The sequence below is a fragment of the Nylanderia fulva genome, unplaced genomic scaffold (assembly GCF_048542155.1).
Source record: "Nylanderia fulva isolate GAGA-0341 unplaced genomic scaffold, ASM4854215v1 Scaffold515, whole genome shotgun sequence".
Lineage (NCBI taxonomy): Eukaryota > Metazoa > Arthropoda > Insecta > Hymenoptera > Formicidae > Nylanderia > Nylanderia fulva.
Genome location: NW_028190605.1, coordinates 4,836 through 75,271, shown reverse-complemented (window position 1 = coordinate 75,271; position 70,436 = coordinate 4,836). Strand labels below are relative to the sequence as shown.

The following is a 70,436-nucleotide window of genomic DNA, read 5'->3' as shown; positions in this document are numbered from 1 at the left end:
GGTGCAACTAATGTGGACGTAGAAGTAGTCTGCGGAGCAGATGATGTGGCTGTAGAGGAAGTCTGTGGTACAATTGAGGAATTTGTAATTACATCTGACAGTTGCTTCTGCAAATTATAAATTTCTGCTCGCAGCATCGCAGTTTCATCAATTTCTCCAGAAAAATCCTATAATAAAAAATTACATAATTAATTGGTCTTTCTCTCTCTCTCTCTCTCTCTCTCTCATAACTCATCAGCTAACACAAAGTAACAGTAACATAACATCAATGTTCTAATAATTTCCCGCTTAACAATGTAACTTTTACATATAAAGTATGGTACATTGGGGTTACATTGCCGAGTGAAAATTTACATTGATGTTGTTACTGTTAATTTGTGTGTGCTGGGAACATACTTACATTTTGTGTTTTTCTTTTTTCTTTTTTTTCTTCTTTAGTCATTTTTTTATTACACATAAAATTAATTAGACGCGTTAATTAATTATTATTACACGTAGTACGACGCACAAATGGCTTCTTCTTTTTCTTAAATGTTTAATGGCCTCGGGTGACCAATGTTGGTCTTACATCTTGCCGCCCAAATCTGCACAAATGGCTCACTGGACATGGGCGTGAAGAAGTAGTCAACTTGAGGTGCGTTCCGTTTCAGGCATATGAGCGCATTTTCTATGGTATTTTCTATGGTAAATGTGACGTATACTAAATGTGTAGATAAATGCGGGCATATGCGTAATAAAACGGAACGCACCTCTAGTAACAATAATGCCACTGAAATTAAATCGCGGTGGCGCAATAATCGTATGATTGATTTATCGACCGTATTTCATTACTCATAAGATTGGTAATACAGTTTGTCCAAATGCATAACAGATTACAGATTTATTTATCATCAGGATTATCGATAAATAAATATATCATAGAAATTATTGCAAAGATGTCTCTTGAGAGTCTACATGTCAATAATTGGCAGGATACGTTATTATCAGGAGACGCGGTAGTGTCTCCGGCCATGTTCAAACCCTAAAAGACCTTAAAAGACACTACAAATCTCATATCCTGCACCATCAAAGTCCATTTTTTGGGGGTGTAGAACTACTAAAATATAAAAAATTTTGAATTGCACGTAATATAATCTGAAAGGCGGCATTGCCACGAGTAATTTGAGCCAAGAAGAAATAAAATCGGTCAAGCCGTTCTGGACATACAAGCGGTCAAAAAGTGACGTTTTTCATGAAAAATGAAGTAACGTCGTCTTCTTCTTCTTCTTCTCTGTCCGCGTCCGCTGACGTCATCAGGATTATATATATATATAAATCTCTTCTTACCTTTCACTCACACCTCCCTCAACTTCCACCCATCCCTTTCCCTCCCACATCCCGTCCCCCCGCCCTCACCCCCACCCCCACTCCCATCCCTCTTTCGCCCTAACTCACCCTCTTTCGTCCTATTTTTTCAGTTTTTTCGTTCTCTTTCACCCTTTGTTGTCCTCTTTCACCCTCTTTCACCCTCTTTCGTCCTCTTTCACCCTCTCGTCCTCTTTCACCATCTTTCGCCTCTTTCACCCTCTTTCGTCCTCTTTCACCCTCTTTCGTCCTCTTTCACCATCTTTCATTCTCTCTCACCCTCTTTCACCCTCTTTCATTCCCTTTCACCCCCTTTCGTCCTCTTTCACGCTCTTTCGTCCTCTTTCACTCTCTTTCGTCCTCTTTCAGAAATAACAAAGAAAATAGTATGTAAACAATATGTTTATTCAAAAAAACGGATGATCGTTGGATCCAAGCCTGGATTTTGCGGCCGACCACCAATTGAATAATTTAAATACATTTTGTAACGCACAATTTTTTACATGTTTATTACATCGTAGAGTATATGTGGGATCTAACTTATTTAATGCAGGTACATCTTCATATATGGCATCCAAGGTCTCAATGGTAAAACCGCTGCTCGCATCGTCCATTATTTCGGCCAGCCATTCTCGCTTTTCGAGTCCTTTTACATACACGAGAGAGGACTCTTCATCGTCTTCTTGCTCATTTATGCCAACGATAGCTGCCGTAATCAAGTGCTGAGCCATGCCGTATGGAACATTTCCATCCTCCCATTGTAAGCTGTGATGATGTTGAGTTAGCCACGAGGCCTGACGCCTTTCCGACTTTATAAGCACGCTCCATGGCACAGGGCATGCGAAGAAATAGTGCGACAGGATATATCCTCTTCTCAGGATTGCCGCTTCCTTTACGATAAATCGTTTGTTTAGTATAAATCCTTGCAGGTCGACAAACGTTGGTGCGGACATGATCTCTTCGATGCGAGTCAGTCGAGAGGTATTACTTCACTAACATCAAACATCTCACATTATCTTGATTATGTATCCTCCTCCTCCCCCTCTTTCACACGCGTATTTGTGTAAACATTTTTTAGGTGATTTTGCGCACAACGTTGGTCAACGGGTTGTACTGGATCACACGATCGTGTATAATGAGGCAGTACGCAGTGGTATTATTAGGCACGTTTTCCTTACACTCAAATTCCAATCTCACATCCACCGTTGCGCTCTTGATCGATTCGTTTTTTCTAGAACAATCGATAATCACAAACGGACCGTTTTGTAAAAACCGTGTGATGGTGAGATTGGGCTCGAGGTATTCGCATCCGTAATAGTTCTTGCAGAAACGTGTGTAGGTGTCGTACAGAATTGACCATCTGTTTTTATCAAAATCCAGATTCATGTCGTCGTACGGATAACTTTCCGAGTTCAGAAAGAGTTTCACGTTGGTTAATTTACAGTTGTCGAATCGACTCGTATCCTCGGACATGACATTTTTACGCCCTGTCTGCAGAGCAAAAATTACATATCGCGGCTTCTCTAGTTGAGTCGCGGTCTTAATGGCCCACGAATGCTTGGTCGTACGCTGCAATAGCGGAAATTCGTATAGATCCCACGAGCGGAAACCCATGCTGAGGTAACGTCCGCTTTCCAGAGCGCGCAGCATCGACAGCTTCTTAATCTCGCTCAACAACACGTGTGGCATTCGCCATTGTATCTTGAATATGTTGATCACAGGCTCCAGTGCAGAATCTCCATACAGGCAATTATTGTCGTTGCGCGATCGTATTATGATCAACTCATGACGCGCATTAATCACTACTCGTTTGTAGTCATCACAAAATCCCAGCAACATGTAGAGCGGTACGCAGAAATTGAAGTGCCCACTCGCAGAAATCGGATCACTCCAGCCAGCGTTACTCATAACCATGCTTCTATCGAATGATATCGTTACATAGTTTTTGAGAAAACTTGTTATTCCTACATTTCTGTTGCGATCAATCTCCACACCATCGAGCTCATAGCGAATTTCGTCAAACATGAATGCGACACAATTATTTCCCAGTGTCACATTGGATCCCTCAATTGGATGGTTTATCTTTAGTTCTCCCTCGATATATAAGAAACTCTCATACGGCAATGTATATAAATTCTGTTGTTGTATGGGTATTCTTATCTCGTCGCTGTATCCAAATGTTGTGTTGGCAAACGGGTTGTATGTGTGAGTCTCAATCTTGACGATGCAATCGTCAAAGACTGGCTCTTCCTCGATGTTGAGAATCTCAGTCATTGTTCAGATGGTGCGCACCGCAAATCCCAAAGATTGTAAAAACGCAACGTTTGACGAGGTGAGTCTCTTCTTCGTAGTTGATTTGATATTAGCGAATGATGTTGCTGCTGGTCTGATTGTGTTCTTCGTGTCTTTATTCAACACGAGCATCCCGTCGCACGAGGGTGGCCCGCCGTCGTACGTGCAATCTAATTGTTATCTCTTCACCGCGAAAATCGAGCAATCGTCCCTCCTGGTCAGTAACGCGTAACACTAAATCAGTAATGCTCCGCACGAAGATCGGCAGGTAAATGATCTGCGCCGGCGTTTCCGATATCTTATATCCTGGTGGTACCCTCTGTGAAAATTCGTGTATCGTGTGAACGAGTTTATTGTTGCTGTATGCACCCGCGGTCACGTTACACTCTATGCGGATAATGTTCACGTTGATAATATTAATCGCCATGTTCGATTTGTGCCATTTTCGCGGTTGCAGTATACGATTCGAGAATCCCAGCAGCGATCCAATGTTGTTGGGCATGCTAAAGTTTATTCTGTAGGCACACTTGATCTCGCTTCTCATCGTATTGTAATTAGCGCGGAGCACGATTGGATAATCTTCATCGTCGACACCTTTATCGCTAACAGCATTATGTTTTCGGGAAAGTGCACGTTTCAAAAATTCATGTATCGCTTGCAGCTCGTACGATCCCTCGGGAATCGTAATTTCCGCGTGGTCTGTACCGTAGTAAAATTTATTATTCGAGGAATTCACATTCGATATAGTGTGATAAGTTTCAAAATCCGTCAGACCGAGCTCGTAGTCCGCGTCGCTCAAATCTATGGGCGGAAAGTAGGTCGCCGCGAGGACGCTACTCTTCCCAGTCAATGTTAGTGTTAGCGACATGTTGACAAAACTGAGTTAAATAACGCAATGTCAGTCTTTAAATTTGCGGCGAGAAATCTCGGAGAAACTGCAAGCACAACTGTCCGCAGATACTCTGATCATACGTTTGATAAGAGGTGTAATTGTATTCCAATTTCGGCACATTTAAATATCGCACCAATTCCTCGGGTGGTCGAAGATTGCCAAAACTGTCGAAATAAATTGCGCGATTTCCTCTTTTTGCATACGCCACCCAATGAGTGCCAGGACCGTCTGTACTGTCTAGATTAACGATACCACTCTCATTTTCTCGCGCGCCATTTATCGGTAAATTATTGCGCATAAATACACCTCTAAAGTATGGAATGTGCATACGTTTTGCAAGTTGTAGCAATTGCACATTTGTAGTTACACCTTTCGGCATTTTTAACGTTTTTTTGACGTTTTTTTTTTTCTTCGCTCCTCGTCCATATTTGTAAGGGGCGAGATACAGTCCGCGACCTTCCATGGCGCGATTGTGGCGTAGTATCTCTTGCAACTGACGTTGCGCGGCTTTTCTATCGTTTACCGCTTTTGCTACGCCAGCTGCTCCGCCAACCAAGGATCCGAGCGCGCCCAGCATTGGTAAAATCGGCAAAAATCCGCCTCGTTTCGCTGCCGAAAGTATCCTCCTCTTCTTCGTCCTCTTTTTCGTTTTCAAGCCCATGCCGAGCTTCGTCTTGGCCTTCATCGCTGTCCAGACAACTGCGGCCGCGGCTCTCTCACCGAGACTCGAGTCTTTCGCGACGATGCGAGTTTTCGCTTTCTCGGCGAGTACCTTATCCGCCGCGTGTCTCTCGGTGAGTTCGCTGCTCCGAGAGTACGCTATATCGTGTTCACGGCACGCCGCGTCCAATGGGTTGACACCTTGATCACCTCTAGCCAATCGCTTTTCCAAACGAGTTCCCGGGCCGCAAAATTGATAGCCGGGGATATGAAGCTCGACCGGAAGTGCGTTTATCGCACGATTTAATAGACCTGTGCCTATTTTCGTTGACATCCGTTGCAATCTCTAGACATTACTAAGCAAAGCGCGAGTCCGCGCAGCTATAAATAGGCGGACGTTGGAGGTCAAATCGGGAGTGAGAAAATGAAATTCGTGCAACAACCTCTGACGATACGAGTGATGAATTACGACGACAGAGTACGCTGCAGCGTGAACGAAGGTGTGCGCAAACACGGTACGATGCTACCGACAACTATACGCGCGATCGTTTGCGGCCCCTCAAACTGCGGTAAAACCAACGTGTTGATAAGCCTGCTGGAAAGTCCGCACGGTGTGCGTTTCGAGAACGTGTACGTGTACTCTAAATCGCTGCAACAGCCGAAATATCGCTATTTGGAAGATTTATTGACGCCGATTGACGAAATCGGCTACTTTACATTCTCCAATAACAGTGACGTCATTCCACCGAGCGAGGCTTATCCAAATTCAATTTTTGTCTTTGATGACGTGGCATGCGACAAGCAAGATACGATAAGAGAGTACTTCTCAATGGGGCGCCACTCGAACATCGACTGCTTCTATCTCTGTCAGACATACGCGAGAATACCGAAACATCTTATACGCGACAACGCGAACCTGCTAATCCTGTTTAAACAGGACGCCACCAATTTGAAGCACGTGTACAACGATCACGTGAATACCGACATGTCGTATGAGGATTTCAGTGAGTTATGTCGTACTTGTTGGCAGCAAAAGTATGGATTTCTAGTGATAGACAAGGACAGCTCGCTTACGAACGGGCGATACAGAAAAGGATTTAATGAGTTCGCGATACCGCAGAGCCATTAGTCGTCGCCAACAATCCTCCCAGTCGAGAGAAACTCTAGAGAGAGTGCTGCCGACATGGCTGATAATATTCGCGAGCGTGAAAAAGTTGCCAAGGAGATTGCGAAGACGGCCGAATCGATCCGCAAGAAACACCGCGCTCTGAAGACCGGAAAGATCGATGATGATATCGCCGTCAAGACTCACTTTAAACCTATTATCGAACCACTACAAAAGATTGTCGACAACGCGACGATTTCGGTAAAAAACGAGCCTAACACCGACGACGACGACGGTGTGAAGATCGAGACACGGTATGAGGGGGAAACACCGAAAAAGAGTAAACATAAAACCATCAAGCGATATAAAGAGGAGGAGGAGGAGACATTGAAAAAAAGAAAATATGATATTTTGAAGCCATTGGACGCTTCATTGCCGACAACATCTACACCGAAAAACGCACAACCTGTGATACTCAAAACACTCGTAGACGAAAATGTTTTCGAAACCACGCGTAACCCGCCCGAAATATCCCTTCGACACTGGTTAAGATCGTTGGAAGGTCGACAAATGATGCGAAAGGATTGGGGGCCATTAGGACAAAAGTACATGGACGCTCTCCTCGGTGCTGATGAGATGAAAGAAATTGATAATGTATACGGAGTCTATTTCGACGAGAATGAAATGCACATCGGAAACAAGCGATTCACGATTGACAAAGATGACAATATAATCATAGGCGACACGCGGTACATTGGAACGCCCGGATTGTACGAGTTGATCTTCAAGAAAAGACCTGATTACCAGGAGGATGATTTGCAAAAATACAAACATATATTATTGGCGACAAATGCGCATAAACGCAACTTTGATGTGCAAGGCCGTGTGAAGAGTAGAAAGGGGGACAAGTACAAATATATAATCGCAACGTTGACGCGGGTGGAATTGGACGACCCAAAATCTGGCATGGGAATGCCTCGCGCTATGACGCTAACCAACAATAAGATTGATTACGTGCACTGGGACGACCCCAACGAGCTAGTGGATCGCCTACGATTGCTCGATGTTTCGCACCAAGCTGGCAACAACGCGCATAACAACGAGATCTTGTCGATTATCGAGGAACTGCGGGAAGCGGGCATTATTATAAATTAAACAAGGTTCCCGACAATCTATTCAGTTTATCGTGTGACACTTTACAAAGCATTGAAAAAATGTCTATCAATAAATTTGGATTATTCGAGAGGAGAAATGATGCAACCCCTGGCACAAACGATCAATGGTATAGATTGATTAGAAAATGCGTGCGCAAAAACGCTCTGCATCGCGTCGCTACAGATTATGACGCGAGATTGCGCAAGATTCGCCGTGTAGCGCAACCTGAGGCGGATACCGATGTCGTCAACAAATTGTACCTGGAAGAGTGCTTTAAAACATTGATGATCCAACAGAAAGAGTCAGATGAGAAGCTGGCTGCGTTAGAGAAGGATGTACGAGCGTTGGAAACTGCGATAAAAGAGCTTCTGCGTGCGCCAAACACTACCTCAGACACAAGCATCTAATGAGCGGTTGGCTCAGAAACGTCTATCAAACAGTTGTGAAACGTCTAGAAAGGATTTTCGAGTGGTTGCAAACAATTGTTGAACAGCTACGGAGGATTATCAGCGTGCTACCAAACAACAATGAGTGGCATCAGTGACCGACCTGGAAGCAGCAGTGAACGACCCGGAAGCAGCAGTGAACGACCTGGAAACGGTGGTGAACGCGACCGCTACGATCGAGGTTACGATCATGTCAAACAGGGTTGCGAACGAGGCTACGAACAAATCCTTAAAGGTTACATAAAAGGCTATCAACAACTCAGTAAGGGTTGCGAACAGGTCAGGGACGGCTGCGAACAGGTCAGGGACGGCTGCGAACAGGTCAGGGACGGCTGCGAACGGGCCAAGGCGGGCTACCAACGTATCAGAAACGACTTGGGACGAGGCTGTGATCGAGTCAGGAACGATTTTCGAATGGGCCAAGGACGTGAGTGAACGAACGTGAAAGAACCCGAAACAACGTGGTACAAACGTGAAAGAACGAAAATTTAACCCGAAAGAACCCGAAACAACAAGGCACGAACCCGAAACAACGAGGCACGAAACCGAAACAACGAGGCACGAACCCGAAAGAACCCGAAACAACGAGGCACGAACCCGAAAGAACCCGAAACAACGAGGCACGAACCCGAAACAACGAGGCACGAACCCGAAAGAACCCGAAACAACGAGGCACGAACCCGAAAAAACCCGAAAGAACCCAAAAAAACGAGAATTTAACCCAAAAAAACAAGGCACGAACCCGAAACAACGAGAATTTAACCCGAAAGAACCCGAAACAACGAGGCACGAACCCGAAAGAACCCGAAACAACGAGGCGCGAACGCAAAAGAACCCGAAACAACGAGGCACGAACCCGAAAAAACCCGAAACAACGAGGCACGAACCCGAAAGAACGAGAATGAATAGTGAAAATAACAACAAGCAACATAGTTTGGAGAGACGGCAGTTTGGATAGTTGGTAAACGAGTTGCACGCGTCAGCGAGAAAAAATTTCCCTCGAAGACATGTCATAGTGCGAGGATACGATGATTTGTGGCAAGCCGACATTGTCGAGATGCGTTCATACTCCCGTTTCAACAGAGGTTACCACTACATACTCACCATCATCGATGTGTTGAGCAAGTATGCGTGGGCTGTACCACTCAAGAGTAAAGGAGGAAGCGAGACAGCTGACGCAATCGCCAAGATAATTCGGGATAGCAAGAGATGCCCGAAAAACATGCAAACCGATAACGGAAAGGAATTTTACAATGCCGATGTGCAACGACTTATGCGAAGACATGACATTAATCACTATTCTACATATTCGATATTGAAGGCGTCGGTCGTCGAGCGATTCAATCGCACACTAAAGAACGATATGTGGAAGATATTTACGCTGAATGGTACTTACAAGTGGTTCGACATGCTGCCACGCCTCGTATCAGATTACAACGGACGCAAGCATCGAACGATTGGTATGCGACCCGCCGACGTTACCCCCGCGATCGCCGAAAGACTCTTGGCTACCGTGTACAATCGTGTAAAAATCGCGGGTCCGGCAAAGTTCAAAGTAGGTGATCAGGTACGCGTCAGCAAGTACAAACAACTTTTCGAGAAGGGATACACGCCAAATTGGACAACCGAGGTGTTTAAGATTGTTAAAGTGCAGCATACTAATCCCGTAACATATCTACTCGAGGATTATCACAAGACATCTATCGCTGGAGCGTTTTACGATCATGAGCTGCATCGTGCAAATTATCCGGATGTGTACCTCGTGGAGAAAATACTGCGCAGGAGGGGTGACGAGGTTTATGTGAAATGGTTGGGATTCGACAGTTTGCACAACTCTTGGATACATAAAAACAATGTTATTTAATGTATTTTATTCAATCATTGTATAACAATATATATATTGTATAACATATGAAATATATGAAATATATAACAAAATATATATAATTCTCATTAATACGTCCTTACAATATAATTTATTTACAACGGTATTCGATAATGTCCCCACGGCAAGGTGTCGGTCGAATCAGGTACGACATACCGCTTGTCGTCGTAGGGACTTAGAGCAATTTTCGTCTCGCTGATGGTATACACTTTATGCAATTTCGATCTTATACATGACTGTTGACGCGTCATTTCAATCTCGTCATTAAGACAGCGTGTATAATCGTCGAATGTTATACTACGCGCTACGACGTTACTTTTGACACCTTTTGCCTTTTTAGTGTCCTTTTTACCATCCACCCGCAAAGCATACATTTTTGCTCTAAGCCCGACGAATTCGGTCATTATCGCGCCGTTATTCTCATCTTTCATCAGACCCGGCACCTTTTTATTCGCGAGCGGTATACCGTACGCATTATTCGCGGCGTAATCGCTGGTATCGAATCGAGCGATGTCGCGTTTCAAATTTTCATAGACATCCTGACATTTAATTTGATATATTAAACTATCCGTGTCGGTGTACATTACTCTACAATTGTCACGATAGAGCGGTGACATGTATTCGTGGTGAAATTCATAAAGACATACTTTTGATACGTCAAGTATGCACATGCCGACGTAGATTGGTTTGTAGAATTTAACTTTGAGTTTGCGTAATTCTATGGCAACTAATTTTTCCGAAAATATGCTTGTACTATGAAAATTTGGTTTAGCGATCATTGCCTCCGCACCGTACCGTCCGTCCCATTTTGTTAATAATTTTACATCCATATGATTGCGCACATTTTCCATCGTCTTGCCGAATACCGCATTATTCATCAATTTATATAAATTTTTTTCAAAATCGTTTTTCGCTCGTGTTCTAAACTGTGTGTTAAGTTCGATGTATTTTTGAAGCCACGCTGACTGCGTGAATTGTAGTATGCGATATATTTTTGTTATGCGTAGCCCGTGGCGCGTGCACTGCTGCAGATTACGATAGTGTATTACGTAGCGCTTCTTATCGTAAAGCGTTGCTAGGAGTTTATATTCCCGCTTGCCGGGCGGCTTATCGCGCGTCGGGCAAAACGGTAGGTCAATGTGCGCGTCATGAAGATGCTGCGGATACTCTAAATCTACTTCGAGAACATAGCCTATAGGTGAATCGAACGCGATAGATGATACGTCAAAATTTGATATATCGTCGACCCACCGAAAATCAGCATATGGCAATGGTTGACACATTGCCCATCCGTACAAATTATTTACATCGAAATACATGAGGTACGATGAGGGTTTCGATGGGTCGTACGATTGCATGTACTTGTTATTAGCCTGTGCGTATCGGCCTGAACATTGACTAAGGCCGCCGCGTATACCTCGTTCGACAAACATAACCATGTCAATGTCTGTTAATAATTCAAATTTTATATTCGTATGTTTTAACATGGCGTCCCATGTATATCCGGGGAGAGTATAATAATACGCGGGATCGAGTCCGTAACTTTTTATACAACTATCGCGAAAATTCTCAAATATATCGGCCAATAACAAGACATCAATTTTTAAATATAAATCGCTATATTCGCCTAGCGTTCGAAGGGAGAATCGGTTCCAGACGGTCTCGGCGTGCGCGTAATCACTCTCGGATACTGTGTCGCCGGTTAAAGAACTGTAAAATGAGTCGCGCGGCGGTAAACGTGTGTCTTGTAATCTGTCCACGCAGTCTATGTATTCGTATGGAAAGACACCCTTTCGTGTCAATAAATTGAATTTTTCACTAGTCAAATTTTGATATTCCGAATGTAAAATTTTTAGTTTATCTTTATCCAAAAATGACGCTAATTTGTCGAGACTAGCACTGAGAAACTTATACGAATCGATAAAGCGTAATTTGATATAATTTTTTGCATTTTTGTCTTGTGTCAATCTAACAGTTTTCGAGAATGATATATATTTTTCCTTTGTTATCGGCAGTAATTCGATTTCCCCTTCGAACGCTGTGGCTATGTCCTCGATAATAAAATGTGCGTCGTAGCCGGACAGATTGTGAAAGACTATAGGGATACAAAATGATTCTTTGTAATTTAAGTTACAATTTGAATGCGCAGGACCCCTGTACCGCCCGGTGAGGTGGCAATGATCGCGGACGCGTGTATTGTCTTCGTCAAACGATTTTTCACAAATGTGACAATGCGTCGCGGTGCGAAATTTTAACCACTCGTCAGGCGTTAAATTTACCATGGGGACATTGGTCGTTAAAATATTTTTTACGCGGATTGCTAAATTTTTAAGCTGTTCGGCGAACCATGCGACGCAATCGACACTACGGCGGGAATTGTACGCGGACAACGAACTGTCATACGAACACTGTACATAGTACGCGATGCTGAACACTTGATGGTGTTGATAATTTTTGGCATCTTCGGTCTTTGCCAAAACACACTCGAGATCGGCGTACACTACAAACGGCAGCCGCTCCTTCCTCGTGTAGTTGTCGAAGCTGAGCCACTTGTCCTTGTCGCTCGGCAACCGAATAGCACAGTCGTTCAATTTCCCGCAATCTTCCGTATGCGCTTGCAATTTATCCACCGCTCCGAAATAATGTAGGCATCTGTAAAAAATAAAAAATTTAATGAAAATTTAATTAAAATATAATTTACGTGTAATAAATATATATATACTTACCGATCGCATATAAATTTTTTACATTTCTTTTTGCTCAGCTGTGAGCTCACGAAGCGAGACAGATTTTTTATCAAAACAAAATGCCCGACGCTGTTTTCGTCTTCCACGTACAGCAGATTGACGTGCCTGTCCTTCTTTTTTTCCGAAAGACGCAACGGGACGATGTTCTCGTTCTCGATGATGTACACATTCACGGAGATGTCGTTTGCAAGTTCAAACTTTTTAATTTGATTCACAGTCACTGGAAACTCAATGTTTTGGAGATTCAGCACTGTGGTGTAATGCGGATAGGAGGATTCTCGTTCCATATGTCTTTCAGCGGGGTACAGAGCGGCTACTACTGACCATGCGAAACACGCATTGTCCGCTGATAGCACATTAACAACCGCTCTTTTTACCATAATTTTTTGCGGTAATTTGACATGGCATCCAGCGCGCATAGGATTATACTTGTTGATATTTACTGTCAAATCTATTATCCGCGACAATGCCCAGCCGCTATCGCGTTCCTGGAACTCTTCTAGCGATGCTAGCGTGGGCTCGATTACGCGGCGCTCGTACCACTCGCGTACATCGGACGTGCGAAAGAGTTCAAAGTTTCTCGTATTAATACTTTTATTGGCACGCTTGTCACCGGACACAAATTCGCCGTTGAAAACAGTGTTCACTTTTACACTGATGTGTCTCTGCAGCACATTCTCCATGTTCTCGACTACAATGTCTGCTGCATTTTCCAAAAACTGACGCGGTTCGATATAGTCGACGTTATTTACCGCACCGGTAAGTATACGGCTATCGAACGCCGTATCGATCTCGCGCCAAACGAGTTTTTGCGCGTTATTGCCGCCGCCGCTGCCACTAGGTATGGATCCAACATGGATTCACCGACATACTGTCTCTGCAAGCGCACCTTCGCACCCTCGAGTCGCGCTATTCTCGCCACGAGAGATTGCCTATGTCCAATCGAGAGACGCGGACGCTTGGCACGGCTGCGTTCTTCCAGCTCTTCGATAAACCGTTCGCACTCTTGCAGCCATCCAAAATATTCGCCCAAGGTGGCGACTTGGTGGGAACGCTCCAACAGGTCGCGCTCAATGTTCTCCATTTTTTATGTCTGGCACTTTTTCACACTTTTAACCTCAGCCTATTTTCGCTGACATTCGCTGCAATCCCTGATCATCGGTGCTGGACCGTCAATATGCGTTCGCATCCACGGCCGATTGTAATGTTCGAGGCAGCGACGATATGTCTGAACCTCCAGATCCGTCTTGATATGCTCTGGAAGCTTGTCCCACAAATGCTCTACGAAATATCCACACTTTTGTAGTAAAACAATCTTCGGAATATATTGTAACTGTTCGGCACTTAAACTGAGAATGTCGGAAGCACTTGATAGCATGACAAACATCTTGAATGAAGAGAGCGTGCGCTCGCCAGTGGTACTATGGCCCGGCAGCGGCATCGGTCCTCGTTATATATCCCAATCAACCCTTTGTTCGTCAACGTACGAACGAGAAAAATTTAGATGACGTAAATTTTCGGCGCTTGTTTTGTTTATAAATTCCTGCAGCCGCTGGTTATCGGCGCTGGTATTTCTTAGAAATATACGTATAGATCATGTATCAACCCCCTTGATTGTCGGCGTATGCCAAGCGGTGGCCCTTCTTATAATTTGATTATCTTAGATTTTCAGAGAACTGATTGTCGGCGCTCGGATCCAAGCGGCCCTTCTTAGAATTTAATTATATTTCTTAGAAATATACAGATAACGTATGGGGGAAGAAACGCAACCCCCTTGATTGTCGGCGTATGCCAAGCGGTGGCCCTTCTTAGAATTTGATTATATTTCTTAGAAATATACAGATAACGTATAAGGAGAAGAAACGCAACCCCCCCCCCCTTCCCCCGATTGTCGGCAGCCCTTTTGTAATAGATATTGTTTATCTTTTGTTTATAAACATAAACGTATGAAGAGAAGAAACGCAACCTCTCCCCCCCCCCGATTGTCGGCAGCCCTTTGTAATAGATATTGTTTATCTTTTGTTTATAAACATAGACGTATGAGGAAAAGAAACGCACCCCCCCCCCCGATTGTCGGCAGCCCTTTGTAATAGATATTGTTTATCTTTTGTTTATAAACATAGATAAGCTTATCTGCTGATAAGACCCCCCGCCCGCGTGACGTCATACCCCCTCGCCCCCGAAAACCCCCCCGCCCCGCACCCCCCTCAGAGGACCCGGGTTAGAACCCCCCTAGTATTCCTACTAACACAACATAAGTATTATTATATGGGAAAATTATCATTTTGTTGGAAATATCTTCCACTAGTGACATAGATAATTCTCCGAGTTTATGTACTGAAAATATATCAAAATTTGAAGATTGAAATGGTTCAGAAATAAAACTTGTTATATTAATAAATTTTTTTCCAATTAAGTAGTACTTATTATCTTTTATAGCAAAATTTTCTATTAACATAATACACTTATCTTTTAAATAACAGCAATTATCTCCAAAACGTGTACCAAACGACACATTATTTATAATCAATTTTTTAAATTGAGCAGAAAAATGTGTCATAGGTAAAGGACCTTCATGATGTTCGAGTACCATTTGCAATTTTATTTTTTTTTTGACAGTTTAGTTATCAATATATTTTGTGACTCATGAATACGCTTTACAAGTTGTGCTAATGGATAATGAGATTTTCTAACTAATCGTTTTAGATATTGCATGTAATTTTCAAAAGGAAATGCACTGTAAAGATCTAAAGGTCCAAAAACTTTGCAATCATCAACAACATGAATTAATCCATGTACATTGTGTGAAGTGTATTCTGCTCCATAAATGACTTTAAATTGTTTCACAAAAAATATTAATAATAAACATGCTTATTCTAAATACTTTGTATATAAATTAGCATTAATTAAAATTCTAACAGCAATATGTAAAGATATAAAATGTAAGTATTTGTCAGATGAAAGGATATTTTTTAAAACAACTGGACCACAATACAATAAAAAAAATCTAAATTCAGTTGCTTTCCAGCGTGCAACTTCATTTAAAGACCGGGTTTTTTTTACAAAATCAGGAGGAATACAAGATTTTATTTCAATGAGATAACTTGAAATAGATTGTATGTTGGTTTTTGATAATCTATGTGAAATAGGTCCAAAGAGCCATATATTTATTAGTTTTTTTACTACGCCAAGGCATACTAAATGCATGTATTCAAGAGGGAAACTTTTTACCATGTTAATCAAAGGTATTGTTTCTAAAATTGATGTTCCTGTATGATGTTCAGATTGAACTCTATTACAGAAATTTTCATCCGTTCTTTCAAAATAATTTATTTCAGGATAACACACTCTGGCTTTTATATATTTTCCTCTTTGCATACATTTAGTACATGCAAAAAATCCAGTGTGACCTTTGCAAGAAGTAATGAGTGATTTTGCTGGAGCATCACATATAAATGCTTTAATTGCAAATGGTATAGCATGATTATTATAAATAAAATCATCTTCCGATAACTTTATAGCTTCATCTGTAAAATCTTGTAAAAACAAATTAACATCATTAGGTTTTTCATAACCATGATAGATACCTATCACAGATATATATTGTGGATATTCAGATATTGAGCATAATATTGGATATATCTGACTACTGGAACTTTTGCTTAAAGGCAAACCATCAATATTAATAAACAAATTAATTTTTTCTGGCTGTTTTTCTAACAAATTAATTAAATTTTGAACTGCAAATTGAATTTCCATGTGTACATAAGTGCCTGAACCTACAGATTTGTAGGGTACATGTCGAGGAGTACAAAGTAAAGTTCTGGGATCTTGAGGCAAAAAAATATTTGTTTCTAATTTTAATAAATTTAATAAACTTCGTAAGGCGTTATGTGAAATATTATATGATATTGCCCATAATCGTAATTTATTAATAAAATTATTACTTTGATTATGTAAATTTTGATTTTCTATATTTTGTTGTGATATTGGAGTATCATTTTTAATAACATTATCAGAGTTATCAGAAGATAAGCTATATAAGTCATGTAAAACATTAAAGCAATCTGTATTAAAACAGTCCTCTGTTTTATAAGTACTATTACATTGGAAATCTGTATTTTTTGTAATTAAAACATCATTTATACAATCATATTTAGAATTATTACAATTCTCCTGTGATAATGTAAAACATGTTGCGCTTTCTCTTTTAACATTTCTATAAAAAGTCGCTTTACTACGACGTTTCATTATATTTGTTCTTGGAAAAATTAATGTGGGATTCTTAATGATAAATTAATTGTTAAAAGAGCTTGTAAGAAATCAAAGGTTAGAAAATCTATCACTGTAACAAATAATACAACGTGAGGAAATGATAATAATATTTATTGTTTTTAATAACAATTAATATTTACTTACCTTCTCAATAAGAGCTTCTTTTTCTGTACAAGCTTACACACTTTTTATTTATCGTACACTATATACTATGAACGGACTCAACGGACTGTATGTACTTAATAATAAAAGCAGAAAAGAGATAATGAATAATTGCTCCTTCTTCTGTAATTTCTGAACGCCATCTACATCTTAAATACATTTGAATATTCTGTGAACATTTATGGAATATAAACAATATATTCTTATAGCTGATTTTAACATGTTCTAGGTAGATTTATAGATTATTCTTTATAAACAAGGATATTCTATAGAGATGTATAGATGATTTCTTTGAGAATATTCTCAAAAAAATATTTTTGATGCTACATAGAATATTCATGCAATATTTGTGTGTTATCTGGGAATAAAACTTAAATTAATCTAAAATTATAAAAATAAACTCGAAAGTTAAAACAAATGAGAAAGCAAACGTTTCAATCCAATTTTTCGGATCTTCTTCAGCGCAGTACAAAAAGCAAAATTAAAATCACCAAAGTCTAAATATTTTTAACGTATAAACGTCTAATAAACATATTTAAACGCGGTTACATTAGTAAACGAAATAAAACGTCGTAAGATTAACATTAATATGACTCTCACTGAGCCATCATATTTACGTTACTGTGAGAAGCGATCCTCTCTAGTTTTCTGACTACGAGGTTGGCAGGTGTTAAAATATAAAATATTAATCGCATCCTATAAATCAAAATAATTTTCTCATTACACCTCACTAATTTCATCAAAATTCAATCAAAATTGTTAAAATTCACACCCCCGATTTACTTTAGATATATTGACGACATTGTATTGACATGAGGATTACACTAGCGTCACTTTTGTTACTGTTACAATTAAAATATTGTCACATCATAAATATATGTAAGTTTTTATTAGAATTTTTTTATACCATGTGTTAGATTATTGTTTTATAACGCACTTGATTTTGGATATTATAATTAGTGAGGTGTAATGAGAAAATTAATGAGAAAACGTTTATACGTTAAAAATATTTAGACTTTGGTGATTTTAATTTTGCTTTTTGTACTGCGCTGAAGAAGATCCGAAAAATTGGATTGAAACGTTTGCTTTCTCATTTGTTTTAACTTTCGAGTTTATTTTTATAATTTTAGATTAATTTAAGTTTTATTCCCAGATAACACACAAATATTGCATGAATATTCTATGTAGCATCAAAAATATTTTTTTGAGAATATTCTCAAAGAAATCATCTATACATCTCTATAGAATATCCTTGTTTATAAAGAATAATCTATAAATCTACCTAGAACATGTTAAAATCAGCTATAAGAATATATTGTTTATATTCCATAAATGTTCACAGAATATTCAAATGTATTTAAGATGTAGATGGCGTTCAGAAATTACAGAAGAAGGAGCAATTATTCATTATCTCTTTTCTGCTTTTATTATTAAGTACATACAGTCCGTTGAGTCCGTTCATAGTATATAGTGTACGATAAATAAAAAGTGTGTAAGCTTGTACAGAAAAAGAAGCTCTTATTGAGAAGGTAAGTAAATATTAATTGTTATTAAAAACAATAAATATTATTATCATTTCCTCACGTTGTATTATTTGTTACAGTGATAGATTTTCTAACCTTTGATTTCTTACAAGCTCTTTTAACAATTAATTTATCATTAAGAATCCCACATTAATTTTTCCAAGAACAAATATAATGAAACGTCGTAGTAAAGCGACTTTTTATAGAAATGTTAAAAGAGAAAGCGCAACATGTTTTACATTATCACAGGAGAATTGTAATAATTCTAAATATGATTGTATAAATGATGTTTTAATTACAAAAAATACAGATTTCCAATGTAATAGTACTTATAAAACAGAGGACTGTTTTAATACAGATTGCTTTAATGTTTTACATGACTTATATAGCTTATCTTCTGATAACTCTGATAATGTTATTAAAAATGATACTCCAATATCACAACAAAATATAGAAAATCAAAATTTACATAATCAAAGTAATAATTTTATTAATAAATTACGATTATGGGCAATATCATATAATATTTCACATAACGCCTTACGAAGTTTATTAAATTTATTAAAATTAGAAACAAATATTTTTTTGCCTCAAGATCCCAGAACTTTACTTTGTACTCCTCGACATGTACCCTACAAATCTGTAGGTTCAGGCACTTATGTACACATGGAAATTCAATTTGCAGTTCAAAATTTAATTAATTTGTTAGAAAAACAGCCAGAAAAAATTAATTTGTTTATTAATATTGATGGTTTGCCTTTAAGCAAAAGTTCCAGTAGTCAGATATATCCAATATTATGCTCAATATCTGAATATCCACAATATATATCTGTGATAGGTATCTATCATGGTTATGAAAAACCTAATGATGTTAATTTGTTTTTACAAGATTTTACAGATGAAGCTATAAAGTTAAAAAAGAAAAGAAAGAAGTGGTAGCTTAGAAAGTATAGAGAATTTATTGAAAAGAAAAAGGGAGCTGGAGGAAAAGAGCACAGAAAGGAGGGCGTGAAGGCTTTTAAAAAAATAATAAAATAGTGAGATCACCAGAGAAAGGAAGGGATGAGCAAAGGGAGACTAATTCAAGATATGTGACAGGAATTGAAAGAGATGATGGGGAAATTGAATAAGGAAATAAAAAAGCAGAAGGAAAGGATAAGAGGAGAGATGGAGAAGCTAAGAAGAGACTACAGAGAACAAATGGAAAAATGGAGAGAAGAGAAGGAGTTAAAGGAGAATATAGAAGGAATGAAGAGGAGAGTGGAAGGGCTGGAGAAAAAGATGGCGAAAGGGAGATAGTGATGATAGAATTGGAGAAAGAGGAACAAAAATGGAAGGTAATGGAGAAGAAAAAGAAGCTAAGAGGTAGAAAAAAGAGGATCAATGCGGATCTAACGTGGAAATCATAAAACACATTATGAGTTGACAGTTTATTTGCAATTCGAAACGCCATACTAAGATATAAATAGATAAGAAAAACTGTAATTTCGTATTCATTTCTCGTTTTTCATATAAAATTGGAGTTTCTTGGGATAGTTGATATGTATTCCAATCTTGAAGAAAGATTTTTAATTTTGTCAAATTAATGCAACAAAAGACTAGAAATATGAAAATCGTAATTTTGTTACTAATATAGACAGTCGAGGGATCTTTTAATTTCGCACGATTAGTTAGTAACTCTTATTTTCATTGCTTTGAAGAGAACGTTTTTTTATCATGTCGGCGGATGCAGTTTTTAAATCGTAAGCTAAAATTAAATAAATAAAGAAGTCGATAAATGCTGTGGTAAAATTTAACCCATAATTTCCAAATTCCGCTGTTTTGTAATTCCAAGGGAAAATGTGATGATAATTGTGCCAGCCTTCGCCAAGAGCCATGATAGAAACTGCAAGATTGTCGGTAGAGCTGATTGATCTATATAATATAATAATAACACTGTTACACAAAAAAACAAAAGTGGTATGTCCGAGAGACCCCCCTACTCCTTGGTTTGTTGGTGCTCTGAATCAAAATCCGAGGTCCGTTTAACTCCATCAGATCCCAATTTTTTATAACCTCAAAATATATGGAATTTCGGGGTAAATTCGACTTTATATGGAAAAATCATTCAACTCTCAGCTGAAATTTAATGGAAACGTTATGCCGATGATATATATTGGTGTATTGAACTATCATACCTATTTATACTGTAACGGCGTGGCCGTTACTAACGCCTCGCGGGCCGATCACCCGCCCGCCACTTGAGGCTATGGCGCCTAAGGCGCCCCTAAACACAAAAACATAAGCGATACACGGGTCACCCTGCCCTAGGGGCGCCCCACTACAACCCCCAGAGGCGCCCCACTACGACGCCGGCGTTACCCCCACCACAGCCTCGATGTAGAGTGGGGAAACCGCCGGCAGGGTATATAAGCCGGCTCGACGGATGAGCCGGCACCAGTCCTGTTCCGGACTTCCTAGCCAGGCAACGGGCTTCTCGTTGTTACGCCGGGTTTCTCGGTTTCTGGCCTCCTACCTTTAGTATCGGGCAACGGGTTTCTCGTTGTTACGCCGGGTTTCCCGGTTTCCGGTCTCTTCCTGCTATACACCGGGTGACGGGTTTCTCGTCATTACGCCGGGTTTCCCGGTTTCCGGTCTCTTCCTGCTACACGCCGGGCAACGGGTTTCTCGTTGTTACGCCGGGTTTCCCGGTTTCCGGTCTCTTCCTGCTACACGCCGGGCAACGGGTTTCTCGTTGTTACGCCGGGTTTCCCGGTTTCCGGTCTCTTCCTGCTACACGCCGGGCAACGGGTTTCTCGTTATTACGCCGGGTTTCCCGGTTTCCGGTCTCTTCCTGCTACACGCCGGGCAACGGGTTTCTCGTTGTTACGCCGGGTTTCCCGGTTTCCGGTCTCTTTCTGCTACACGCCGGGCAACGGGTTTCTCGTTGTTACGCCGGGTTTCCCGGTTTCCGGTCTCTTCCTGCTATACACCGGGTGACGGGTTTCTCGTCATTACGCCGGGTTTCCCGGTTTCTGGTTTCTTCCTGCTATAGGCTATACGCCTCCGTACACCGTATCTCTACGTTATACCGGGTAATTTGTAAATCTTTTCCGGACACCGCTACAGGCTATACGCCTCCGCATTTTTGTTTATACCGAGTAGTCAATAAGTTTCTCCATTTAAGGCTTTATGCCAACAAACATTTTTGTTTATACCGAGTAGTCAATAAGTTTCTCTATTTAGGCCTTATGGCAACAAATATTTTGTTTACTTGTTTCTTTTTGAATAAACAAAGCATTGTTAATAAGGAATAAGCGAGTCTGAATCTCCCCCTTCCTCCCGAATCCTGGAACCGGCGAGCCGATCCGCGGCGTCGGGAAAGGTGAACCGTTACAATACTATGAGATACTTTGCATACCTTCTTGAAATACGAGATCACAGCAAGAAGGAAGCTATATTTACTGTAAATAGTGCACTCTTTATTTGGATGCGATGAATAAAAAATGGACCATCGATTGTCTTCGTGCCGTAAAAATCACAATGATCTTGTGTTTATGTTTACTTATTTTTCCAATCTATAAGAAGTTGAATACTTCTTGCATCCATTACATGATGAAGTCATGTTCGGATAGAAACTACCCAGGTAGCAAAATGACATCATTTTGACGTTTTTTTGGTGACATTAGTTTACTACTTGGGTACTGAAACTGCTGACATGATGAACAGTACGGGCGATGACAACTGCTCTAAAAGAGAATAAAAATATGGCCAGAAAAGAACACAATGAAACCTGGATGCATGAAGATAATCAAGAAATCGTTGATTGACAAATCAAAAGTTTTACTTCCGCCTCTCCATATAAAACTTGGTTTAATGAAGCAATACGTAAATGCTTTAAACAAAGAAGGTGATTGTTTTCGCTACATAGGACAAACGTTTCCTAACATCTCTGACGCTAAATTGAAGAAAGAAATATTCAACGGCCCTCAGATTCATACATTGTTAAAAGATGGGATCTTTGCTACAAAAATGAATGATGTCAAAAAAAAGCATGGCTTAATTTCAAAAACGTTGTCGGAAATTTTTTAAGAAATCACAGAAATCCAGATTATAAGAACTTGGTGGGAAAAATGATTGAAAACTTTAAGGAATTAGGATGTCTGATGAATTTGAAGATACATTTCTTGGATTCGCATCTCGATTGGTTCTCAGAAAATCTCGGTGATTATAGCGAAGAGCAAGAAGAACGATTCCATCAAGATATCAGAAAAATGGAATGTCGATATCAAGGAAGGTGGAATGTAAATATGATGGCTGACTATTACTGGACAGTGAAAAGAGATATACTACAAAGAGCGAGAAAGCGAAAAAAACGAATGCCTTTACACAGAACGTTTGAGAGCAAGAGAGAGCGCTACTCACGGTAAATATAGCTTCCTTCTTGCTGTGATCTCGTATTTCAAGAAGGTATGCAAAATATCTTTAGTATAAATAGGCATGATAGTTCAGTACACCGACATACTATATATCATCGGTATAACGTTTCCATTAAATTTCAGCCAAAAGTTAAATAATTTCTTCATATAAAGTCGAATTTACCCCGAAATTTCATATTTTTTGAGATTATAAAAAACTGGGACTTGATGGAGTTAAACGGATTTAGATTCAGAGGACCAAAAAACCAAGGCGTAGGGAATCTAGTTTTTCGGACATACCACTTTTGTTTTTTTGTGTGCCTATGTAATTTTTAAGCACCGATATGATGTGAATTATTATAAATACTGTAACGGTTCACCTTTCCCGACGCCGCGGATCGGCTCGCCGGTTCCAGAATTCGGGAGGAAGGGGGAGATTCAGACTCGCTTCTTCCTTATTAACAATGCTTTGGTTTATTCAAAAAGAAACAAGTAAACAAAATGATTGTTGGCATAAAGCCTAAATAGAAAAACTTATTGACTACTCGGTATAAACGAAATGTTTGTTGGCATAAAGCCCTAAATAGAGAAACTTATTGACTACTCGGTATAAACGAAATGTTTGTTGGCATAAAGCCCTAAATAGAGAAACTTATTGACTACTCGGTATAAACAAAATAAGGAGGCGTATAGCCTGTAGCGGTGTCCGGAAAAGATTTACAAATTACCCGGTATAACTTAGAGATACGGTGTACGGAGGCGTATAGCCTATAGCCAGAAGAAACCGGAAACCGGGAAACCCGGCGTAATGACGAGAAACCCGTCACCCGGTGTATAGCAGGAAGAGACCGGAAACCGGGAAACCCGGTGTAACAACGAGAAACCCGTTGCCCGGCGTGTAGCAGGAAGAGACCGGAAACCGGGAAACCCGGCGTAACAACGAGAAACCCGTTGCCCGGCGTGTAGCAGGAAGAGACCGGAAACCGGGAAACCCGGCGTAACAACGAGAAACCCGTTGCCCGGCGTGTAGCAGGAAGAGACCGGAAACCGGGAAACCCGGCGTAACAACGAGAAACCCGTTGCCCGGCGTGTAGCAGGAAGAGACCGGAAACCGGGAAACCCGGCGTAAGAACGAGAAACCCGTTGCCCGGCGTGTAGCAGGAAGAGATCGGAAACCGGGAAACCCGGCGTAACAACGAGAAACCCGTTGCCCGGCGTGTAGCAGGAAAGAGACCGGAAACCGGGAAACCCGGCGTAACAACGAGAAACCCGTTGCCCGATACTAAAGGTAGGAGGCCAGAAACCGGGAAACCCGGCGTAACAACGAGAAGCCCGTTGCCTGGCTAGGAGGTCCGGAACAGGACTGGTGCCGGCTCATTCGTCGAGCCGGCTTATATACCCTGCCGGCGGTTCCCCCACTCTACATCGAGGCTGTGGTGGGGGTAACGCCGGCGTCGTAGTGGGGCGCCTCTGGGGGTTGTAGTGGGGTGCCCCTGGGGTAGGGTGACCCGTGTATCGTTTATGTTTTTGTGTTTAGGGGCGCCTTAGGCGCCATAGCCTCAAGTGGCGGGCGGGTGATCGGCCCGCGAGGCGTTAGTAACGGCCACGCCGTTACACTACCCCCTCTCTAGACGGCGGATCGTACGTGGTCGGCCGAAACGGTCGAACCGTATTATCCACCGTCCAGTAGGGAAGGTGGCTCGGAACTTCTGAGTGGCGTGGGCGGTATGGCGCTGGAGGAATCACGGCGGCTGGCCCTGTCCTACGCCCCGATGGTTTCCTCGTCCTCTTCCTCGGATGCCGCCTTGAGGACCTGCACATGGATGTGGCGGTGCCATCGTCCTCGGGCGTCCTTGAGGTCAACGATTACGGGGGATACGATCCTTCGGACAGTCATCGGTCCGCTGTACTTCGGGGCCAGCTTGGCGTTGAACGCGTTGGCCTTGCTGGACAGGGGGCGGTCGCGTTTCCAGACGCGTTCGCCCAGCTGCGGTCGCCAGTCTCGTCGCCGCAGGTTGTACGGTTTCTCTTGCCGCTGGAAGGCCCGGGCGAGGTGGATTCGGACCACCTTGTAGGCGTCCTCCAACTGGGTCTGGCGGGTGCTTGGTCCTGGTGCTGGTGCGGTTCCTGGTCGATCCTCTGGATGTGGGCGGGCGAGCTCTCGGCCGTGCAGGATGTAGGCCGGAGTGTATCCGGTGGCCTCATGTCGGGCGGTGTTGATGGCGAACTGTAAGGCGGGGATTCGCTCGTCCCAGTCTTTGTGCCGCCGGCCTACGTACTGGCTGATCATTGTTTTAACCATACGGTTCGCTCGCTCTACCGGATTGCATTGCGGAGTGTACACGGGGGATGTCCGATGTTGTATCCCGTAGGAAGCTAGCACGGCCTTAATGCGTTGCGCGACGAACTGAGTCCCGTTATCGGACACGAGGGCGACCGGACACCCGTGCCGGTATATCAGGCGGTCGGTGAGTGCTCGGGCTACGGCTACGGCGGTGGCTTTTCTAAGCGGGACCATCTCGATCCACTTACTGAACCGGTCTTGTATGGTTAATAGCCAGGTATGGCCGCTAGTGGATCGAGGCAGGGGACCGATCAGGTCTACGGCGGCTTGTTCCCATGGTGCGCGGACGGAGGTGGCCATCATCCGACCAGCCGGTCGTTGTTGACTGGCCTTGTGCCGCGCACAATTAGCGCACCCTCGGACGTACCGGGCAATTTCCCGAAACATGCCGGGCCAGTAATATAGCTGGGCCACCCGAGCCAATGTTTTGGAAATGCCTAGGTGCCCGGCGGCCGGGTCGTCGTGCATTCGCTGAAGCAGGGCGGGTCGTTGGTCTGTAGGCACGCACTGCTTCCATTGCTCTTCGGCTGGTGTTTCCCGGAAGTCCAGATCGTGGAGTATATGCCTGTACAATCGTTGATCCTGGATTTTATAGTCCGGGTGATCGGTCGGATGTCTACGTACTTTGGCTAGTTTACGGTGGTACCACCGGCATTTCGGCCGGGTCACCGCCAAAGCTTTCGGGAGGCGGGAGAGGGCATCTGCCACCTGGTTAAGTGTCCCGCGCCGGTACTGGATGTCGAAATCATGTTGTTGTAATTCGAACATCCAGCGGGCTAGTCGTCCGGTAGGGGCCTCGATGTGTTGTAACCACTTTAAAGTTTGGTGGTCGGTCACGACGGCGAATCGGTAGCCCTCGAGGTAATCCCGCATCCGGCGTATACCCCACACGACAGCCAAGCACTCTAGTTCGGTAGCGCTATAATTCTTCTCGGCTGCGTTGAGGGTCCGGCTGGCGTACGCGATAACCCGCTCTCCTTCGCCGAGGTGTTGGGTTAATACGGCCCCTAACCCGTGGGCGCTGGCGTCGGTTTGTAGTAGAAATGGTCGCGCAAAATCTGGACAGGCGAGGACAGGTGCGGTGGTTAAGGCCTGTTTTAGTTTCCGGAACGCGGTTTCTTCTTCTTTTGCCCAGGTCCAGCGCGCTCTCCTTTTAGTGAGTCGAGTGAGAGGGGCGGCGATAGTGGAGAAGTCAGCGATGAATCGGCGGTACCATTACGCTACCCCCAGAAATTGCCGAACCCTGCGGAGGGTCGTGGTGGCAGGCCAATCGGTAATGGCTCGCACTTTCTCTGGGTCCGTCCGGATTCCGTGCCGATCGATAACGTGTCCGAGGTACCGAAGACTTGGCCGGCAGAAGTGACACTTTTCTGGGTTGAGGCGGAGTCGGGCGTCACGGAGGCGGCGAAAGACTTCGGCCAAGTGGCCTAGGTGCTCCTCGAAAGTACGGAATGCGACAACTATGTCGTCCAAGTAGACGAGGACGTGTGGTTCTAACTCGGGTCCTAGCACGGTGTCGAGCAGCCGTTGGAAGGTGGCCGGTGCTGAATGCAGTCCGAATGGCATGACGCGGAACTGCATCAGCCCTCTCCCTGGCACCGTGAAGGCGGTTGCGGGGCGGCTCTCCGGAGTTAGTGGCACTTGCCAATACCCGCTGCGTAGGTCCAACGTGGACAAGTAGTGTGCGCCTCGTAGCTTATCCAAGGTGGCGGCAATGTGCGGCAGCGGGTATGCATCTTTCTCGGAGGCCGCGTTTAATCGGCGGAAGTCTATACAAAATCGGTAGGTCCCGTCTTTCTTCTTTGCCAGCACTATCGGAGAGCTCCAGGCGCTGGTGGAGGGCTCGATGACTCCTTCGGCTTCCATCTTTTGGACCTCTTGGTCGATCACGGCTTGCATGGCCGGATTACGGGGCCGATATTGTTGTTTAATGGGCGGCCCCGGTTTTAGCCGAATTTGGTGCGTGGCTTTGTTGGTCGGGCCGCGGACCGATTCGAACTTTGGAAGTTCGTTATTTAGAAAGGCCTGTAGCCTTAGCGCCTCGCTGGTAGTTCCTGGGCTGATACTGGCTGTCGCGATTCCATCTTTGGTTGTTGTCTCGGTGACAGGTCTGGGCGGCGGGCGCAGCTCGACTCCTAATTTCGCCCAGAGGTCTATGCCTATTAGTACGGCGTTGTCTAGTTGTGGTAGTACGGAGAAGCGGTGGCGGTACGATTTTCCTCGTAACCTGACCGTTGCTTCGATGGTCTCGACAATGGGGACTTGCGTCCCGTCGGCCAGGCGTATCTGGGCTGCCTTGAGATCTGGACTAGACGGTGTGCGGTTGATTCGGCGGGCCGTTTCAGCGTTTACGAATGAGATCTCTGAGCCGGAATCGAGGAGGCCCCACAAATGTTGTCCGGCGATCTGGATCCGGAGGTGCGGTTTCGGGTTGTATTTTAGGCCGAGTCGGGCTGGACGACGGCCGCAACGTCTCCGGCCCGCACCCCGTTTCCCGTCGGGGGGTGGCAGTCACGGGTGAGGACCCCGTTCTTGCCACATCTCGAGCAGAATTTCTTCGGAGGTCGTTGGCAGTGCAAGCGTGTATGTCCTCGTTGCTTGCACCTCCAGCAACATTCCTCCCGACTGTAGACCGCGGAAGCTACGACCGGGGTGTGGCTTTGCGGCACGTCCCTTCGTCGTTCCTGTCTCCGGCGGTCGGCCTCTTCGTATTCGGTGGCTCGGATGCTCAGATCCCCGACGCTGAGCACGTCCGCCCGACGGATGTACAATTGGTACTCCGGATCCATGTTTTCGTAGAGTTGTTCCAGTTGGTCTAGGGGTAAATATCCCCCGGCGCGCCGCATCATGGTCAGGACCTCGGTGGCGTACTTTTGGAAGGACTCTTTAGGGCGTTGTTGACGTCCCTGGATCGTCCTTTTCATCTGTCTCTCATACCCGCTTGGCAGGTATTGCTGGCGGACAGCTTGGCGAAAGTCGGCCCAGCTGGCTATGGTATTGCGGATGTTGCGATACCACAGCAGGGCGTCTCCCCGTAAGAGTTCGGGTAGCCCTAACAGCATCTGGGCGTCGGTGTAGCTGTAGCCCAGGCACAGCTCTTCCGTACGCTCGAGGAATGCCAGGGGGTCCTTGCCCTCGAAGTGGCACCCCATTTTCGGATCTGATCCATGATCCTGGCCGGTTCAACAGGTGTCGGGGTGGTAGCTTCTTCGTCTTTGGTTGGGCTTCCGGTGGCCATTTCGACGTTGATAGTGGGCACAGGTAGGTGAGTTCGAAGTAGCGCGGGGTTTTGCCCGACAAATCGGCGGAGGCGTCGGCGGACCTCGTCTAAAGTTCCTTGGCTATCGAATCCGTGTCTTTTGGCCAAGGCAATAGCTTCGGATTTTGATAATTGATTTACCCACGCGGGCATCTGGATAGGCCTAAGCGAGTCGGGATCTCCACTGGGCAGGTCCCTGTTCGGGCGCCATGTAACGGTTCACCTTTCCCGACGCCGCGAATCGGCTCGCCGGTTCCAGGATTCGGGAGGAAGGGGGAGATTCAGACTCGCTTATTCCTTATTAACAATGCTTTGGTTTATTCAAAAAGAAACAAGTAAACAAAATGATTGTTGGCATAAAGCCTAAATAGAGAAACTTATTGACTACTCGGTATAAACGAAATGTTTGTTGGCATAAAGCCCTAAATAAAGAAACTTATTGACTAATCGGTATAAACGAAATGTTTGTTGGCATAAAGCCCTAAATAGAGAAACTTATTGACTACTCGGTATAAACAAAATGCGGAGGCGTATAGCCTGTAGCGGTGTCCGGAAAAGATTTACAAATTACCCGGTATAATTTAGAGATACGGTGTACGGAGGCGTATAGCCTATAGCTGGAAGAAACCGGAAACCGGGAAACCTGGCGTAATGACGAGAAACCCGTCACCCGGTGTATAGCAGGAAGAGACCGGAAACCGGGAAACCCGGCGTAACAACGAGAAACCCGTTGCCCGGCGTGTAGCAGGAAGAGACCGGAAACCGGGAAACCCGGCGTAACAACGAGAAACCCGTTGCCCGGCGTGTAGCAGGAAGAGACCGGAAACCGGGAAACCCGGCGTAACAACGAGAAACCCGTTGCCCGGCGTGTAGCAGGAAGAGACCGGAAACCGGGAAACCCGGCGTAACAACGAGAAACCCGTTGCCCGGCGTGTAGCAGGAAGAGACCGGAAACCGGGAAACCCGGCGTAACAACGAGAAACCCGTCACCCGGCGTGTAGCAGGAAGAGACCGGAAACCGGGAAACCCGGCGTAACAACGAGAAACCCGTTGCCCGGCGTGTAGCAGGAAGAGACCGGAAACCGGGAAACCCGGCGTAACAACGAGAAACCCGTTGCCCGATACTAAAGGTAGGAGGCCAGAAACCGGGAAACCCGGCGTAACAACGAGAAGCCCGTTGCCTGGCTAGGAGGTCCGGAACAGGACTGGTGCCGGCTCATCCGTCGAGCCGGCTTATATACCCTGCCGGCGGTTCCCCCACTCTACATCGAGGCTGTGGTGGGGTAACGCCGGCGTCGTAGTGGGGCGCCTCTGGGGGTTGTAGTGGGGCGCCCCTGGGGTAGGGTGACCCGTGTATCGCTTATGTTTTTGTGTTTAGGGGCGCCTTAGGCGCCATAGCCTCAAGTGGCGGGCGGGTGATCGGCCCGCGAGGCGTTAGTAACGACCACGCCGTTACAATACGATTCACTAATTTTAAATAAATAAATATATATACATATATATTTGTACATAATAAGTCACATATACTGCACAAATGCATACTTATTATATGGTTTTTCACCCCATAAGTGAGCCACAGAATTCACCGCCCATGTAAAATTTAAATTTAAACCATATCTGCACACGGACATGTGCCATGCATACCAGAAACTCTCATTCCATGCCAACCAAGGTACCAATATTGGTATGATAAAGCAACAGAGTACTACCAAATATGAATACCATCTAAAAAAAAGTATGAATAAAAAGAATAATATCAATATATAAAGTCAAACGAACAATGCTTCATTTGGTTCCGTAAAAATAAGTTATGCCTGTCGTACTTTCTTTAAAAGACCACGAGGGGGTCTTGTTCTATATCACTCATGTCAATTGTAGCACCCTTGATAATGACGTCCGAATGTTTATGAACCATAAGCCATCCGATATGCGAGAAAAAAAATCCTTTACGCGCATTATACGGATCCGCATCAGTGTCAGTGAATTTATGATGCGTTCTATGATCTCTAACCCACACGAAAATGTTATCCTAAAAATTATAGCTTAATAAAATTTGAATACCACAAAAACAGAAATAAAATGTAGAACTTTAAATAATAGCTAACAAAAGTTTACAATACACTTGAACGAGAAGAAAAACATTAACAATAAACTTACTTGGAGAGCAGCAGCATTGAGAATTACAAGAATGAGTCTCAGTGGCCATTTCGCTTTATAAGACCGATGACACCATAATCTATGAGCGCCAGCAGTAATGCCAAAACCCGAAAGAACAGCAATAATATAAACTATAAATTACAAATAATTATTCGATAACATATATGTATTTTATTTTTATTATTATATTGAATATGTGCAATGTAGTTTAAAATCTTATGGAATAATAACAAATAAATAAAAAACATACACCAGATAATCGTCCACAGTTTGGCGTAAAAGGCAAACAGATATAATCCGTAAAGGATGGAAAGATAAATATAAGTGAAAATAATCACATTTTTCCAAACAATTTTCATTTCATAATTGACCTTATGTGATTCTTTTGTCAATATTTCGTCATTTACAGTCTCTTTAAATTTCATTACAAAATTTTTCATTATATTGAATGTCAAACTGTAAAAAATTGTGTTTAATAGTAAAAAGTGCAACTTCTATATAAATTTCGTAATAATAGTCTGCAACACATAATAATTCTTAACATTGTATAATGTTTTATCATATAATTTTTACTCGTTAGCATTATAATTCACGATTAAAGTTAATACAATACAATAATAAAGGAAGCAGCGGTCTGAATTTGTGATAAAAAGACAAAAAATTTTTATATACGAGTTTTTTTTGCTTCTCGCGTCACGTCATAACAATATTTGCTTGTATAAAAGTTTCATAATTTATACGTACAAAATAAGATCGCTTCCTCCAAATAATTGCATAAAGGAATATTAGTGAACTTGCAGAAATAAGTTTAAAAGTCTAATAAAAAAGATCTCGATTGTGGAATATTTCATTTACATGTGTATGTGCGAAATGACATTTAGGAATAAAACAGAGCAGAAAAGTAATTGCGCGATGTCGCGATAGAGAAAACAATCGTGCAGTTAGACAAGGACAGATAGTCATATTATCTTCGTCTCTCTCATACATAAAATAATATAACGCAAAACGTCTGCCTCTTTGTCAACATAGTTTCCTTCAAGAAAGGCTGAATGAAAAGATTAGTATATTTCTTTATATCCATGCATATATGTATGTATGTATGTATATATGTATGCGTATGTATGCGTAGAAAATGTTTATAAAGAAATATATATATATATATATATATATATATATGTCAGTCTACTATTTTGACGACAGCAAAAAAGAATAAAAATTTTATTGTATACATAAGAGTACATTGACACTCTGATGTATACATTACTTGTGATTTGTGGTAAAATGCACTGGTACATATGTATAAGCAATTAAGTGTAGATCGGTTAGTACAGCGACAGTACAAAATTAAGTATAGTACATTTATACCCTAACTATTTTGACAACACCATATGTTCAAAAAACGATTATTATGACACTCCAAAAGTAAATAAAGAAATTCTTCTTTTAAATAGCCATTATCATTCATCGAATATGCAAACAATCAAGATATAATAATTCAGGTTTCTCTGAACAGTTTCATAAACAGTCAAGAAATAATGCTTGCAAACATTTATTCATATGGTAGTTACACGATAGTTATTGCAGAATTGCTATTGCAGAGAAACACCATCAATTCTTTCTAGCAAATATTTCACTTATTTCACAATGCTCTGACATATGTGAGATTTAATTTTCAAAATAGTACAGTACAACATTGTTTATATATATTCTTAATTGTTTACAGGCAGCATACAAGAAACATCGATATGCAATATTATAAAAATATATTTTAATCTACATTATTTTAACATCATATTTTAAGATATGCATTATGTGAGATGGTACATACATACATACAATGTAAGCAATTTGTGTAAGCAATTAGGAATTCATCATTAAGAAGGTGAAAGAGGACGAAAAAGGGTGAAAGAAGACAAAAGAGAGTGAAAGAGGGTGAGAAAGAATGAAAGTGGGTTAGAGAGGACGAAAGAGAGTGAAAGAGGACGAAAGAGGGTGAGAGAGAATGAAAGAGGGTGAAAGAAGACGAAACAGGGTGAAAGAGGGTGAAAGACATATTATATATATATATAATCCTGATGACGTCAGCGGACGCGGACAGAGAAGAAGAAGACGACGTTACTTCATTTTTCATAAAAAACGTCACTTTTTGACCGCTTGTATCTCCAGAACGGCTTGACCGATTTTATTTCTTCTTGGCTCAAATTACTCTTGGCGATGCCGCCTTTCAGGTTATATTACGTGCAATTTAAAATTTTTTATATTTTAGTAGTTCTACACCCCCAAAAGATGGACTTTGATGGTGCAGGATAAGAGACTTGTAGTGTTTTTTTTAAGGTCTTTTAGGGTTTGAACATGGCCGGAGACACTACCGCGTCTCCTGAAAAGAAAGAAAAAGAGAGAGAGAGAGAGAGAGAGAAAATATAATTATGATATTTAAAATAAAATCGTAGTTAAGATAAAGATTTCTGATAGAAGAGATATTAGATGAAAACGATACATCTAATGCAATTTACTTCTCTGCGCTTGTGTTATTTATGAAATGTGTATTCACAAGATATTACTAGTTGTCAAGTATAATATATGTAATCCTTTTATAAAAAAATTATATAAATTATTTAAAATCACTATATTTTACTTACAAACTATCTGTCATTGCTATATAGAATTAATTTTAATATTTGTTTCAACTAAAAAGACAGGAATATAAGTAAACATTTGAGACATTTTGAGATACAAAAATATTGTGGAGCTCTTAAGGAAACGGGAGGGCCCTCTTTTTATAATATTCCAAGAAATTAATCTTGAAAAATTACGAAAATTTCAATGCAACAGACTCAGTTTTATATATATTATTAGATCAATGCAAAATAATAATGTTACAGAAGTTGTAATTGTATAAAATATTGTTTTAAAAGTTAATCAAAAAAAGCATAATTGTCCGTTTTAGGACAATTATTTAAATAATTAGTATCAAAATTAATTTTACTGATTTATTTTTTTTTTACAATTTGATGAATATAAATGTTATGTAAAAAATAGAAGGATAAAACATTAAATATGTAGATAGTAGGAATTGTAAAAATATATTTCTATGTATAGTCACAAAAAAGTATTCTTATATATTTGTTTAAAGCAATTTGAAATATATTTAGTAAAATAATAATTGAACAATGAACGTATGAGCATATACATGTATATTATATATATAAAAACACAAACCTAATACATATATGTATAATAGTATGTTGCACTTGTAATCATGAATACATATTATCAATAAAAGAATTAAAATAAATAACTTTACAAGTATTGCTTCTATACATATAATATAAATATATGAAGAAATCAAAATAAAAAACTTGTGTAGCTTTTGCTTTCTTTTTTATAAAATTCTCGCAATGTAACTTAACTTTTAGCTTAACGTGTTATATAATTAATTTCACATATTGCACTTGTAATCATGAATACATATTATCAATAAAAATTATAATAAATAACTACACAGTACTGCTACTCTACATATAATATAAATATGTGAAAAAATCAAAATAAATAGCTTGCGCAGTGCAGCTTTTCTAACTTTCTTTTTTATAAAATTCTCGCAATGTAACTTAACTTTTAGCTTAATGTGTCATATAATTAATTTCACATATTGCACTTGTAATCATGAATATATATTATCAATAAAAGAATTGTAATAACTACACAGTACTGCTACTGTACATACAATATAAATATATGAAGAAATCAAAATAAATGACTTTGCGCAGTGCAACTTCTCTAACTTCTTTTTTTATAAAATTCTCACAACGTAACTTAATTTTTAGTTCAATGTGATGAAATAATAAAAATTAGGTATTCTACTTATTTTTTGCATTTGCTTAAATACAAGTAATCTACGTATTATTTTTGAATAAAAAATTAAAATATTTCCGATTTGACTAAATAAATATTTTCTGAAAAAATATTTATTCATTTAGTGACGCTTAAATTTGCCAGATATATAGTTATGGATCCACGTTTTAATTTGAGCAACGGATCGATTAAATAAGCACTTATTTTTTTCTTTTATACAGGAAATTTTTTTGTTAGATGGCAGCTGTGAAGTGGTAATTTCTTTTTGAAATTCTTTCAATATTGTATTACGTTCTTCTTCCGTCCAACGTCTTCGTTTTGTTATACTAAATGGAGATGCTACAAAATAAATTAATTATCTATGAATCAGAATAAATATTTCTATATAAAAAGCAATAATTTACCTAAATTTTATTTAAATGTATTTTTATTTAAATTACTAGTAGAATAAAATTACTTTAAAATTCTCTTCAGAGTACTGACAAACTTCATTAATAAGAAAATATTAAAATTATAACGTCATAATTATAAGAATAAAAAGAAATAGAAATGCAAAAATAAAATAATATAAAATAATATAAAATAATATAAAATAATATAAAAAATACAAATAATATAAATAAATATATAACTAAATTAAGCTAATGTGTGTGGAACCTTTATCATTTATCATTATTATTTTTTAATTAAATATTGTTGTTATGTACATTAAAATTCTATCAAAAAATGCATTATAAATAAAAGCTTAATATATTAATATACTTTGACATAGTCACATGAAAATATAATACTAAATAATATTTAAAAGAAAATCCACTCTGACTTGATAAGTTTATAAAAACTGAATACAATATGTGAAAATGAGAAAATAAACTTACTACTGCCACGTTTCTTTATCTTTGGGGAATAAGTTTCGTCAGAATCATTGTCATTATTCACTATAGTATGGTTTTGATGCACGATTTTCTTTTTTACAGATTTTTGTTGTTCATCTGTTACGCTAAGAAATTTCGGTAATTTCCTTTCTGTTCGTAATAAAGAAGGCTTACGTGAACTTATCATACATGTTTCGGCATCGTTTTCCCATTCTGCACTCGAAGTATCTTTGTTTGTTTCTTGCATCTCTTCCTCTTCTGTTAATAATAACACAATATTATGATAATTATTATATATGTATATATATATGTAACCAATTCTTGAAACTAAGGGCTAATATATGCTACAACCGCGGACGTCGATGCATAAAAATTGAGTAAAGCAGAATGAACACAATAATGAAACGTATTCTCAATTTGAATCCATTTCAATGAATATATCATATTCATACTTTGATTTAATAGGTTCCAAACGTAACGTTTCATTGTTGCATTCATTATTACTACTTTTATTTCTACACAGACATCCATGATCGTGGCACACATTAGCCTTAATTTCATAAGTTTTGGTTTATACGGACTTTTGTCTGATTTTTTCTTCTAATTAAATAGATATATTAAGAATGCAGAAAAGTTTAAAAAAGGAATACAATAATTAATATATTTTATACAAAAATTAATATATAAAAAGTACTTGTGGCATATATATAATAAGATAAATAGTGTATATACCTGAATCACTATTATTAGATTGCTGTTGCTCATTTTCACCTAATGCTGCTTCAAGAAATTTCGTCATACGAACTATCTCTACAGCTGCTATTGACTGTCGATAATGGCGTTTATGAATTTTCTCGTGATGTCCCATAAAGTTCGCCAAATCATCCACTTCATTGTCAGATAAATTTAACGTAATGCATGTTGTAGCAATATGTTTACGTAATTCAGTACCTCTTAAAAAATGTGGTATTTGTGCATCACATTTTTTAGAAAAATATCGCATAAGGATACACGCTCTTAAATATTTGAAATGACGTTTGGTACTACTAGGTATGCCAAACACATACGGATTTTTCTCAGGAACATTTGCATCCTTTCGCTGGTTCAAAATTAGTTCAACACATTGAACTAATACCATGTCTAAAATTACAAGCACTGTACGTCCCAATTTTCCACGAATTAAGAATCTTACGTATTTATCAGCAACCTATATACAAAAGTTATATATGGATTATTATTTTGCATCATATACCATATTGTGTGTAATTTAATTATAATATTTGTAAACAAATAATATTTATACATAATATTTATAAATAAATTTATCATATTTAATACTTTGTGTAACATCATCTTTCCTCAAAACTGGGAATAAAAATTTTCTTACTGTCTCAATTGCACATTCATGAATTCTGCCCATCAAAGCACGTCCTAAAACTTGTACATTTCTGCCTTTCGATTTTCCTACACATTCTTTAAAATGATGCCTGATATTATTTTTAGTGAACCATCCTTTACACTTTGCGCAACTTATAAAATCTTGTACTGTTTTGCAACTATTTTTGGCAGGCCTTCGACAAACAATTAATTCTCCCGTATTTAAGAAAGGATCCGTATTATGTATGAAATTCCTTTTTTTTCTAATAGACTCTATAATTTGTTTTCTTTCTAAATTACCTGCAATGAGAATATTAAGTAATGTATATATAATGTAAATAATGTATATATAATGTAAATAATGTATATATAATGTAAATAATGTATATATAATGTAAATATATTAATAAAAATTATAACATATTAATATATTATATTTAACAAATAATCAATATTTATAAAATAATATACTATAAACTTAAATAATTATACAGAAATGAAAAATATGATCACCTTTTGGTAATAATACAAATTTCTTTACTTCAGGTTCCAATTTATGCACGTTTTCTAAATGACGTGCAATTTTACTCTGAAACTTTTTGCAATAGTAGCAAAAATTTTTTTTTTGATGTCCCTTAGGTTGAGAAAATGGAACATATAAATTGTCTTCTCTACAACCAAATGTATTGATAGAAGAAAGATCTATCAGTGATTCTGAAGAATTTTTATCATTAGTTGCAGATACTTTATTGCGGAAGCTTTCATGTTCCGTAATTTCTTTGTCAATTGTAATTTCCAATGCTGAAGGTACATATTCCAAAATACTTGATGAGTTTGCAGAAGCAATATTGTCATTAATATCATCATGGGAAATCATATTATTATCACTATCATTACTTAATGTGTTTGCACAAGCAATGTTGTCATTAATATTTTCATCATCACAGGAAATCATATTATTATCACTATTATTATAATTTATAGAAGCTTTGGCGTTAGTGAGATCATTTAACATAATAGAATTATTATCATCATTAAAAAAATATATCATGACATCTTTGAGAACAATACCCGTTTCAGACACATTGAAATTATCATTATCACAGGAAAATGTAAGATTATTATTATGAGAATTATTACAGTTCATAAAATTAATATCAATATCAGTATTTACATAACAGTTATCATCATCACAAGAAAGTATCACATTATCAAAATCAGTATCATTTGCAGAATTGTTAGCAGTAATAGTACTATCTACTACATTATGATTTCTGTCATTACAGGAAAATGTAATGTTAAGTTTAGTAGCATTTACTCTATTCTGTTCATTATTAGACTTACTAGAAATTATCATAGCATTATCACAACCAACAATTTTGTTAGAATTATTAGTGATGCAACCTTCATCATTTATTGCATTGTGATCATGTTCATTAGAACATGATATATCAATATTAGGATCATTATCATTCGCAGAATTATTGATATCACTATGTACTGTTTTGCAACCATTATTGTTCTCATAAGAAAGTATCACATTATCAAAATTATTGTATGCCTTTTTTCAACTTTTCTGCATTTTTAATATATCTATTTAATTAGAAGAAAAAATCAGACAAAAGTCCTTATTAACCAAAACTTATGATATTAAGGCTAATGCAACAATGAAACGTTACGTTTGGAACCTATTAAATCAAAGTATGAATATGATATATTCATTGAAATGGATTCAAATTGAGAATACGTTTCATTATTGTGTTCATTCTGCTTTACTCAATTTTTATGCATCGACATCCGCGGTTGTAGCATATATTAGCCCTTAGTTTCAAGAATTGGTTTACACATATATATACATATATAATAATTAAGGTACAAACAAAGATACTTCGAGTGCAGAATCGGAAAACGATGCCGAAACATGTATGATAAGTTCACGTAAGCTTTCTTTATTACGAACAGAAAGGAAATTACCTAAATTTCCTACCATAACAGATGGACAACAAAAATCTGTAAAAAAGAAAATCATGCATCAAAACCATACAATAGTGAATAATGACAATGATTCTGACAAAACTTATTCCCCAAAGATAAAGAAACATCGCAGTAGTAAGTTTATTTTTTCATTTTCACATATTCTATTCAGTTTTTATAAATTTATCAAATCAGAGTAAATTTTCTCTTTAATATTATTTAGTATTATATTTAGTATTATATTTTAGTATTATATTTAGTATTATATTTTAGTATTATATTTAGTATTATATTTAGTATTATAATTGTGACTATGTCAAAGTATATTAATATATTAAGCTTTGTGATCATGTCTCTCAGAACAATGCGTGGATTATTTCTATTTAAAGTATTTAAACTATTAACAATATCCAAAAAATCGTCTTTACTTTCTATAAAAATAAAGTAATTTTAATTATTTAAATATAAGTAATCAGAAATTAACGCATTGATGCAAGAATTTAACTGACAAGAAAATTAAAAAGCGCTGTGTAAAAACTTTAGAATTTTTACAATTTATATTAATATTAACCTCCCAAAAATCAAATTAATATGTTATGTGCTGTTGTATGCACTTAATACGTACAATATTATTGCAATGAAAACATTTTATATTACTTTAAATAAATATATAATAATGATACTATTCTGTACAATTATACATATAATACATGTTTTTCTTAAAATTCCTATTAACTGAACAATTAATGTGTATCGTCTTGTGTTTTATATTTATCACATGATAATTACAAAAATTTTTAAAAATTTGAATACCTAAAAGATTATAACTTAACGACATTTCCCATTATGTAAAAAAATGCAAATTAAAAAAAATTATTTAAATTAATTTTGAAATATTTATCTTCAGAAGAATTGCAGAAAATGTTTACACTCTTAGTTCTAGTTTCTTAATAATAATTGTTAGAATCCATGAGGGATTACATAGAACCCATAATTAAACATTGGATTTACGAAGATAATTTTTCAATTTGAGGTACTTAAGAATTTTTTATTCAAAAGCAAAGCAAATGAGAAAGTAAGAAAAAAAGACTAATTTCACAGAGATAAATAAATATCAAGTCATTAATACAGGAACAATTGCTTTCTTGAATATTACAGATAAGAAGTACCTTCGCATTGTGTAGCACAGCTCTGACTAAGCAGAACAATTGTCTCTGCCCAGTGCTGAGATTACTACCACCTTCATCCAAGACTGCATCCAAACCATCCATTCGATGAACTAAAGAATGCACTTTACATTTCTCGAAGGTTTTGTATATATGTGCATATAGGTATACTGATCCAACGGATCCACATTCTCTCGATTAGTACCCGAGAAAAGAAACGGATTCTGAGGTATAATTGCTAAACGGGATCTGGAATGTTTTTCTTTTCTTTACAACTGTTAACATACAATGATTATTTTTTGCAAGTTTATGAATACCTTAATGTGTTCAGTTGTAACGTTTGAATATTCACGTTGTCGGTTAATATACTCCCAGAACTGATCTCTGTCAGTCTAAACAACGAAGCTAGTAACGAACTTTTTCCAGCACCGGTGCGACCAACGACGTCTATTTTTTCCGCTGGTCGAGTAACGAATGTTATCTCTCAACGATGGCACTAAATGGTTCCTGCGAATATAATTACAAAAATTTCTTTTACCAAATGTTACAATCGTGCATTATCTTTATCAAAAAATTTGAAAATATTACCTGTACATCAAAACAACTTTTTTAATTCCACAACACTTTGACTAGGCCACGCGTAAGGTTGATTAGTGCCCATTGTATTTTCAGTCGGCACATGATCTAAATACTGTTTAACTCGTTCCACCGCAATCTCTCTCTCTCTCTCTCTCTCTCTCTCTCTCTCTCAGTCTCAGTAACACCAGCGCGATGACGCGACACGCGATATGCGACGAATCGCGAGAATAGGATTTTCTACCTATTCATATAAACGCGATGCGCGATTACGAAACCTAACATCATTTATTGCATATTTACCATTTATTGCAATTTTATAATTTAATGACAATATCACTCTCGGATCGATGTCGTTGCACGTTTATTTATAACCAAAGAGATCCTCTTTGTTTATAACGACATCGCATCTATAGATAGGATCGCAGTAAATCGCTCGTCGCGCGCTACAAATCTTCAAACTTGGTCAACTTTTTTGCGATGTCGCACTCTATAGTGCGACGGATATGACGTGCGGAAAAGCTGCACGCTCATTGGATATCGCGCATCGCGTGTCGCGTCATCGCGCTGGTGTGCAGGAGCCATAAAGGTGCCTTTACATGCTAGCATCAAGCGTCAAGCATCTACGTTTGCGCAGATGTCACATAAGATAAAAAATAACTTCTTGTGGCTAATAATATTAATAAATATAATAAATATAATGATTATAATTAATATTATATTAATTTTCAGTACTAATATGTGCTAATATTCATTTGATCTCGACTTATTCATCGTATGATCTCGTATGATTCATCTTATTATTAGCAGCAAGAAGCTGAACTCTATTTTATTTAACATTTGCGCAATGAGTTTTTACGCCGACACGTTTGATGCTATCATATAAAAGCATCTTTATATCCAAATAATCCAATAGGATCGCATTGGAGCGAGAAGTATGTTGGGGGAGAGCCTGCTATGCGAACAAACTTATAATTTGGCGGGACCGGCACCTTCCATATTTATTAGCAATATTGCATAAGATATTGCGTAATATATATAAGATTTCGGTTTACATTTAATGAAAATCGTTTTGTTTCGTTTGTACGCGATTGCATCACATTAAGTGAAAAATGTCACAATATATATTATTTTTTTGTAATTATCATAAATATCATGTAAATATAAAACACAAGAGAAGACGCGTAAAATGTCCAGTTAGGAATCGTAAAAAAACATGTATTATACGTACAATTGCACAGAATAGTAAGTATCACCATTTTATATTTATTTAAAATAATATAAAATGTTTACATTGCAATAATATTGTTAATATTGAGCACAACAGCACGTAACCTTTTTCTTCGATTTTTAACAGGTTAATATTAACTTAAGTCGTAAAAATCTAAAGTTTTTACTCAGCACTGCTTTTTAATTTTCTTTTCAGTTAAATTCTTGCATCAACGCGTTAATTTCTGTGGTTATTTATATATGTGTGGAATTGCGGGAATTCTCTCCCGAATGGGAGACGGCGCGCTGAACCTTGGGTAAAATAAATGTTACTGAGGTGATGAGACAGTCTTTATTCACGACCGAGGATACACTATGGGCTCACAGGCCACGTTCGGCCACGGTTTCGGTGCGAAAGCTCTTTGCAGCCAAGGCAATAAAGGCGCTGAACAGCGTACACGAAAACTCGCTAATCGCGGCTATATACAATCAGTGGCGGAGTATCGCTTTTCTCCGCGTTTTATCGCGCGCACCGTACTGCCTTAGTCTACGAGGTACTTGATTGTGTTTTTGACGACGAGCCCAGTCCGAAAACGACACAATAGTAGTGGCTCGTCCCGGGGACGAGAGACCGGAACCCCCGTACGCCTTCTTAACTACCAATGGTCGATTGCCAGCACGATCAATCGACTTCGTTATTGGTTCAGTGGTAGGATCACGCGATCGCCATCCGGCGGCTCGGCGTCACGTACAAGGAGCGTGATTATCAGGCGATCATTTATGTCGTTGAAACATAACGCAACATACCGCCCGCCTCGGAGCTTTCCGAACGATGAAATCATAATCGCGCCGCCCGCCGTGACGATGTTGATTAGTACATGAGCGCGACTTCATTACATTTATTTTCATGTATACCACATCTTTGTATAGAGTTTACAATGGAATTTAATTTTTAGACGTATCAGCAGAGATGGCTCGTGGAATGTCATCCGCAGCGTCATGGGTTCACGTCAATCGGTAGAAAACATAATTTTGTGACGGCTCGCTTGTACTTTGAGCGGGCTGTCTTGACAGTAACGACCCGTACTAAGCCATCGTCTCCCGGATGGCATTCCACGATCCTCCCAAGTTCCCAAGCGCAGGGAGGCGCTAGCGGATTTCGCAATAGTACTAAGCGCCCTACCCGGGCTAAACTCTGCCTTTCACGCCACTTAGGCCGTTGTTGCAACGTGTGCAGATAGTCCTGTGACCATTGCTTCCATAAACTATCGCGCATTTGACGAATGAGCTGCCATCGGGTAAGACGCGTTTCCTTTTCGTCGAGTAGAGACGTTTCTGGCATCGTTAGCATCGAGGATCCAATGAGAAAGTGGCTCGGAGTAAGAGCGTGATAATCATCGTAATTATCCGACATCTGCCCGAGAGGCCGCGAATTTAGACACGCTTCGACTTTACATAATAAGGTGCTCATCTCTTCGATTGTGAGCGTGTGAGCACCGATGACGCGCTTTAGATGAAACTTAACGCTCCGAACGCAGGCCTCCCATAATCCACCGAAATGTGGAGAGGACGGAGGAATGAATCTCCAACTGATGCCTTTCTCCGCTAGGTTGTTTAAAATATTCGAATCGTGAGTAGCCGTATGCCAAGCAGTAGCTAGTTCGCGTTGAGCTCCCTGAAAATTAGTGGCGTTGTCCGAATACATCGCGGTTGGAACACCTCGACGAGCACAGAACCGATCGAAAGCAGCCACGAAAGACGGCGTTGACAAATCACCTACTAGTTCCAGATGAGTCGCTTTAACAGTCATGCAGATAAATATGGCGATATATGCCTTTTGCGACTTGTGTCCCCGTCCCGGTGTCGTTCGCACTTTAATTGGTCCGGCATAATCGATTCCGCAATGAGAAAACCCGCGAGCAACAGGGCGAACTCGATAATCCGGAAGATCGCCCATCAACTCGGGAATGATTTTTGCGTTTTCACGAGTGCAGGCGATGCAATGGTAAAGAACTGACCGTATGGTTTGGCGAGCGCGGATTAACCAGAAGTCTTCGCGAAGAATTGACAACGTCAAGCGCGATCCGGCGTGCAGAGCATGTAGATGAATGTGACGTATAAGAGACGAGACTAATGAATGCGATGCGAGTACAATTGGATGTTTCGTTTTTTCGGCGAGTTCGGAATGACGGAGTCGGCCTCCGACTCGAATTAAATCGTCGTTGTCGAGGAACGGATTTAAGGAGGCTAGTTTGCTGCCCTTTTGCACGGACTTACCATCCTTTAAACGTAACAGCTCTGTCGAGAACAGTTGTTGTTGAATGGACTTCAGCCAAAATTTTCGCGCGGAATCAATCTCATCCGGTGCTAGCGACAGCGATAGTTTGGTGATGTTCACCGGAGCGTTAGGGCTCGCCAATGGCTGTGACCGGCGATATCGAAGACGTTGCGTGAATCGCCGTATATATGCGGTCACTCGCAATAATTTTGTCCATGACGAAAACCGCGTCATTAATTCCCATTCGTTGGGGGTTTGAGCGATATGTACATGAGCGCGAGCCTCCGTAAGCGACTCTGTTGTGACAGATTCACTTCCCTCCGGCCATTGAGTCGAGGGTAACTGAAGCCACGCGGGGCCTTGCCACCATAATAAATGCTCCTTTAGGTCGGCCGGCTGGACGCCTTGTGAAGCGAGATCGGCAGGGTTTTGCGGTGATGGAACGTGGTGCCATATCGCGTTTGGAACTTGACTTTGAACCTCGTGGACCCTATTGGCCACGAAAATTTTCCATCGAGCGGGAGATTGCTTGAGCCATGCTAGTACTACCGTGGAATCTGTCCAACAGTGACAAATCATTGAAGGGATATGGATCAGAGTTCGCACGAATGCAATGAGGCGAGCTAATAACACCGTCGCGGATAATTCCAACCGCGGAACCGTGAGGGGTTTAAGCGGGGCGACTTTAGATTTCGCGCTCATCAACGTGATTTTGACTGATCCGTTACGTTTGGTCAGTTTTAAATAAACGACGGCTCCATACGCGGCAGTAGACGCGTCAGCGAATCCATGAATTTCCGCTGAAACCGTGTCGGACCCATACTCGTTCCATCGCGGAATTAAAATCTCGCGCAGAGTCGATAGGTGCGCGTAGTAGCTACGCCAAGCAGCGAACAATTCATGGGGAAGTACGGCGTCCCACTCACATCGCGCCGTCCACAGTTTTTGCATAAAGATCTTCGCTGTTATTACGACGGGTGTTAACCACCCAAGTGGATCAAAGATGGTAGCGATGGTCGCTAAAACGGCGCGTTTTGTTGCAGGAACCTCGGTCGACAGCGATATTTCAAACTGAAACGCGTCAACGTATGGGTTCCATTTGAGACCCAAGACCTTTAGAGAATCGTCCGTTTGCAGGGTCTTGGCTTGCGCCAGACCATGATCATGAGGATCGATATCAGCAAGCAACGACTGATTGTTGCTTGCCCACTTGCGAAGTTGAAAGCCTGCTCTATTGAGTAAGGATACAAGCTGATCCTTTGTCTTACGAGCGAGCGGTATATCGTCTGCGCCGAAAACACAATCATCAACATAAGTATGCTGTTGAAGGACTGATACTGCGGCTGGAAAGTCATGGCCGTCATCGAGAGCGAGTTGGTTTAAAACTCGGATGGCCAAGTAAGGTGCGCTTGATGTACCGTAAGTTACGGTTTGCAATTGATAGTCTTCTATCGGAGCGTCGACATCGGATCGCCAAAGAATCCGTTGATAGTCGATGTCGCGTTGATCAACTAAAATTTGCCTATACATTTTTGCAATATCTGCGGTATAGACATAGCGAAACTGTCGCCAGCGCGTGAGGATCGATGGCAAATCGGTTTGTAACTTCGGGCCGATCATGAGATGATCGTTAAGCGACAAACCATTTGACGTAGGCGAGGAGGCATTGAACACGACACGCAGATGGGTCGTGGCACTGTGTTCACGTATGACTGCATGATGAGGAATGTAAATTATTTGATTAGAATTGTGGCGCGGCGATGACACTTTCATCATGTGTCCTAATTGTTTATACTCTTGTAAAAACGCGTGGTATTCGGTTGCTTGTTCAGGCCGCGCTTTCAAACGAGCTTCGGCTCGAGTATACAAGGCTAGAGCCGCCGACCTTGAATCGCCGAGGCTCAATGGAGGAGGCGTTTTGAATGGGAGCCTGACTATGTATCTCCCGGTCGGAGAGCGAGAATGAGTCGACGCGAAATGTTCTTCGCACCGCTTTTCCTCCGGAGAGATGTGACGCGAACGAGGGAGTTCTTCAATCTCCCAAAAGCGCTTCAACTGCATATCGAGGTCCGCATGCACTGTGCAGTGATGCGTCGATAACTGATGGGAGGCGGACTCTAGTTCCGTGAACATAGGTCCGGAGAGAATCCACCCGAAAATGGAGTTTTGCGCTACGGGTTCTTGTGAAGATCGCGATCGAATGCCTGATCTCAGAACTGATCCGTAAAGGTCAGCTCCAATAATGATATCGATGGGCTCCGAGCTTGTTGGATCGCTGTCGGCTAGATTGAGAGAGCGCAGATATTCCAACTCGGCGAGAAATTCCACGCGCTGTGGAATATAATTTGTTAATGTCTTTAATATCAAAGCAGTCACGGACAACACAGGACCTGACATGTCGCGGGGGGAGATGTCAATCCGTGCTGCTTGTTTGGCAACGGACGCCGCGCATCCGATGCCTGTTATCGAGACTGAAACACGAGATCGCTTAAGTCGCAAGCGTTGAGCTAATCGTTATGAAATGAGAGTTGTGACCGAGCCCTGATCCAATAATGCGCGTACGACGTCCCGGGTGCCGGTAGCGCTATGAACCGCGACCCAAGCTGTCGCGAGTAGAATGCCAGTTTTTGAAAAGTTAACGCGTGAAACAACGTGCGTATTAATCGAGACGGGTTCATCCGCCGTCGAGGTGCTCGCAGTCGGAGAGCGTGCTTCATTAACTTTACTCGTGTCGCCTTCGTGGAGAAGAGTATGATGCTTCTGTTGACACTGTTGACACGTATGTTTGCTTTGGCAATTTTTTCGATTATGCTTGGTACTCAGACAATTGTAACCGCACCGAACCCTTTGAGCTATTTCTCGACGTTCGCTTGCGGGTTTATTTCGAAATTCCGGACACGCAAATAATAGATGCGGTTTCTGACAAACGGGACATTTCAATGCACTTGTATTTGTTACATGGCTTTGCACCGACAGCTGATTCGAAGTCTTGCCCTTATTGAACGGCAGAATATTCTCAAAAGCGCGTATACGCGAGGTTAAAAACTGTTCGAGACTATCAAACGTGGGATATTCGATTGTATCTCCGAGCTGCAATTCCCACGCTTTTCGAGTGGCCTTATCGAATTTTTGCACGATCAAATATACAAGAATATCGTCCCATTGGTCCACCGCCCGCCCGAGATGTTTTAACGCTTTAATTGCCACGTTCGCTTTATCTCTTAACGCGGAAAGCGCGGACGCGGATTCGGAATTAATCGGCGTGAGTGATGTCAACTCGTGAATATGCTCGTGCACCAAGCGTCTTTTGTTATCGTAGCGTGCTATTAATAAGTCCCAGGCGACCTTGAATTTCGAATCGACTAACGCGAGATTTCGCACGATATCGAACACGTCGCCCTTCACGCAGGAATGTAAATATTGCAGGCGATTTACATCTACGAGATCACTGTTCTCGATTATCAACGCTTTGAATTGATCGCGAAACGATTCCCAATCGCTAAATTCGCCGGAAAATCTCGGCAAGCTTATACGCGGAAGTTGAAACGCTGACCGGGATGTGAAGACGTTTTGACGATGGCTTACGATGGATGACGGCTCGGGAGTGGATGTCGCTTGGGGTTCCAGCTGCGCTTCCCATTCGGCCATGTAATCAGAGGCGGTATAATATGCTGCTTCACAAGCGGAGAATCGGTCCTCAGTGAAATATTTGTGGGTGGCGACGAAGTCCTCGGTTGCGAGAGCGAGTACCTTGGCATGTGTATGCTCGTATCGAGCATAATCATCCTTCAATTTTTGCAGGCGGGATCGCACGATTCCGTACGTGAGATTGTCTTTTCCGATTTTTTTAAAATTCTCCAATGAGCGAGTGATTGATTTGAGCGTCACCTTTTGTTCGGCCAATAGCCCTTCCATCCTTACAGCACAAGGTTGACCTGACACTAATGATATGCAAGTACGATTGCTTGGACTTGCCCACAATGTTCCGCTCGTACGTGTTCCGCGGAATGATCACCTCGGTCGTAATGATCAACGATATAATTGACGCGGTCGTATGCCAATGGATCCGCCAAATGATTGTCACTGTCGCGCGCCGATCCGGCTCGAAGGACCAAATTTTATGTGTGGAATTGCGGGAATTCTCTCCCGAATGGGAGACGGCGCGCTGAACCTTGGGTAAAATAAATGTTACTGAGGTGATGAGACAGTCTTTATTCACGACCGAGGATACACTATGGGCTCACAGGCCACGTTCGGCCACGGTTTCGGTGCGAAGGCTCTTTGCAGCCAAGGCAATAAAGGCGCTGAACAGCGTACACGAAAACTCGCTAATCGCGGCTATATACAATCAGTGGCGGAGTATCGCTTTTCTCCGCGTTTTATCGCGCGCACCGTACTGCCTTAGTCTACGAGGTACTTGATTGTGTTTTTGACGACGAGCCCAGTCCGAAAACGACACAATAGTAGTGGCTCGTCCCGGGGACGAGAGACCGGAACCCCCGTACGCCTTCTTAACTACCAATGGTCGATTGCCAGCACGATCAATCGACTTCGTTATTGGTTCAGTGGTAGGATCACGCGATCGCCATCCGGCGGCTCGGCGTCACGTACAAGGAGCGTGATTATCAGGCGATCATTTATGTCGTTGAAACATAACGCAACAATATATAAATAATTGAAATTACTATATTTATTGTTACAGAAAATAAAAATGATATTCTTGCAATTGCTAAAAGTTTAAATACAAATAATCCACGTATTGCTCTGGAAAACATAAAATTAATTGTCAATAATAATAATAGTAAGTATTATAGTATTATAATTCTAAAACTACATGCAATATATTGCATTTCTATTTTTTACAGTAATTATACTTTTTTTGTAGAAACTACAGAAATACCACAAGATGCTTGCATTATCAATATGAATTATACTAAAAAGAATACTAATACTAACAATTTAAGTAATGCTATTGATTTTGACAATAATGTAGTATCATTTCTTTATAATGAACAAGGCCACAATGCAAATGATCAAAGTAACATCAATTATCTTATAAAACACGTTGATTCTAATAACGGATTTAAAACGAAAATTATTGGTAATACTGATAATTTTACAAATAATAATGCCGATAATAATGGAAATGATAGCATTGTAGAAAATATTAATGACAATAATTCTGCGAATAGTACTGATTTTGATAACAACGGGACATTTTCTAATGAACATGATCACACTGCAATAAATGATAAAAATTGTGTAACTAATAATTCTAAGAAAAATGTTGGTTGTGATAATGCTATGATAATTCCTAGTGAGTCTAATAATGAGCAGAATAGAGTAAAAGCTACTAAACTTAACATTACATTTTCCTGTAATGACAGAAATCATAATGTAGTAGATAGTACTATTAATGCTAACAATTCTGCAAATGATACTGATTTTGATAATGTGATACTTTCTTATGAGAACAATAATGGTTGCAAAACAGTACATAGTGATATCAATAATTCTGCGAATGATAATGATCCTAATATTGATATATCATGTTCTAATGAACATGATCACAATGCAATAAATGATGAAGGTTGCATCACTAATAATTCTAACAAAATTGTTGGTTGTGATAATGCTATGATAATTTCTAGTAAGTCTAATAATGAACAGAATAGAGTAAATGCTACTAAACTTAACATTACATTTTCCTGTAATGACAGAAATCATAATGTAGTAGATAGTACTATTACTGCTAACAATTCTGCAAATGATACTGATTTTGATAATGTGATACTTTCTTGTGATGATGATAACTGTTATGTAAATACTGATATTGATATTAATTTTATGAACTGTAATAATTCTCATAATAATAATCTTACATTTTCCTGTGATAATGATAATTTCAATGTGTCTGAAACGGGTATTGTTCTCAAAGATGTCATGATATATTTTTTTAATGATGATAATAATTCTATTATGTTAAATGATCTCACTAACGCCAAAGCTTCTATAAATTATAATAATAGTGATAATAATATGATTTCCTGTGATGATGAAAATATTAATGACAACATTGCTTGTGCAAACACATTAAGTAATGATAGTGATAATAATATGATTTCCCGTGATGATATTAATGACAATATTGCTTCTGCAAACTCATCAAGTATTTTGGAATATGTACCTTCAGCATTGGAAATTACAATTGACAAAGAAATTACGGAACATGAAAGCTTCCGCAATAAAGTATCTGCAACTAATGATAAAAATTCTTCAGAATCACTGATAGATCTTTCTTCTATCAATACATTTGGTTGTAGAGAAGACAATTTATATGTTCCATTTTCTCAACCTAAGGGACATCAAAAAAAAATTTTTGCTACTATTGCAAAAAGTTTCAGAGTAAAATTGCACGTCATTTAGAAAACGTGCATAAATTGGAACCTGAAGTAAAGAAATTTGTATTATTACCAAAAGGTGATCATATTTTTCAATTCTGTATAATTATTTAAGTTTATAGTATATTTTTTTATAAATATTGATTATTTGTTAAATATAATATATTAATATGTTATAATTTTTATTAATATATTTACATTATATATACATTATTTACATTATATATACATTATTTACATTATATATACATTACTTAATATTCTCATTGCAGGTAATTTAGAAAGAAAACAAATTATAGAGTCTATTAGAAAAAAAAGGAATTTCATACATAATACGGATCCTTTCTTAAATACGGGAGAATTAATTGTTTGTCGAAGGCCTGCCAAAAATAGTTGCAAAACAGTACAAGATTTTATAAGTTGCGCAAAGTGTAAAGGATGGTTCACTAAAAATAATATCAGGCATCATTTTAAAGAATGTGTAGGAAAATCGAAAGGCAGAAATGTACAAGTTTCAGGACGTGCTTTGATGGGCAGAATTCATGAATGTGCAATTGAGACAGTAAGAAAATTTTTATTCCCAGTTTTGAGGAAAGATGATGTTACACAAAGTATTAAATATGATAAATTTATTTATAAATATTATGTATAAATATTATTTGTTTACAAATATTATAATTAAATTACACACAATATGGTATATGATGCAAAATAATAATCCATATATAACTTTTGTATATAGGTTGCTGATAAATACGTAAGATTCTTAATTCGTGGAAAATTGGGACGTACAGTGCTTGTGATTTTAGACATGGTATTAGTTCAATGTGTTGAACTAATTTTGAACCAGCGAAAGGATGCAAATGTTCCTGAGAAAAATCCGTATGTGTTTGGCATACCTAGTAGTACCAAACGTCATTTCAAATATTTAAGAGCGTGTATCCTTATGCGATATTTTTCTAAAAAATGTGATGCACAAATACCACATTTTTTAAGAGGTACTGAATTACGTAAACATATTGCTACAACATGCATTACGTTAAATTTATCTGACAATGAAGTGGATGATTTGGCGAACTTTATGGGACATCACGAGAAAATTCATAAACGCCATTATCGACAGTCAATAGCAGCTGTAGAGATAGTTCGTATGACGAAATTTCTTGAAGCAGCATTAGGTGAAAATGAGCAACAGCAATCTAATAATAGTGATTCAGGTATATACACTATTTATCTTATTATATATATGCCACAAGTACTTTTTATATATTAATTTTTGTATAAAATATATTAATTATTGTATTCCTTTTTTAAACTTTTCTGCATTCTTAATATATCTATTTAATTAGAAGAAAAAATCAGACAAAAGTCCGTATAAACCAAAACTTATGAAATTAAGGCTAATGTGTGCCACGATCATGGATGTCTGTGTAGAAATAAAAGTAGTAATAATGAATGCAACAATGAAACGTTACGTTTGGAACCTATTAAATCAAAGTATGAATATGATATATTCATTGAAATGGATTCAAATTGAGAATACGTTTCATTATTGTGTTCATTCTGCTTTACTCAATTTTTATGCATCGACGTCCGCGGTTGTAGCATATATTAGCCCTTAGTTTCAAGAATTGGTTACATATATATATACATATATAATAATTATCATAATATTGTGTTATTATTAACAGAAGAGGAAGAGATGCAAGAAACAAACAAAGATACTTCGAGTGCAGAATGGGAAAACGATGCCGAAACATGTATGATAAGTTCACGTAAGCCTTCTTTATTACGAACAGAAAGGAAATTACCGAAATTTCTTAGCGTAACAGATGAACAACAAAAATCTGTAAAAAAGAAAATCGTGCATCAAAACCATACTATAGTGAATAATGACAATGATTCTGACGAAACTTATTCCCCAAAGATAAAGAAACGTGGCAGTAGTAAGTTTATTTTCTCATTTTCACATATTGTATTCAGTTTTTATAAACTTATCAAGTCAGAGTGGATTTTCTTTTAAATATTATTTAGTATTATATTTTCATGTGACTATGTCAAAGTATATTAATATATTAAGCTTTTATTTATAATGCATTTTTTGATAGAATTTTAATGTACATAACAACAATATTTAATTAAAAAATAATAATGATAAATGATAAAGGTTCCACACACATTATATCGGAAGCCGAAGCGAAGCGATAGGTAGGGACGGCTCTTTCTCTCTCTAAAGTAGTAGATAAGTAGGTTAAGGTAGAATTAAGTTATTTGTAAATTAGATGTAAGAGTAGAGTTAAGAGTAGATATAAGTAAGATTGTAAGAGGTTGTAAGGTTGGGGAACGCTCCTTCAAAAGCGCCTTCAATCCCTTAGGGGACGAATAAAGAATTGAATTGAATATATATTGAATAAACATATATTTGTGTGAAATCGAAATTTTGTTAAAATTGACTTTCATAGAAATTGTATTTTATAAATTTAATTAAAAAAAGCTGCATTTATCAGATAGAAACATAAAGTAATAAAATAATATATTCCAATCTTCTCAACACACACACACACACACACACACACGCGCGCACACAACTTCTCATAACAAATGTTATATAAATTATACATATACAGGATGTAACAACGATCATATATCAGGAGTTTTTAGAAGAAAATACCTATTTTATTGAAAAATGTTTTATTACCAAAGTTATAACCTGAAAAGTAAAAAAAGAGAGCTCTCTCTCTCTCTCTCTCTTTCTTGATCCTTTATGCTTATTGTTAGTATTCTATCAATTAGTAATCAATGCAATCAATCATATCGTTTTACGGCAACAGCCAGTTACTCGTTCACTCACTCATTCATTCTTTTAAAAGGGTTACTTATCATTACATAGTAGTATTAGTATTATGTTGAATAGCATTATCAAAGTCACATAAAGATCATTTGGAAATAATGGAAACCCTCATTTTTTATTGCATGTACATACATGTAGCTTACTTTGAGAGCTTTTCTAAATAAATTTTTCATTCTGTATGTACATGCAATAAAAAATGAGGGTTTCCATTATTTCCAAACAATCTTTATGTGACTTTGATAATGCTATTCAACATAATACTAATACTACTATGTAATGATAAGTAACCCTTATAACTTTGGTAATAAAACATTTTTCAATAAAATACGTATTTTCTTCTAAAAACTCCTGATATATGATCGTTGTTACATCCTGTATATGTATAATTTATATAACATTTGTTATGAGAAGTTGTGTGCGCGCGCGTGTGTGTGTGTGTGTGTGTGTGTGTGTGTGTGTGTTGAGAAGATTGGAATATATTATTTTATTACTTTATGTTTCTATCTGATAAATGCAGCTTTTTTTAATTAAATTTATAAAATACAATTTCTATGAAAGTCAATTTTAACAAAATTTCGATTTCACACAAATATATGTTTATATGAATATATTCTTTTCGATATTTTATATTTTCTCTATTTACTATTTATTATTTGTTCAATAAAATCCATTTTATTATGAAAAAAATTAATAAAGATAGAATAATGCAAAATATATTAGTCTAATTGTGCAGTAAAAAATATTTTGATAAATTTAAAATATTTGTAGAAAAATTATTTATTTATTTCGGATATTTACAAAAAGCTGCATTTATAATATAAAAACATGAAGTAATAAAATTTTATCTATTCCAATCTTCTCAACATACATACAAATGCAAATTATACATGATACACATACAACATAATAACATGCATGTAAAGACAGACAAGAATGGGGAAAGAAAAAGAAAATAAAAGTTTAAAATACCCCGGGACAAAAATTTTTGTATATAATAATATAACATTATATAGAAATATATAAAAGTATACGTATAATCGCAGAATTATATTATGAAATATGTCTATACATAATTAAGTAAAAGTGCTTGTTATATATAATTATATAAATTTATATATATATATATATATATATATATATATATACAAGTGTAATAAATAAGTATTTCTTTATATATATAAATATATATGTTTTATATACAAATTTGACATGATTATATATGCACCCTTATTTTTTATATATAAATTTACATAATTATGTATAAAAATGGACATATTTTAAAAGAATGAATGAGTGAGTGAACGAGTAACTGGCTGTTGCCGTAAAACGATATGATTGATTGCATTGATTACTAATTGATAGAATTCTAACAATAAGCATAAAGGATCAAGAAAGAGAGAGAGAGAGAGAGAGAAAGAGAGCTCTCTTTTTTTACTTTTCAGAAAATAGTGACATTCAATGCAAACGATCAATTATACGTATATTTCCTTACGAAACATACAACGCGGGAAAATTTTTTTATATATAATTATATTAAATAATTGTGTAATTATAATTTTGCGAAAAATAACAAAAATTGGGTATATGCTAAAAATGTAGCATGTAGACACCCTATATATACATATTTGTAAACAAAATCGTGTGCGCGCAATGACATATATTTGCGCGGGATGGTTCACTTGTCACGCGGTACGTACTATACGTGCTTACACGCAGTGCGCGACTCGACCGTTATAACGTGTGATAACGTGTCGAATATTGTGATAGATAGACATGCTGTGATATTTTAAAAGTGATATTTTTATATTTATTAAATATATAGTGTATAATGGGTGCAAACAAAAATAAACGTTTGCCCCTATCTGGTCGCAGATTGAGTAGAAAGGGAGCATGTTTTAAAAGGTTAGTATTATGTCATATCATAAAATTGATTCAATATCAGAATTACTGTTACATACAGCACAAATACACAAAATATTACATACCTATTTATTATGCACATAAATGTATATAACGATTAGATAGACAAAAAGAAAAAGAAATATATATATATACTCGTATATATATATATATATATATATATATATTTATATATATATATATATATAACATTATAAACAGTACAAATAAACATTAATTATATACATCTATTTGTTATACACATACATGGATATAATGAATAAATTAACAGATACAGAAAGCTGAAGAAAAAAAAAGAGAAAGATAGTGAGTATGAGTTCTCTAGCCTCTTTACATTATAAATATATATCATAAAGCAATATATATATGTATATATACATACATACATACATGTATACATACATAATAATATATTGCTTGTCGACGTTTATAAAAAGGCTCACTCGTTTGCTTTCTTTCTATTTATTTCTTTTTTCTTCTATTTCTTTTTTTTGTCTATCTATTCGTTATATACATTTATGTGCATAATAAATAGGTATGTAATATTTTGTGTATTTGTGCTGTATGTAACAGTATTATGTATGCTGTATGTATTATATATATATATATTATAATAGTGCGCATGATATTTGAGACGTTTCTGATAATTAAAAAATTTATATTGTACAAATGAATTTGTTTCAAAGCTATTACGTAACAGAAAAATTTGTAAAAAAATGTTTTCATGAAAAAATGAATGTCATAATTTTTTTTTAAATAAAAGCATCATATTCAATCTAAATCAATTTGTTACAATATTCTGCATCAAAAATTATAAAGATAAAATTGTGAAAAAGTAAAAAGTTTACGAGATATTTGAGTTTTAGAGAAAATATGTAGCTGCTGGTTTACAATTTATATCTTTATTTATATCTGTGTTTTCTTTACACCAATTGATTTAAAATTGGAATAAAATAATCAGAAAATGATTTCATGAGATATTTCATAGTTTATGTACATTATGAAAGTATAATATATCTCATAAGCTATTCGCTTTTTTTGGCCATCCTACATTACAACTTATGCAGAATATTGAGAATCGATTTATATAAAAAAATATTATTTTATTAAAAAAAATTCAAGGTAACACTAATTTTTTTTATAAAAAATTTTTTTCCTCATTTTTTATTGCTTGTAATAGATTGCACAAAACAGATCAATTTTTACAATATATATTTTTTTCTAAACTGTTGCAAACATTTCAAAAATCGTACGTATTGTTATGCTGAACATCGTATTAATATATATATATATATATTGATACATATATATTGATATATATATATATATCCTAAAAAAATCATAAAAATGAAAAGGTTAGGCCATGTTCAAAAGAAAGTACTCAAAAATTTAAACGATCTAATAATAAATTATCACGAAAAGTAACTGATATGTTATTCAAGGTGCCAGTTCAAAGTGAACATACGTAAAGTGTATATTATCTAAATTTAGTAATAATATATTACCATGAAAAGTAACTGTGATATTTTATTCAAGGTGCAAGTTCACATTGAATATACATACATATAAGTAAAACTGATTACAATTTGATTCTAGAAAATAAGTGCGATATGTTATTCTTAGTGCACAAAATATAATAGTTGTTTATAGAGATTTGATTTGAAATTCATACTAGCCCGTACAATGAAAAATAATTGCTCGTAATTCCAGAGTACCAATTTGTTAATGACTCAGAAAAATAACATGGCGGCCTGCTCTCAAAAAACTATGATGTTTCTCGATGTCCATTTAGAAATAATGTCGAAGCTCTTACAGAATAATTCTACATATACAGAATAATAACTACAATATTTGAAATACGAAAAGTATTACATTAGAAGAAGATTAGATTAGAATAAGGATTGAACGTATTTTTAAAAGCTCTACACACACAACGAAGTGAATATACAAAACTATATACAAATACCTTTTTCTTCTGTGTTTCTGAAGAAAATTGTAAGTCAAATGAAACCTTGCACTTTGAATGCACTTTTTCAAAAAACTTTTAATTAAATTAGCTTGTATTAATTTTTAATCGATCGTTCTCCGATTAATTTCGTTTATATCAATTGTCAATTAAATAATCTTTAATTGATTTCGATCATATTAATTGTTAATTAAACGATCTTCGATTAATCTAGCTTATATCAATCGTCATTGTAACGAAATCTAATTAATCTTTCTAAAATTAATCGTCAATTAAAAATATTCTAATTAAATCTGTTCATATCATTTGTTCAATTATTAAAAATTTAATTGATATTTTGCCATCTCTGATACCGAGTAAACACGAAGGGATCATTTACGAAACAATTACATAATAATCTATATATGTATATGTTATAGATCGGCGAAACTAAACAATGACGTATCATTTATGTCAATAACGTAATGAATTTGTTATGCAATTTTGGTGTTACTTTGTTATGTAACATTTATGTATTTTGGTTAATATAAATGTGTCTACTCTAAAAGTTTCGTAAATACTACGTAATTTTAATGACATAATTGTAACGTTATGTTAAATATGTAACATTAATATTATTTTGTTGATAACAATGTATATATTCTGTAAAAACCTTATTATAACTATTATATATAATTATAATAACGAAATTGCGATGTCACATAAAATAAAAAAGATATCGCAATTTTGTTATTATACTGTATGTAATGATTATAATAAAGTTTTTACAGAATGTTAAATTTCGTTTATATCAATTGTCAATTAAATAATCTTTAATTGATTTCGATCATATTAATTGTTAATTAAACGATCTTCGATTAATCTAGCTTATATCACACAATTTAATTAAATTAAAATTTAACTTAATTAAACAGAGAAAACTATAGAATCGAAAGGATCTGAATAGCTCAGCTGGAAGAGCAGTCGCCCGGCAAGCGAAAGGTCTCGGGTTCGATTCCCGATTCAGCGATTTTCGGATCTATATTTTTCTCTTGCATTCATTTGTTTATTTTCCGTAGGGGGGTTAAAGGGGTATTGAAATTAAATCTCAAAATATGAGATCATTTCATATTTAAAATCTTGGCCGTGTCCAAGTAAAAATTTGGCGTTATTTTATTATATATGTATTTATGTATTTTGATTAATGTAAATGTGTATACTCTAAAAGTTTCGTAAATACTACGTAATTTTAATGACATAATTGTAACGTTATGTTAAATACGTAACGTTTATGTATTTTGGTTAATATAAATGTGTATACTCTAAAAGTTTCGTAAATGCTACATAATTCTAATAACTAATTGTAACGTTATATTAAATACGTAACATTATTTTGTTGACATCAATGTATACATTCTGTAAAAACTTTATTATAATTATTACATACAGTATAATAACAAAATTGCGATATCTTTTTTATTTTATGTGACATCGCAATTTTGTTATTATAATTATATATAATAGTTATAATAAGGTTTTTACAGAATATATACATTGATATCAACAAAATAATATTAATGTTACATATTTAACATAACGTTACAATTATGTCATTAAAATTACGTAGTATTTACGAAACTTTTAGAGTACTCGTATACACATTTATATTAACCAAAATACATAAATGTTACATAACAAAGTAACACCAAAATTGCATAACAAATTCATTACGTTATTGACATAAATGATACGTCATTGTTTTGTTTCGCCAATCTATAACATATACATATATAGATTATTATGTAATTGTTTCGTAAATGATCCCTTCGTGTTTACTCGGTATCAGAGATGGCAAAATATCAATTAAATTTTTAATAATTGAACAAATGATATGAACAGATTTAATTAGAATATTTTTAATTGACGATTAATTTTAGAAAGATTAATTAGATTTCGTTACAATGACAATTGATATAAGCTAGATTAATCGAAGATCGTTTAATTAACAATTAATATGATCGAAGTCAATTAAAGATTATTTAATTGACAATTGATATAAACGAAATTAATCGGAGAACGATCGATTAAAAATTAATACAAGCTAATTTAATTAAAAGTTTTTTAATTAACGATTAATATGAGTTAATTTTAATTAGAAGTACTTTAATTGACTATTGAAAAAAACAGATTCAATCGAAGACAATTCAATTGACAATTGATTTGAGCAGAAACAATTAAAAAATATTTAATTGACGATTAAATATAGCAAATTTAATGCGAATCTCTTCCATTAATGATTGACTTAAGAAAATCGATATAATTTCTCTATTTCCATTAATTAACAATGTGTAATGATTAATACAATTTAAATTTTAATTGAAGATGTTTGATTGATGATATTAAAATGACTGAATTTAAATAATATATATCTTTTCCTTGGTTCTAGCAAAGTTATTGTACGTAATAGTTACAATATAAATAATAATTCAATTCAATTTCAATTCAATTCAATTCTTTATTCGTCCCCTAAGGGATTGAAGGCGCTTTTGAAGGAGCGTTCCCCAACCTTACAAACTCTTACAATCTTACTTATATCTACTCTTAACTCTACTCTTACATCTAATTTACAAATAACTTAATTCTACCTTAACCTACTTATCTACTACTTTAGAGAGAGAAAGAGCCGTCCCTACCTATCGCTTCGCTTCGGCTTCCGATTCCCCATACATTCTCCACCACCTCATTCATACCTCACTCATTCTCCTCCTCATACTTCCTTCCTCCTTTTCCCCTCCCTCCCTCCTTTCTTCCGTTCTCCCCTCTTCCCTCTTTTTCTCTATTTCTCTCATCCATCCTTCCCCTTTTCCTCCTTCCTGCAGTATTCCTTTCATTCTTTCCCACCAGTTTCCCTTCCCCCCTTCACCCCACATTCTCCTATCACATGCTCCCATGTTTCATCTTCTATCCCGCATAACCTACACCTTCTTTTCCCTTCTTCTTCCCAGTATCTCGCCCCTCTCATCTCATTGTTCATTCTGAACCTAACTATCCTTCTCCATCTACTTTCCCCCCATCCCTTTCTCAGGTATTCCGGTAAACCCTCCTCCTTCCATTCCCCATACCATCTATTATATCTCGACTCTCTTATCCTCTCCCATCTTTCCTCCTTCTGCCTCTCCCTGTCTTTCTGTTCCCACCCCTCATATACTTCCTCTCCCCTTCCCCTTTTTTCCTCCATCTCTTTCCCTTCTATTCCTCTTTCTTCCCAGAATTTCCCCCTCTCTTCCTCCCACATCGTTCTTTCCTTTCCTCCCCTTATCCTCTCTTTCATATCCTCAAAACATTTCCTCGCTAAACTTCCTCCCCTTCCTTCCTCCAACTTCCTCTCATACCCTACCGCCCTCCTTCCTGCCTTTATCCTAAATTTGTCTTTTCTAATATAAATAATAAATAATTTACGTTTTTTAAACCATATTTTTATTCAGAACATTTTCAATTCATTATACATTTTATTATATTTAATTTAATTATATTTAATGTTAATATATATTTCTTGAATTTTTTTCATTTGTTCTAAAATAATAAATGTATAATATGTTATAATAAAATGTGTTGCACATATATACAATATATATTATAATTCAAAATTATTAATCAAATGTAAATATTGCAGGAAGTTTGGTAATATAACGAAGTGTAACCATACAGTTTCCTTCTGGAGAACATTTCTGCATTCAACTAAGTAACCATTTCACAATGTTTTTACATATTACATTTAAATTGTGTTTATTTATTATAAAAAATTGCCGTCTTTCAGGTTATATTACGTGCAATTCAAAATTTTTTATATTTTAGTAGTTCTACACCCCCAAAAAATGGACTTTGATGGTGCAGGATAAGGAGACTTGTAGTGTCTTTTAAGGTTTTTTAGGGTTTGAACATGGCCGGAGACACTACCGCGTCTCCTGATATATATATTAATACGATGTTCAGCGTAACAATACGTACGATTTTTGAAATGTTTGCAACAGTTTAGAAAAAAATATATATTGTAAAAATTGATCTGTTTTGTGCAATCTATTACAAGCAATAAAAAATGAGGAAAAAAATTTTTTATAAAAAAAATTAGTGTTACCTTGAATTTTTTTTAATAAAATCATATTTTTTTATATAAATCGATTCTCAATATTCTGCATAAGTTGTAATGTAGGATGGCCAAAAAAAGCGAATAGCTTATGAGATATATTATACTTTCATAATGTACATAAACTATGAAATATCTCATGAAATCATTTTCTGATTATTTTATTCCAATTTTAAATCAATTGGTGTAAAGAAAACACAGATATAAATAAAGATATAAATTGTAAACCAGCAGCTACATATTTTCTCTAAAACTCAAATATCTCGTAAACTTTTCACTTTTTTACAATTTTATCTTTATAATTTTTGATGCAGAATATTGTAACAAATTGATTTAGATTGAATATGATGCTTTTATTTAAAAAAAAATTATGACATTCATTTTTTCATGAAAAAAATTTTTTACAAATTTTTCTGTTACGTAATAGCCTTGAAACAAATTAATTTGTACAATATAAATTTTTTAATTATCAGAAACATCTCAAATATGCGCACCATTACATTAAATACTGTGTATATGTATGTATGTATATGTATAATATATACAGGGTGTCTCATTTTAATCGCCTGAGGCAAATATTTCTAAAAATATTAGATACAAAAAAATGTTTCAAACAAAAGTTATTTAACTTCGAGGGTAACATAAGATGATGTCATTGGTTTGACATTGGATAGTTGTTTGTAGGTCTCATGAATGTCACCTTGAATTTTTTAAATGGAATCCTCTATTTTTTATTATATATTCTTGTAGCTTATCTTGATAGCTTTCCAAAACCTTATAATAAGTATTTTTTCATGGAGTACTCTTTGAGTTATAAAGGTTCAATGAAGCAATTTTTTGACAAAATGTAAAATATCTTGTAAAATATTACATTTTCGGTAATCATACCTTTTTGCACGGAAAGATGAGACCAACGAATTAGTGTAAAAAAAACACATAGTTGCTTATAAAAAAAAGTATGCAGCTGCATATTGAATATTAAATTTTTTTAAAAGAATTATCTGTTTTCCTTACACGATATTTTACATTTCAAACGATAATTCAAATTACATTTCAAATATTCACGATATTCTTCATGTCAAAAATTGTTAACTTTAAACGTTTATAACTCAAAGAGTACTCCATGAAAAAATACTTTATTATAGGGTTTTGGAAAGCTATCAAGATAAGCTACATAAATTTTTATATAATAAAAAATAGGGGATTCCATTAAAAAAATTCAAAGTGACCTTCATGTGACTTACAAACGACTATCCAATGTCAAACCAATGACACCATCTTATGTCACCCTCGAAGTTAAATAACTTTTGTTCGAATCATTTTTTCGTATCTCTAATATTTTTAGAAATATTTGTCTGACAATGAGACGATTAAAATGGAACACCCTGTATATATTTATATGTATGTATGTGATTTATATAAAGTAACCGAATAAATTATTTGTGAAATTTGCAGACATGAAAAAATAGTTTATATCGACATATTCAGTACAAAGGGGACATCATATAGTAATAAACGATTATTTGATGAGTAAAAACATTGAGGGCATTACAAAGTCAACTTCATTTTTTTAAATGGAATGCTATATTTTTTATTTTATAGGCTTTTTAAATACAAGTTTATTGATATTACATACAGATATTTAAGGTCATAAATACATAGTAAAATAAAAGTCAAATGTTTGACTTGTATTCCAATTGTAATAAAAATTTGAAGTATTGACCTTGGACTTGACGACACGGATAAATTTTATGTGTCAAATGATGTACTGCTTCTCTTACTTCTAATAAAATATTTTTAAGTGTTGCAGTTATTCGAGCAATCATATGTATAATATAATTATTATGAGTTCTTTTATAGTCATTCAGAATACACAATGCTTTTCATATATTCCCATAATAAATATAATTTATCAGATTGGACTCAGGTCATTAGATTACATTCTCTTAAATTATTTTTTATAGAGCAATATAAAAAACATGTGTATTCAAAACTATGTACAATTCGTAATAATGATACATGATTGCTCGAATAACTGCAACACTTAAAAATATTTTATTAGAAGTAAGAGAAGCAGTACATCATTTGACACATAAAATTTATCCGTGTCGTCAAGTCCAAGGTCAATACTTCAAATTTTTATTACAATTGGAATACAAGTCAAACATTTGACTTTTATTTTACTATGTATTTATGACCTTGAATATCTGTATGTAATATCAATAAACTTGTATTTAAAAAGCCTATAAAATAAAAAATATAGCATTCCATTTTAAAAAATGAAGTTGACTTTGTAATGCCCTCAATGTTTCTACTCATCAAATAATCGTTTATTACTATATGATGTCCCCTTTTGTACTAAATATGTCGATATAAACTATTTTTTCATGTCTTCAAATTTCAAAAATAATTAAGTTATTTATATATATATATATACAGGGTAGGCCATTTTAATCTTCGCACTAAAATTTCTCAAAATTCAAAAGTTTAAGACAAAAATGTTTCAGATAAAAGTTGTATGGTTTCAAGGAGGACATGAGATGGTGTCATTGATTTGACCTTGAATAGCCATTTGAAGGTTACGTGACGGTCAACTTCAATTTCTTAAATGGAACACTATATTTTTTCTTGCATACTTTTATAGCTGACTTCAAGATCTTTCCAAAACACTACAATAAAATATTTTTTCATTAAGTATTTTTCGAGTTATAAGGCTGCAAATTTGCAGTATTTTGACATAAAATACAATATCTTGGGAAATATTCATTTTTTGATTATCATACCTTAATACTTTTATGCACAGAATAATGAGATGAATCAGTTGGTGTAAAGAAAACACATATTTACCTTTAAAAAAAATATGAAAATTGCAATAAGCAGTTAGATAATTTTTCTTTAAGACAACTATGTGTTTTCTTTACACCAATTGATTCGTCTCATTATTCTGTGCATAAAAGTATTAAGGTATGATAATCGAAAAATGAATATTTCCCAAGATTTTGTATTTTATGTCAAAATACTGCAAATTTGCAGCCTTATAACTCGAAAAATACTTAATGAAAAAATATTTTATTGTAGTGTTTTGGAAAGATCTTGAAGTCAGCTATAAAAGTATGCAAGAAAAAATATAGTGTTCCATTTAAGAAATTAAAGTTGACCGTCACGTAACCTTCAAATGGCTATTCAAGGTCAAATCAATGACACCATCTCATGTCCCCCTTGAAACCATGCAACTTTTATCTGAAACATTTTTGTCTTAAACTTTTGAATTTTGAGAAATTTTAGTGCAAAGATTAAAATGGCTTACTCTGTATATAAATATATATATATATATATATATATATATATATATTTGTATGTATGTATGTAGGTGTAATTTTATAAGAACATTCAAATAGACGTTTAAAATGCAATTTTTATTTTTATTTTTAATTTTTATTTTAATTTTTTTTTTATTAAAATGCAATTCTCAATTTTTTTTATCTGAAAGATAATGCAATCCTTTGTTTATTTTTTCATGTATAATTGATAATTATTATTATAGTTTTTATAGTAGTTAGTGCCAGAGGCGGTCTATTCGTGTGCTGGTTTAAAAAATAATTCCAGAGGCGATCTATTCGTGTGCTGGTTGTTTTAAAAAATAATTCCAGAGGCGATCTATTTGTGTGCTGGTTGTTTTAAAACTGTAATTCCAGAGGCGATCTATTCGTGTGCTGGTTGTTTTAAAACTGTAATTCCAGAGGCGATCTATTCGTGTGTTGGTTGTTTTAAAAAATAATTCCAGAGGCGATCTATTCGTGTGCTGGTTGTTTTAAAAAATAATTCCAGAGGCGATCTATTCGTGTGCTGGTTGTTTTAAAAAATAATTCCAGAGGCGATCTATTCGTGTGCTGATAATTAAAAAAAATATTACACAATTACAATTACAATTTTACATTAGATGTGGTTTGCATGTGCGCTACAATAGTAGTATTTATATTGTTAGCTATCTATTTTTTCAGTAATACATAATTTTATAATTAATAATATATTTTTAATTGTACATTAAAATAAAGATTTATTTTTAAAAGATTTTGTTTTCAAAAATATTTATATATAAATATTTTTTTATAATTTTTATAATAATATTTAACAAATTACTTATCAATAAATGTTTTCTTGCAGGCGACAGTTACTTATCAGTGAGAAGACAAAGCAAGACGTAAAAAACTTGTCGGAGATGTGTCAAATTGTAAGTGATACAGGTATGTATAATGTCGAACAAGATGTTCGATTAGCTAATAAATTAGACTCGAGAAGCATTGAAGATGTTAGTATGGAATCCGTCGACTTTAAAACATCGGATGAATTATTTCCCGATACGACGGATTCAAATATCAAAACAATGCAGTGTCTCGAGTCAAATACATGCATGTATGTCGAACAAGATATTTGTCTTTTCGACGATAACGAAAAGTTAATTGACTCGAGAAACGTTGAGGATACTAGCGAATCCGTTGATTTAAACAAATCGGAAGAATTATTTCCCGATACGACGGATTCAAATATCAAAACAATGCAGTGTCTCGAGTCAAATACATGCATGTATGTCGAACAAGATATTCGTCTTTTCGACGATAACGAAAAGTTAATTGACACGAGAAGCGTTGAGGATACTAGCGAATCCGTCGAATCGGAAGAATTATTTCCCGATACGACGGATTCGAAAATCCAATCAATGCTGTATCAGAAGTCAAATACAGCTATGTATTCTGTAAAGCAAAATGTTAAACTTGGCATAGATAAATGTTCCGAAAGCATGTATATTGATGATTCCAATGACTCCAAAAGCATGCATTATGATAAATCCATTGATTTTGAAAAATCGGTAGAATCATTTACCGATACAATGGATTCTAATATTCAAGTAATGCGATGTCTAGAGTCAAATACAGATATATGCAATGTAGAAAATGGTGTCAAAGATGACAAATATTATGTTATAGAAAAAATTAAAAAGAGCTCTATTGATAAAGATGATATCAAAGAAAATTTGCCTGCAGGCCGTCGCATTATGGACTTTTCTTTTATATGGACTGAGCTGCACAGAATCTTTGACAGACATAATAAAGCACTGGACTGCTCGTCAATTGAAAATTTGTTACTTATAAAGTCTGAAAAATGTGGGTTGAAAACCCAGCTGTTCTTCCAATGTAAAATGTGCAAAACAAAAGCCAGCATTTGGTCAGAACCCACAAAACCGGAAATAATGAACATTAATACGGCTGCTGTAGCAGGAACACTTACTGTGGGAACTGGTTATGCCCAGCTGGAAAAGCAGCTTGCAGTCATGAATGTTCCTAGTATGTCCGAGCCAATGTACATCAAGAGTAGAGACAAATTAGTCGACGAGTTTGTAAACACATCTATAGAAAATATGAAAACGGCTGGTGAAATTGAAAAAAAAATCGCTCTTGATAACAACGAAGTTATAAACGGTATTCCGTATATAACAGTTGTAGCGGATGGTAGTTGGATGAAAAGATCGTATGGTACCACGTACGACTCTCCTGCCGGTATTGGAGCCATAATTGGTTACCGCACGAGAAAGGTTCTCTACGTCGGTGTTAAAAATAAATATTGCATAATATGCGATATGGCAGAGCGAAGAAGTATCGAGCCGAAAACTCACAATTGCTATAAAAATTTTGATCGCAACGTAAGCTCCACAAAAATGGAGAGCGATGCCATTGCAGAAGGTTTTAATTGTAGCCTCGAAATGCATGGTCTAATTTTTAAAACGCTTGTTGCTGACGGTGACAGTAGCGTATTAAACCATTAAAATTATAACCAAAGTATTAAAAATAATAATCCATACGGAGAACATATGATAACAGTTACCAAAATAGAATGCACGAATCATCTGCTACGTAATTTATGTAAAAAAATTAAAACTGTAGCAGAGAAAACTCGGCCAAAAACATTCAGACGGCCTGGCTTAATACAAGTGCAAAATGTAATAAAAAACAAAATTTTAGAAATACGAAAGGAAATAACTGAGGCAGCCGCTCTACGAAGACAAGAACGGCAACCTCAACATCGTCAGGCTATGGAATTACAAAAAGATATTTTAAACATTCCTAGGCATGTTTTTGGCGATCACAAGCAATGCAAAGAACGTGGCAAAGAGACTTGCGATGGAGAAGAAAATTATATAGATTCTTTAAAATCACATGGTCTCTAATTAGAAATAGAAGAAGCTGTCGAGTATATAAGTGGTTACTCTGACAGCTTATTGTTAAATTATACGAATAACATTACAGAGTCATTTAATTCGTCGATCTGCGCACAAATTGGCGGCAAACGTATTCTTGTTAATAAAAAAGGTGGTTACAATGCTAGAGTTGCGGGGGCAGTTTTGCAATTTAATACGCAACAAGTAATTACAGAAGTACATAAAAGCATGAATAAGACTGTTCCGCCTATTGTCGAGAAGTTGGAGAAGCGCCGAAGAGAAAAATTAGAGAAAAATAAAGAGTATCGACAAATAGAAGGAAGATCAAAAAAATTCAAACAAGAATCGGGAACAGACTCTTATTATGGTCCACACTCGCAAAAACCGGATCTACCGTCCGATGTAATCGAGCAATTTCGACAAAATCATTTTAAAAAATTGTCCGAAAATGCAAAAAATTGGCAAAAAATTGAACGCGACACTACAAAACAAAATGAATCACCACAATGGCTACAATTGAGACGTAAAATGTTAACGGCATCTAATTTTGGAACCGTATGTTGTAAAAGAATGAAAACGTCTTGCGCATTGCCTGTGAAAAATATTTTATATCCTTCTGCTATTGAAACCGAGGCAATGAAATATGGTCGCGAAAAAGAACCAATTGCGAGAAAAGAATTAGCCGAAATACTAAAAAAAGAGATTAAACCTTGTGGATTATTCATTGATATTGAACATCCATACTTGGGTGCTTCTCCAGATGGACTTATAGATGAAGATGGTCTGGTAGAAATAAAATGTCCGCACTCAGCTAAGAACTTAACAGCTGAAGAAGCTATAAAGATGACTCCACTAAAGAACATCTTTGATAAGAAAAATTCAGAACAAATGAATAAAAATCATAAATATTTCTATCAAATTCAAGGCCAGTTAAATATAACGCGGCGAGAATATTGTGTTTTTACTATGTGGACGCCAAAAAGCTTAAAAATAATACGTGTTATAAAGGATAATGATTTTTGGAGTAATAAAATGCTACCCTTTTTAACAAATTTCTATTATAATTGCATGCTGCCAGAAATCTTGGATAGTCGGCATAATAGACATATGCCTATTAGAAATCCAGATTATATAATAGAAGCTCAAAAAGGAGTAAAAAAATTAAATAGTTGTCGACAATGTAATACAGAAAACAAAAATATTATCAAAGAAAGTCAATGTTGCGAATATAATAGTTTATCTATGAAAGCAACTGTCACTCCTGTTACTGTTATAAGTGCGGAACAAGATGACGATTGCGCTATTGTAAATAGTTACAAAATAAAAAAGAACTAACTGAAAACGATATGGCACGACAAAAAAATTTTCTCGATAATCGTCCTATATCTGATAGTGAAATAGAGAAAAATGTATTACCTGTGGATAGTCTAATAAACGACGATTTATTGGACAAATTCTTGCGCGTCGTAAAAAATACATGTCCTTTTGAAACACAAAGTGTGTTATATTTAGAGTATTCTCATTTAATTGAAGCAAGTCGTAGCAACAAAAGCTTACAAATTATTGGAGGAAATTGCAGTAATCATTGGCGATGTATATTTTTTGACGGCACCAAGCTTCGAGTGTATGACAGTCTACCCGATTGTACATACAATAAATTAGTGCCTAAAGAAAAAAATTACATTCATCGTCGTTATCCACAAATAAGTGCAAATGATATTATATTTGAAAAGGTTCAAAAACAACCTGATGGCACATGTTGTGGAATTTATGCTGCAGCTTTCGCTACAACTATAGCTTTAGGAGAAAATCCTTGTAATATGACATATTCGAATCGTATTGATAATATGAGGCAACATTTTCTTTACATTATCGAAGAAAATAAACTGTCGCCTTTTCCAAAATTCTAAAAAAAGAATCTTTAGGAAAAAATTCCTCAAATAAATATAACACAAATTTTATGTATTTATATCTAACGATATATACATAAAGAGGTGCATGTTTTTGTATATATCGAAATTATATCGATTTTGCAAATAATACATAAATGTCAATATTGCTATAAATATCAGCACTTGTCTCTTCTCCCTGTAAAATGAAACAAAAATTCTTTCTCGATTTACACCTACCTTGTCGTGGTGAAAAAGCTTTATACTAAAAGGTGTAAATAAGAGAGCAACAAAAAATTAAATTAGAAGTACATTTTATATCATGTTATTTAGTGTCTAAAAGAAATTGTACAGACACTTGTACCTTTTCATCATATAAATATAAATATAGAAACACATATACATATTATGTATGTCAAAGTGAACAATAAATTGTGTTCAAATAAAGTAAAAAAAAACACATTTATATTTATATTCTTATCATCGACATTATACGCAAATATATGCGTATAAGATGATGTGTAACAATGTGTATATATAATTATTTTTTATAAAATTACAGGTTATATAAAATGGGACATCCTATTTAAATATATATCCTATATATATATATATATATATATATACATATATATATATATATATATATATAATTATATATTATATATAATATATATATATTAAATATAATATATATATATAATATATACACATACCTATTGATTTATTAAGCAATCTGTTTATCTATCGAACTATCTATCATCTATCGATCAACCTATATTTATATATATATATATATATATATATATATATAATATATACACATACCTATTGATTTATTAAGCAATCTGTTTATCTATCGAACTATCTATCATCTATCAATCAACCTATCTACCTATCTATCTATCGATCTACCTGTCTCTTCTCTCTTTTCTACATTGCATTCTTTTATATATGCACACGTATATAATAATTTTTAAAAATATTGTACATTACAAAAGTAAAAATAATTAAATTTATAATCTAAAAAGATATAAAAATTTTTTATGAATATAATGATTACAAAGTTTTAGTAGATAATTTTTTGTTATAAATAAATGATTTATATGATTTATTCTT

At 36.6% G+C, this 70,436-nt stretch overlaps 6 protein-coding genes, 1 long non-coding RNA gene and 1 pseudogene across 7 annotated transcripts; 3 read left to right on the top strand and 5 right to left on the bottom strand.

Annotated features, from left to right (window-relative positions):
- Positions 1 to 9,748: 9,748 nt before the first annotated feature.
- Positions 9,749 to 10,450, bottom strand: LOC146721244 (uncharacterized). Its single transcript, XM_085487270.1, has one exon. It carries the CDS (start codon positions 10,448 to 10,450, stop codon positions 9,875 to 9,877), a length of 576 nt encoding a protein of 191 aa, XP_085343396.1. The 3' UTR covers positions 9,749 to 9,874.
- Positions 10,451 to 11,966: 1,516 nt separating this feature from the next.
- LOC146721243 (uncharacterized) lies at positions 11,967 to 13,280 on the bottom strand. Its single transcript, XM_085487268.1, has one exon. It carries the CDS (start codon positions 13,207 to 13,209, stop codon positions 12,502 to 12,504), a length of 708 nt encoding a protein of 235 aa, XP_085343394.1. The 5' UTR covers positions 13,210 to 13,280; the 3' UTR covers positions 11,967 to 12,501.
- Positions 13,281 to 14,747: 1,467 nt separating this feature from the next.
- Positions 14,748 to 15,972, bottom strand: LOC146721242 (uncharacterized; annotated as a pseudogene).
- A 14,467-nt stretch (positions 15,973 to 30,439) lies between these two features.
- LOC114932318 (uncharacterized) lies at positions 30,440 to 31,112 on the bottom strand. Its single transcript, XR_014925748.1, has 3 exons — positions 30,894 to 31,112; positions 30,644 to 30,774; positions 30,440 to 30,515 (listed from the first exon to the last, which is right to left on the bottom strand). It is a non-coding gene; the product is annotated as an uncharacterized LOC114932318 (long non-coding RNA).
- A 2,781-nt stretch (positions 31,113 to 33,893) lies between these two features.
- LOC114941398 (uncharacterized) lies at positions 33,894 to 40,971 on the bottom strand. Its single transcript, XM_085487269.1, has 8 exons — positions 40,479 to 40,971; positions 40,208 to 40,397; positions 39,894 to 40,139; positions 37,264 to 38,760; positions 36,761 to 37,050; positions 36,106 to 36,580; positions 35,377 to 35,631; positions 33,894 to 34,837 (listed from the first exon to the last, which is right to left on the bottom strand). Exons 4-8 carry the CDS (start codon positions 38,105 to 38,107, stop codon positions 34,620 to 34,622), a joined length of 2,082 nt encoding a protein of 693 aa, XP_085343395.1. The 5' UTR covers positions 38,108 to 38,760; positions 39,894 to 40,139; positions 40,208 to 40,397; positions 40,479 to 40,971; the 3' UTR covers positions 33,894 to 34,619.
- A 334-nt stretch (positions 40,972 to 41,305) lies between these two features.
- On the top strand, positions 41,306 to 50,867 carry LOC146721241 (uncharacterized). Its single transcript, XM_085487271.1, is given in 5 exon segments — positions 41,306 to 41,711; positions 48,656 to 48,754; positions 48,839 to 50,316; positions 50,318 to 50,433; positions 50,627 to 50,867. Coding segments are annotated over 4 exon segments (1,755 nt in total). The 5' UTR covers positions 41,306 to 41,578; the 3' UTR covers positions 50,363 to 50,433; positions 50,627 to 50,867.
- Positions 50,868 to 50,877: 10 nt separating this feature from the next.
- On the top strand, positions 50,878 to 52,405 carry LOC114943421 (uncharacterized). Its single transcript, XM_029319038.2, has 3 exons — positions 50,878 to 50,916; positions 51,097 to 51,571; positions 52,046 to 52,405. Exons 1-3 carry the CDS (start codon positions 50,884 to 50,886, stop codon positions 52,375 to 52,377), a joined length of 840 nt encoding a protein of 279 aa, XP_029174871.2. The 5' UTR covers positions 50,878 to 50,883; the 3' UTR covers positions 52,378 to 52,405.
- A 14,815-nt stretch (positions 52,406 to 67,220) lies between these two features.
- On the top strand, positions 67,221 to 68,763 carry LOC146721240 (uncharacterized). Its single transcript, XM_085487267.1, has one exon. The coding sequence runs from the start codon at positions 67,657 to 67,659 to the stop codon at positions 68,761 to 68,763; it is 1,107 nt and encodes a 368-aa protein (XP_085343393.1). The 5' UTR covers positions 67,221 to 67,656.
- Positions 68,764 to 70,436: the final 1,673 nt, after the last annotated feature.

What these genes read in the sequence shown, in the direction of transcription:
- LOC146721243 (XM_085487268.1), bottom strand. Translation starts at nt 13,209, where the DNA reads ATGGAGAATGTGCTGCAGAGACACATCAGTGTAAAAGTGAACACTGTT.
- LOC146721240 (XM_085487267.1), top strand. Translation starts at nt 67,657, where the DNA reads ATGAATAAGACTGTTCCGCCTATTGTCGAGAAGTTGGAGAAGCGCCGA.
- LOC146721244 (XM_085487270.1), bottom strand. Translation starts at nt 10,450, where the DNA reads ATGTGCATACTTGACGTATCAAAAGTATGTCTTTATGAATTTCACCAC.
- LOC114941398 (XM_085487269.1), bottom strand. Translation starts at nt 38,107, where the DNA reads ATGATAATTTCTAGTAAGTCTAATAATGAACAGAATAGAGTAAATGCT. An exon ending in ATTTGTATTATTACCAAAAG is followed by an intron (nt 37,051 to 37,263) that starts GTGATCATATTT and finishes TTCTCATTGCAG; the next exon opens with GTAATTTAGAAAGAAAACAA. An exon ending in GATAAAGAAACGTGGCAGTA is followed by an intron (nt 34,838 to 35,376) that starts GTAAGTTTATTT and finishes TTTATTTTGTAG; the next exon opens with CATCTCCATTTAGTATAACA.
- LOC114943421 (XM_029319038.2), top strand. Translation starts at nt 50,884, where the DNA reads ATGGGCAGAATTCATGAATGTGCAATTGAGACA. An exon ending in ATGAATGTGCAATTGAGACA is followed by an intron (nt 50,917 to 51,096) that starts GTAAGAAAATTT and finishes TTTTGTATATAG; the next exon opens with GTTGCTGATAAATACGTAAG. An exon ending in ATCTAATAATAGTGATTCAG is followed by an intron (nt 51,572 to 52,045) that starts GTATATACACTA and finishes TATTATTAACAG; the next exon opens with AAGAGGAAGAGATGCAAGAA.